Below are 60,948 nucleotides of genomic sequence, written 5' to 3' on the forward strand. Positions count from 1 at the left end.
ATCAGCTGAATATTAGGGAACTGTAAAGAGGCTCATGTGTCAGCTGGTGATACTCACAGTGAATCGGTAGGAAGCACTCGCTTAGTAAAGAACTCTTCAACTCCTTCATCCACCCTCCCCATGAGCTCAAGGACTTCATTATCACTCTCAATTATCGTCTCCTAATTAGCAAACACATACACAAAAAACACAAACATTTCACACCAAAGATGTTGAAGAGCAGCTTGCATCATATGTTACATTGCATTACATAACCGTCACCTCTGAAAAACCCACACACACTCTACATTAGTGTTTCTTCTGCCTCTATAGGTGTATTTTGGTTTTGAATCGCTTCTACAAACCAGCCTCCTGGGAATCAGTTGCTCAGTAACGTAGAATGGAGGAAGGGGGGCGGGGGGTGCGTCGTCACTGGATTTTACATGCAGAATGAAAGCAGGAGATGCATGTTGCCAATGCAGGTAATGTGATATCAAAAGTCTAAGCTATACAGCATTGCATCATTGTGATCATATTAACATCTGTGCCCACAAGTACCAATGAAAAAAAGAGGAGGTTGGCTGCAGAAGTCACTGTTACATGATATCCTGTCTGGGGAATTTACTTGAATTTGTCTCCCTGGCCACAGGCTCCAAGGGAGTGACTGCATGTCTGCTGCCTAATCGCTCAGTGACAACATGATCGGCTCAATGGAAAATGAAAATGAGCACACACTCTCAACATTTTGACACAATCCTATGAAAAAATAAATAAATGGTATTTTTTTCACATTCATTCAAAGTGTGCTGGTTCTTCAAAGAGCCAGTGTCCGATACAATGGGGCTGCCCTATTCAAGCAGGGACCAGGCATCTTTCCCAGCACTCCCCCTCCGTCCTCCCCTTCCCCCTGCCTCTACCATCTGTATCCTGCTACCTCTCTCCTCTTCCATCCATTTTCTCTCCTCTCTCAAACACACACACACACACACACCACCTTTTCCCATACACTCCATTTTTACCAAACCTCTCTGACCCATCCTTCACAGTACCTGCTGTCTGCTGGGGCGATAGTTCAGTTTTTGTCGGTGGGGTCTTGGTCTGCTCTGGGTGTAGTGCCTAAGCGCTGGTCCGCCCAATGGCAGCTCCATTGGGGAGACACGGCACGCTGTTGCCGTGGAGCTCTGTTGCCGGGGCTCTGTTGCCGAAGCACCGTTGCTAAGAGCACGAGCACCAGCAGTATGTAATGCCACCACTGAGGTGGGAGGGGCCAGGTCGGCTAGACTGACAGATCTGACAACAGAACCTCGCCTTTCTCTGCCCCCTCCCCTCGCAGAGGAAAACCATTTGAAAAGGATGGTGATAAAATAAGAGGAGGCAGAGAGAGAGAAAAGGGAATAACCTGACCACATAGTTTTCATTTGTTTCGTCCTTGCATCCTTGCCTGTGACAGGTTCCTATAGGCCTATATATTATGCAATGTTTGAAATCAATGAACAAAATGTTCTATTGGTTATGAAACAAATTAATAATTTATTTTATGCAGGGAAAAAAGGGCTCCAAAATGCTGCAATTGACAGTCAGAACTGGTAAAGTATTATAAATACACACTAGTATTCCTTTACATCAGGGGTTTTCAAAGTGTGAGAGAGTGAGCCCCCCCTCAGAGAACAAATTTCAGATGAGCCCCCCCCCCCCAAAAAAAGGTATTAATCCCTGTGTGTTTTGAAAGATCCTTTAATTATTTTACACATTTTAAACATATTTTTGAAACATTCTAAACATCTTTGTGCATTTTTAAACAATTTTTTCAGAACATTTTAACATCTTTATCTAAGTATGTTTTTGTTTTTGTTTTCTAAAATACATTTGAACATCTTAATCCAGTGGTTTAATCCTGCTTCCTTTAAACGTGGATAGTAGTGACTGAGTGTGCAGTGGAGTGAGAAAGATAGGCAGACAGATTGCCCAAATATTTGACTATTGTTAAATGTCCTTCACACACCCAGTGTTTTTTCGCTAGTGCCTCCAATGTCCAGCTGGGTGAAAATAGTAGCCATCCGAGGTCCCGACCCTCCTAGGGAGGTCCGGGGGTATGCCCCCCCGGGAGATTTTTTTTTACCTTTTTAAAGTGAAATGCATGAATCTGGTGCACTTTGAGAGGAAAATTAAGAGGCTAAATATGAGGAATTTTGTGTGAACAAATAATTTGGAGACACTGGGTCGGATGAATTAGAAGCTATTGAAGAAAGACAAGAATTTTCCATAAACATATTAATTAAAAATAAAATATTATGCAGGGTCCTCTGAGTTGGGCAGATGATCTAATTCAATTATTAGGCTATTAACTATATCTAGACCAAAACATTGTATTCCTTTTTTTGTATGATAACTTACATTTGCTTAATATGATGATAATATCAAAAACACAAACTCAAAAAGATTTTTTTTTTCACATATTCATTCGCGCCCCCCCACAGTTTGAAAACCACTGCTTTACATGACAAAGTGAGATGTCAATAGGCCTACTGCAGGTCCTAAATAACACTGAGAGGTTAGAGCCCTTGATCACAAGACTTGTTCAGAAACCATAAAATAAAACACAGGCATACACCCACAAGCACGATTTATACTGTATGTAGGCCTACTACTCATTTTCCTGAGGACTTGAGTAGCCGGTTTCATGGGAATTGTTTTCTCTTGTTTGAATATCAAATATTCAAATCAGATAACACAATTCACAGTTCTTCAGGAACACTTTCATATATATTTCACTTACATTTACTGATGGTTTTAAACTGTTCAACATGAACAACTTCTCCACGGGGATCACATTTATTTTCTTTTTCTTTTTGTAATTTACTTAGGCCTATCTCAAGGAATAGACAGACTCTCCCTTTGCAGCTCGACTCAACATAACAACCCAGAAATAACTTGTTTTCCATGTCATGATTTCCTTGTGGAGTAATATGCATCAGCTGTTTTATTCCTACGGTGCAGATATAATAAACCCAGTGGATAATTTGAACCTAAAAGCAAAAAAAATTAAAATTAAATGTTGTTTCAAAAGACACATTTTCTTCAAGATGGATCATGGTGGTGACAGTTTTTCAGCAAATGTGTTAGTTAATTTTTGTTGTGTTAATTACATCTTTGTAATATTTACAAGTATCCCACTATTAAAGTGAAAAAGATTCATTCCTACCAGATATCATCAGGGGGGACAGGAGCGTGGTGATTCATGTTCAGCAATAAGCAAATCTGGGACTGGGAAGTATAGAAAAGTGAAATAAATTGGAAAACATTTTTACCCAACCACCATTTTTTGTTATACCTCCCAGCAGTTGAATGTGGTCATGGTATTATCAGTATTTTGGATTGTAGGCCTATTTGTCTTATTTTTTTAATACTGGTTCTACATCAAATATCACTATTAAAGTTGATTATTGGGGGTTGAAATGAAAATCACCACTGTGATACAAATATGAAAATGGTTTCTGTGTCATCCTGCCCTCTTGTGACTGATTTTATGAATAGTAAATTTACAAGTAATATTTTTCAATTAAATTTAAAGCGGCAACGAGTAACATTTAAATATCTTTTAAACAGCCTCATGTTTCCTCTCATAATCATAAATTACCTTTAACAGCAAACGAGACCATCAGTGCAAAGAAAGACGTTTTTATATAGTTTTTATTACTGCATTTGATCTGGTCGTACACCCAGTCCGATTTTCGGTTCACGCGTGCATGCTCTATGGTCACATATCCGTATTGGTCGCAGATTTCAGTGTGGCGCAGGAACGTGATTTGAGAAGCCTATCACTCCAGGTGAGGGAAGGGGATAGGGAGACCAGATCCCAATTCACCAGATGTGGGACAAAGACTACGTTTGTGCGGGACAATGCGGGACAAAGTGCCATTTTTTTAGCAAAAAAACTCGTGTCACCACTGGTAATGCCAGAGACACGGCTTTCTATATTAAAAAAACACTATCTTTAGATCAGCGCGCAGCAGTTAAGTTAGCTACTGTTAAACAAATAGAGCATTAAGGCTTCGGCTTCACATTAAAAACATTTCACTGGCTTCACATTAGCATTTCACTTGACAAACGTGAGTTGGCTTTTATTTTGAAGTAACAGGAAGACAAACGTTGAAGCACTGCAGGCAGCACCTTCACAGAGCCACTGAGCCCAGCAGCCCGATACACACACACACAGACCAATACATACACAGACAAACGGAGACTGCTGTCTCCTCACAGCTATCGGATAAATGCCAGATTATAAAACACGCATTTAAAAAGGGGGGCTCACTTTCAATAACAATGCTTCTAACTTCTAGGGTGACCAGATCGCATTTCCATTACTTTTCACACGTCCCGCAAATTGAGACGTTGTCCCGCGGGAGCCTTGTTTGAGACAGTTATTTGTCGTCATAATGACTAACGGGGCTGAACCATCAAAGAAAAAAAAGAAAATGCAATGTAGAAAAGCTAAAAGGGAGAGTGATAGGCGGGCGGGAGGGCGTTGCCAAGCAACCTATACACAATTTCACGGAGTGAACCTAGACTGCAGTGTTTACTCCTAAATGAATGAGCGGTAGCCTACTAAAACAAAGTTTACTTTGCCTCACCAGCATCATCAGATGACCATTATTCATCTGAAATAGTCATTATTTACAACAACATAAACACATTACCTCATCGTGATCCATAACTAACTGCCGTCTCTCGTTCATTCGCTTTGTGTGGGGACACATACTCGTTCAGCTCCGTGAGAGGTGACAATGGATCAACTCATTGCAATCAGGTGTAGTTGATGCTGTCACTAACCACTCTCACCGAGCCGAAAAGAGTCCGGTGCCCTCACACTTTCAACACACGGACACGGCACGCACTATATTGCTTCCTGATTATTTGAATCTTGCACCCCCTGCACGAGCTTCACGACAGCTGGCGTCGTAAAAATACTACCGCTTTTGTTCAAAGGTGTCGCCAACGTGCCGACTTACTCGTTGTACCTTTAATTGACAAATTAGAGTTAGTATTACAAAAATATTACTTGTAAATTTAGTAACAGTGGCTGCAATGTTTTAGATGTCTAGAAGTCCTGGTCAGGCAAAATTAATCTACACTTTGCATCATAAAAGTCATTATTTTTATACAATGCTTGCCATTTAGCTTATTGGTGCATTACGGCCATGCTCCAGAGTGCGGAACAGGCAATAAACTTACGATTTTAAAACACACACCCATATTGCTACACTATATTATTGGCTACCATTCATGCTTTACACAACCACCACAACATCTTTATCCCATACTTATCCACCATATCATCAAAAAACAAACTCTAAGCCTCTAAAGGAAAAGGTGATTTTTTTTAAATCTTGTGCGAACAAGTTATAAACTGTGTCTTTGTGAAAGAGGAGCAAGAATGTTATTGTAGGCTATGGCATTCCTAGGTGAAAATAAAACTTGATTAGCTGTGGTTTCCATTATAGGCATGGCAGTTGTGCATCTAAAGCAGGGGTGTCAAACTCATTTTGGTTCGAGGGCCACATACAGCCTCTCTGATCTCAAGTGGGCCGGACCAGTAAAATAATGGCAAAATAACGTACATGTCAACTCCAAATCTCTAGCTTTGTTTTTCAGTAATATGCTTTATCACTCAGCCTACATTTGTAACCTACATTATCATGGATCACAAGGGATCTCTGTACCCCCCAGGAAATGTCTTAGTAAAGGTTGCTGCTGGCCATGGGAATAGGAGGTGCGGCGCACAGCGCCGCAGCAAAAATTTTGGGGGTATTTTGCTCAAAGATGCCAATATACGCACTAATGAAATAAACAACTGTTTATTTGAATACACAAATACAACAGGCACTGACGTTACAGTTGTCCAATTTTGTTTACTATATGTACAGGGACACATTTTGTGCAAACATGCAGACAGTACAAAATTAAATTAAATAAAAGTGCAACTTCTACTGTTTTGATTTATTTTTAAATACAGAGGTTATTGGTTGTTTTGGAATTCGTTTTTCCCAATTTAAAACATAAAAATAAAGCAGCATGGAAAATTAGGAAACAAATCTTGTAGGCCTACACTAGCATGCTCCTGCTCGTTTCGCGCGTGCAGAGCCGCGGACACATCGCGCTTGCTAGTACATTAATTGTTCAGTTTTTTTTGGGTTTTACTTTGCCATAAAGCACTGGAGGAAACATTAATAGCGGTGAAGCAAGATTGCCATTTACCATTTCCCATGTTGCTAAAATGTGCTTTTTTAAATTTTGGCTGCCCCCTAGCGGCTGGAGTGAGCATTTTGGTTATTTCTTTAAAAATTCATATCTCCTCACAGGAATGGGCTAGAGACTTACTTTTTTTTTTGAAATGCTCATAAATGTGTGCTCTACAAGTCGCGGGCCAGATTAAATCATCTCGCGGGCCGGATCCGGCCCGCGGGCCGTATGTTTGACACCACTGATCTAAAGTCTTTTGAATTTGAAGTAAATCATTGTGTGCGCATATGATAAACATATCCCCTTTTGGGAATGTGCTCTCTCCCACATGCTAAGTAATCCTTTAAATGCAACACCAGCCTTGGCCCTTTCATTCCCTCATGCCCTCAACCCATTCCTCATCCTCTAACCATGTCCCACCCATAGATAGTATGGTCCCACCTCCTGCAAACGACTGACTCCTCTTCCTGACAGCTTGTTGTGTACAATTTTATTCCATTTCCAGTTTTGTTTTGTTGAGAGCACAATGACCTTAATATTGCAAATGGTTTCCTCTCCTGTTTCAACTACCTAACCAAGTAACCGTTTACACTTTTTTAAAATGATGGCCTATAGACGCCTCCCTTCCCCTTTCAGTCCACATTTCCTTTCCAAATCTGCGGTGCTTTCTAATCGCCCTATACGTCTATAGTCAGAATTCAGATTTGGATGTCCCACTCCCCCAAATACTTAGCCTAGGCTACATGTCAAATGCAGTAGGCCTATCCAGAAAGTAAGCCTACCTGAATGATCGATAACATCTGAACGCATTTTGCATTGCGCAAGCTAGCCTACTTGCACAACCATGGACTGCAAAATACGCAAAAGGGTCAAAGATCAAGGCGCAATGTTATGAAGAAATAATAGGCACGTCACAATAATGTGCATAGGCCTGCCCTACTGCACGCAAAGTAGGCTAATTAATAATGGCATACTTTTAAAAGGCAGCCGCAGTATGTAGCATAGTAGGCATAAGGCAAAATGAAAAGGGAAATGCTTGTTAATTTGAAACGCCTCGGTTGGTTCACTTCTTGTTTATTGGCAAGTGACATTATAGCATTTAAGATGCATTAAAACTGTTTATTTAAAAAAAAAAAAAAAAACTTTAAATGTACTGTCCTCAGTAGCATAGATAGTAAATAATAGCCACAAGAAAGACTGGTTTGTATCGATGACGCCACGCCCCCGCCTGAATTCAAATCTGGCGCCCATCGCGCGCAGTTTCAATTCGACCACGCCCCCTCCTCCCTCGGGTGCTGTATTTGCGCATGCGTGTTCCGGCCTTATAAACCGCCATTTTGTGTTAGGGCCACTCATCTGAAAGCGGGAGAAAATTATTAGTTCGGCGCATAGCACGCGAGGACGCTCACAGCGGATTGAGGGAGCTCCTACCCACGTAGAGCCTCCGGGTGACTAAAACAGGAATAAAGAAGCAGCCGGGAAGTAAGTGAATCCTCTAGTTTGCCTCCGGTCGCGGAAAGGTTTTTGTAGGAGCCGTCCTCGGCCTCTAGGTGTCACGGTCGCGCTCACCGGCCAGGCGGCTCGTGGGGGGTGTTTGTCTCCCTCTATCGTTATCCAAAATGCAATAAATCCGAATATAAACGCCCAGTTGAGCGTTTTGGTGCTTTTCGGCTGATATTTTGTTGTATTTGCAAAGGGATGGGCTGTATTTACGAGCATTTCAGTTTTAAGTTTAGTTTAGGCCTGACGTCCATCTTCTCTTGCCCTTTGTTTCCTGTTTTCAGACGTCCTCGCGCCTCCCGAGTTCACTAACCAACTAACACGAGTTGATCTTAAGTTGTAGCTTTTTTTTTTTTTTTAGCAATGTGACATTTACTACGACTGATATACTGTGTGGACTTATTACTAGTTGTAACGAATTAGGCGAACGAGTCAATCTCAAGCATCGATTGAATGAGCGATCGATAGTGATATCTAGATAGGCTAACCAGTACACAGGGATACTGCAGATTCTTAGTCTTAAACGGCATTGAATTCAATCTAAAAACAAGGCCATAATTGGTATTAGAACGACTTGAATACATTTGTCAAAAGTTGTAAAATGCTAAGACATGTGAAGTATGTCTTTTTTTCCGTTGCAATTTATAACTCAATAAAACCTATTTTCGTTAAATAAGTAACAAATTGCGCTCACATTAACTAACATTACATAGCATGGCATGATCCACTGAGGTCACATTGGGACATTTCAGTGCCAAATAATATACGGGGTCTTATGTGTATTTTGAATGACCCAAAAGAAGTGAGGCGTTATCAGTTTTTTTAGAAGTTTACCTCACTATTACCGGAGAATAGTGCCACACATTATTCTTGTGAATTTTAAAATAAGTTCACATCCACTGTCATTTGAAGCATGTTATTACAAAGTGTTACTCGGGAGTCCACAAAGCAGTAGCTTTTCACTTTTTCAGGAATTTATTTTTACTTTTCTCCGGCATCTTGTTTGGATATGCATCCATTTATTTGAATTTAAACAATAAAATAATTAAGGTTTGGTTCATGTGTACCCAAAAGGTTGTCATAATTGTACATTTCCAAATATGTCAAACCAAGTTATTTTGAAACCAAATGTAATGTACATTTTTCTGGCCACATGAAACTTTTTAACTGTAGGAATATCTTAAACTGGACTGACTGAGAATAACCCATGTTAAACACTGATATTTCTGACCATGTTTTCTGTTTAAAGCTGTATAGTAAATGTTTTCTCAATTAGGAGTGTTCGTTGGCCTGTCACCATGGAGGGTGATGTTGTTTCCATGGAGACCACTCAGGCTGCTGTCCTTGCTCCTGATGGAAAGGTCCTTCCAGAGGGTGAAGAGGGCTTGATGGAAGGGGCAGCCATAGATTCACAGGGGGATGTGGCCGGTAACATGGAGATGATGGTGATGGACGCTCTCGATCCGACTCTACTGCAAATGAAGACTGAGGTGTTGGAGGGAGGCGGCACAGTGACTGTTACAGGAGGAGACGAGGGTCAGATCATCACGCTCCAGGTTTGTACAGAACACATGGATTAACAGTAATTGGCAGTGTTGTGAAATGTTTGTCAATTGGATCAAGTATAATTATTTTTTTCTGTGTAGGTGGTGAATATGGAGGAGCAGGGCCTTGGTCAGCTTCAGCTGTTGCAGGTACCCGTCACATCAGCAACTGTAGAGGGGCTCCAGGCTGCGTTTGTTGATGCGTCATCAGCGAACAAGGATTCAGAGCCAGTTATCTGTCACACACTTCCCTTGCCTGAGGGCTTCCAGGTGAGAACCAACTCTGGACTGCTGTGTAATGCCTCGTTTCCACCGAGTAGAGCCAAACTACCCGGTTCGGTCCGGGTAGTTTAGCTTTTCATTTGCCAAAAGTTGGGTAGGGTACGGTTTAAGCGGACCTAACCGCTCTGAGCCGCTCCTAATTTCGGTACTCCTCCGTTGGGGTACCAGCCGCCTGAAAGGGTGCCGAAAAGGCGGAGCTACACAAGCTGTCTGTTTATTGGTTGAAAGAATAATTTCCGCCGTGTGTAGTCACCTCGGCAAGAGTGAAGAGAGTCTTGTGTTTTGGCGAAAATGTGAGCACAGCACTGTTTATTGTGTGGTGTTTTTCCTCGTCATTAAATTAATCAGTTGGTTACACTGTGTCCCACTGCTACGATGTCACGTAGCTGTCGCAGCCAGCACTGTTCGCTCACTGTCTGTATCAGCTGCACCGAGCCGTCTCTGTGCGTTTACGCTCACAACAACACGGGGGAATAAGTAAAAAAGCGGCTGGTTTGACCAAGCAAAAACAAGAGACCGCTGGCTTGACCACAGTTGTTCCACAGCACGATAGTTTGACCCATATTCTTGCGGCGGCTATCGCAGTCCAGCCTAAACCCTGCCCTACCAGTAAGGGTAGGGTCGGCGGTGGAAACACCACCGAGATTCTTAAAAGTGAGCTGTCCCGCTCTGAGCCGCTCCGACCCGCTCTACTCGGTGGAAACGAGGCATATCAAGATCTGGCCTTTTTTTTTGTTAAGTACTCAGCTAGAAAAATCTTACTTGATTTAAAACAGTCTTGTAACAATGAGGTGTATCTGTAATTATTTATTTGAGGTGGTAAAAGTGGGTGCCAATGGAGAAGTAGAGACTGTAGAGCACGCAGAACTCCAGGCCGCCCATGATGAGCTTCATATGATTCAGGAAGTGGATGAAGAAGAAGCGGAGGCAGCAGAAGTTGAACTCCCTGTTGCACAGCAAGACGACCCTGAATGGTCCAAGGACCCAGACTACCAGCCCCTCACCGCGGGCTATAAAGGAAAAAAGGGAAAGAAGAGCCGTTTGCGTTATGGGGAGGGCAATCGTGACATGGATGTTTCTGTGTATGACTTTGAAGAAGAACAGCAGGAGGGGATGCTGTCAGAAGTGAATGCTGAGAAGGTTGTGGGGAACATGAAGCCACCAAAGCCCACTAAGATCAAGAAAAAAGGTAAGACCTTACAGTTACCACACTAAAATGGTGAGGATTAGCAATGCTTTAAGTAAAGTGATTACCTCCCCTTTTTGTGCTCAGGTGTAAAGAAGACTTTCCAGTGTGAGCTGTGCAGCTACACCTGTCCAAGGCGCTCCAACCTTGACCGACACATGAAGAGCCACACAGATGAGAGACCACACAAATGTCACTTGTGTGGACGAGCTTTTCGAACAGTCACACTGCTGAGAAACCACCTCAATACACACACAGGTAAGGCAGAAACTGATTTTTATAATGGTGTTTTTTTGTAATGGTTCCATATCATTTTTGGACCGCTCTTTGAAGCAAGCTGTGTTTGTGTTCTTGCTTCACGTTTCTTTGCCATGGTACTGTTCCTTCATTCTCCCTTCCTCCTGTTTCTTTAGGCACTCGGCCACACAAATGCCAAGATTGTGACATGGCATTTGTCACCAGTGGTGAATTGGTGCGTCATCGCCGCTACAAACACACGCATGAGAAGCCGTTCAAGTGCTCCATGTGTGACTATTGCAGTGTGGAGGCAAGTAATCGCATGTGGACCAATCTAATCATGTATGTGTACACCGTGGGACAAGCTTTATTTGAATATGTGGCTCTTTTTTTTTTTTTCAAGGTGAGTAAGCTGAAGAGACACATCCGCTCTCATACAGGGGAGCGACCCTTCCAGTGCAGTCTGTGCAGCTATGCTAGCAGAGACACTTACAAGCTGAAGAGACACATGAGGACACATTCAGGTAACCTACTTGCACCCTCTGGCCTCTACTGGCCAAATTATAGTTTACCCCCAGTTTAGAGGCATACTAAGCGATTGTAATCAAGGACACTTTTAGTCAAAATCGGCTTATATCTACTCACCATTCTCTACCTGTCCGTCGTGTGTGCACTCTGGAAAAAAAAAATCGGTGTTTACTTTCCACACTGTTTCGGCTCTACTAATGATGAACTATAAAGGTGCGAACACACCAAACGCGTTGGGTGCGGTGGCAGCGTTGAAAAATCCTATTTTTGCATAGGGAACCATTGGTTTAGACGCGATGATGTGTTAGCCACGGTAAAGCGGTGCTTTGGGCACGGTAGCCGCGTTACCAAAGCGTCACCGCACCAACACGCAAGTTAATTTTTTTTAACATTTAACGCTCCCATCGCGTGACGTTTAGCCCTCGTTGGCCAATCAGTGGTGAGCTTGACCCGACGTCACGGACATCGGCACGGTGGGAGGACAACACAGAGTAGGAGGAAATGTATTTGCGGCTGGCTGGTGATATGAAGCTGCTCGGGGTTGGGTTAGAAGACGTGGGGAAAGTGAGCCAGGAGAATGGGCTTCCTGGTTAATTCAGTGAATATGTGCGGCTGTGCTTTAGCCGATAAACCAAGTTAGCACCGGTCGGATAGCGTTAGTTAACTCACCCAGTTGTGTGCGGCCACCACCTCCATATAATGAACCCAAACGGCTAAGTCCGGGGAACTTTCTCAACAAGTACAGCCGCGAAGCACCGGCGTTTATGCCTATATCTACGTCAGCCACGGTCCCGTCACAGCCAGGTAGGGTAATGTAGGCTACTTGCCTTTATTTTCTACTGCCCTGCACACAATGCTGCTGTAAATGTGTTTGGTATGGTGCTGCCTTGCTGTTTGTGTTCATTTCCGAGTGGCGTGAATCTGCAATGCTGATTTGTTCCGTTCAGTTGCTGTTTATTTGTCTTTTGGCACAATTGTTGGCTGTGTTGTTGTTGTTTTTGTGTGGACATGATCGCTGTTGTGTCGGGTCTGATCGCAGCCATGGTTGATTAGGGGGATAAATATATCGGGGGGAGACTAGCTGCGTAGCGTTGGGCGCGTTGAACATTTTTGACACAAAATGACCAAGCGCCAGATCAGATGTGTTGGCGCTTGGTCATTTTGGTGTGTTCGCACCTTAAAGCTGGCTCTGAGCCAGCAGTCGCCCAGAACATCGGAGATTGACGTTTCGGGGAACGGCCCGGCTACTCGCTCTGAGCGGCAACTATTGCTGAAGTTAGTGTAAACAAACGTTTGCTGGGGATTGCTTAGTATGCCTTTTTAAGGAGAGTACCTCTCGTGCTAAATTCTCTCCCTTTTTGTTGTAGGAGAGAAGCCGTACGAGTGCTACATCTGCCATGCCCGTTTCACACAGAGCGGCACCATGAAGATGCATATTCTGCAGAAACACACGGAGAACGTGGCCAAATTCCACTGCCCACATTGTGACACAGTCATTGCTCGCAAGAGTGACCTTGGTTAGTAATGTTTTGGCTTTTTTGTGGGGGGAGGGGGCATTTTTATGCAATATTGGACATGTATGGAGATAAAATGGGTCGTAGATGGGAATGACACGCTCTAACCACTACACCACGAGCGCCCCTGTGTTGCCATCTTTTACCAACTGTGCGTCATTGAAATACATGGTGCTTCACATCATGTTAATCTTTTTAAAGTGGAAATATTTTCCAAGACTTACCTTTTCCAGTATGGATGCACCGAAATGAAAATTCTTGGCCGAAACCGAATAAAATTAAACAGTTGGCCGAAACCGAATAAAATTAAACAGTTGGCCGAAAGGCCGAAACCAAATACCGAAAGAGGCTTTTGCAGTTTTTATTATTATTTAGTTAATTATTTCAACATTGCATACATGAACTCCCAAATGTTCTCCTCAAACATAGCCTACAACTAAAAAGCAACCCTAAATAAATAAATAAACAGTAAAACCTTCAAATCTAAGAGCAAAATTAATATTTTACTAAGAATTAAATTGTGAACCACTCACTGATTTTTACCTTGACTTATATGAGGATGAATCTACAAAAAGATCGACTTATTGCCTTTTTTCATTTTTTGCAGTTCAGTGCAGGTTGAGTTGCTCTAAAAAAAATGCACCACAGCTCCCACCGTAATACAGCTCCCACCGTAATGATCAGACTTCAGAATGTGCATCAAAGCCCTGATCATAACAATGAGAGGCTTTAAACGATGTCCATGCTTAGGAAGTGATTGTAACTTTTTCGTCTGTAGACTGAAACTAATGCCTCATTTCCACCGAGTAGAGCGGGTCGGGTCAGAGCGGCTTAGAGCGGGACAGCTCACTTTTAAGAATTTCGGTGTCGTTTCCACCGCCGACCCTACCTTTACTGGTAGGGCGGGGTTTTTGACCCTACCTTTACGGGTAGGGCGGGGTTTCGGCTGGACTGCGATAGCCGCCGCCAGAATGTGGGTCAAACTATCGGGCTGTGGAACAGCTTTGGTCAAGCCAGCGGTCTCTCGTTTTTGCTGGGTCAAACCAGCCGCTTCTTTATTTATTCCCCCCGTGTTGTTGTGAGCACAGAAATGGCTCGGTGCAAGTGATACAGTGAGCGAACAGTGCTGGCTGCGGCAGCTACGTGACATCGTAGCAGTGGGACACAGTGTAACCAACTGATTAATTTATTGACGAGGAAAAACACCACACAATAAACAGTGCTGTGCTCACATTTTCGACAAAACGCAAGACTCTCTTCACTCTTGCCGAGATGACTACACATGGCGGAAATGATTCTTTCGACCAATCAAATGACGGGGGTGTGTCGCTCCGCATTTTCGGACCGCTTTCAGGCGGCTAGTACCCCTACGGAGGAGTACTGAGATTGGGAGCGGCTCAGAGCGGTTAGGTGCGCTTAAACCGTACCCTACCCAACTTTTGGCAAATGAAAAGCCAAACTATCCGGACCGAACCGCTCCGACCCGCTCTACTCGGTGGAAATGAGGCATAACGGGGGGAGGCGGATCGCTGGACATATATTTAGTCGCGCTGTCAGTTTGTCGTCATGGCTCTGTGTATTCAGGCTCGAGAAATGCAATCAGACCGTAGGAGCCTTTTCCCCCAACAGCGCTAACGGACAGGATATCTCCGGTTATAATTTTAGCTGTCAAACTAAAGTTTTTTTTGCGCGGCGGCCATCACCGGCGAGGTGTCAATGTGAATGACACCGTTACCAACTGTCACAGTTTCACCGGGTGAATCGCTGCGTCGCTCGCGCAAGGCTTTTGTGTTTCTAAGGTGATTACACATCAGTCTTGGACGAGCGTTTTAATGTTGTGCTGCATAAAGCATTGCACTGTCTGCGCCGTGTTTCATCCAGTTTGAAAAAAATGCTCCCACACTGCTCCTGCTGCGCGCTCACAAAGAGACGTGGACTCGCATACACGGTTACGTCTCTCTTTACTGCCATTTCCTGGTTTACAAGCGCGCAGCTCTTTTAAAAACATATTTCCTTAGTGTCATTTAGTTCGCCAATTTTCGGTAATGTTGTTCGGCTTTTTAACTGTTTCGGGTCGAAACCGAAAATGACTTATTTTGCCATTTTCGTCCGAACTTTTTCGGTGGCCGAATGTTCGGTGCATCCCTATTTTCCAGGGGTTAAGTATTGTTCTGTAATTTTTAGATAAAATTATAAACGGACGATTCTTTATTTCCTGAAATGGTTGACTTCAAACCAGCTTTTTGCCTTCATCCTTTCAATAGGACAGAGTAACATTTGTCAAATAGATTTTCACATCTTTGTGGTTTTTGTTCCAGGTGTTCACTTACGGAAGCAGCACTCATTTCTTGAAAAGGGAAAGAAGTGTCGTTACTGCGATGCTGTGTTTCATGAGCGATACGCTCTCATCCAACACCAGAAGTCTCACAAGAATGAGAAACGTTTCAAGTGTGAACAGTGTGACTACTGCTGCAGACAGGTGTGTGTGACTGGTGGAATAAGAAGCAATTGTTAATGTGTTCTTTTCGTTTGCCTTCATGCTAAATTACTTTTTTCTTTGACCTGCCACCCCCCACCCCCCCAGGAACGCCACATGATAATGCACAATCGCACACACACGGGGGAGAAGCCGTTTGCCTGCAGCCAGTGTGAGAAAACATTCCGGCAAAAGCAGCTTCTGGACATGCACTTCAAGCGTTACCATGATCCCAACTTTATCCCCACTGCGTTCGTCTGCAGCAAATGCAGCAAGACCTTCACCCGCAGGGTAGGACTAAGCTCTGAGTGACTGTTGTCACATGCACACATGTTTTTCCATAGATAACTTATAATGGTTGTGTGTGTGTGTGTGTGTGTGTTTGTTCCAAAGAATACCATGCTGCGTCACACCGAGAGCTGCCTAGGGGAAGATGCTGATGAAAATGGTTCACCCACACCCAAAAAGGCTCGCCGGGGCAGGAAGAGGAAGATGCTGGCCAGAAAGGGCGACGAAGATGACACAGGTAATGTAAATGGGAGCTTTGTTACAGCGATATGCATTTCAATTTTGTGTAGCTGCTCCACATATGAATATGCAATGAAATTTCTTCAAAGCCAACTTATCATTTAATGGTGGTTTGCACTGGAGAATGCTTGTCAAAATCAGTAAATTTCTGCCCATGATCCGTTACCTGGTGATAATGCACAGGTTAGGCTCTGTTAAATTGTTATGTAAACAAGTATTCTCCTAAATTGCTGACCTTTTTAACCTAGCAATTGAAAAGATGTCAAGGTATTTTGTGAAGTTAAAATCATTTACAAGGTTTATTTTAGTTTAGGAGTCAACTCAAAATGTTTGAAATTATTAAGCAGATTTGGTTACTAAAGCTTGTACAAAAACTGGATGATAAGAAGTACAGTTGCCAGGACATTTGTCACTTCACATTAGCACGTAAAGCCTGGGGGCAACTAGGCAGTTAAACAGGCAGATACTTAAACGGCAACATCAAAAGAAAATTAGTAACTTTTTCCTATTAAATCTATCAGACAGCTTCAGCTAATTCCAAACGCTGCTGCTCGAGTCCTCACTAGGACCAAAAAAGTAGATCACATTACCCCAGTTCTGAGGTCTTTACACTGGCTTCCAGTCACTCAAAGAATTGATTTCAAAATACTGATGTTGGTTTATAAAGCACTAAATGGTTTAGGGCCAAAATACATTACTGATATGCTGATAAGTTATGAACCGTCCAGAGCCCTTAGGTCGTCTGGGACAGGTCTACTTACAGTCCCTAGAGTTAGGACTAAACAAGGAGAAGCAGCTTTTAGTTATTATGCACCAACAATCTGGAACAAACTCCCAGAGAACTTGAGGTCTGCTGCAACTCTCAGTTCTTTTAAATCGAGTCTGAAGACTTTTTTGTTTCCATTTTAACCTGCAATTTTCATTTTATTTGCTTCTTTTATTTGCTTTTTTATAATGTGTTTTATGTATTCTAATCTTGCCCCTGTAAAGCACTTTGAGTGGCCTTGTGTCTGAATTGTGCTATATAAATAAACTTGCCTTGCCTTGCCTTGCCTATGTGCGGTTGGGGGCTGAAACCTACAATATAATATATTATACCTACGTATACTATGTGTATTTTATTTTATTTTATTGTTGTGGTGGTTTTAAGAGCAAGCACATGTCAAAACTGAATTTATATTGGTTTGACCTTATTCATAATGTAGAGGAAGAACTGGACGAGGACCAGGAGGAAGATGAGATGTTAAGTGAGCTTGAGGTGGAACAAGCCCCGCCAGTTGTCCCCATCCCAGCCCCTGTGGAGCCACCAGTCAAGAGGAAACGTGGACGCCCCCCAAAGAACAAACCAGATGGTAAGTGTCAGACTGGAGAGGGGAAGGTAATTAAACTTATGTCTATAGAATCTGACCTGAAACCTCCTCAACAGCGGCTGCCATCATCCGTGTGGAGGACGAGGTCACTGGAGAGGTGGATGACATCATTGTGAAGAAGGAGGTTGGGGCAGAACAAGATGACCAGGAGGCCGTGGAGGAGGTGGTGGTCGGTGGAGGGAAGGCCACCATTCAGATGGAGGAGTTGTCCCAGGAAGAGGTCATGGCTCCGGACGCTCAGCTGTCTGAGGCACCACCTAATGGAGATCTGACCCCAGAGATGATCCTCAGCATGATGGACCGGTGATGGAAGTGAGGGTCAAACCTGTAAACACACACAGACCCTTTTGATCTTGTTTTTCATTTTAATTGGCATTTGGGATTTAAAAATGCCTGCATCCTGCACAAAAACAAAATTTTACTGTTGTAATGTAAGTTCTGCTTTTTAATCATGTATTGATAAAGGCTTAGGTAGGGGGAAAATATTTTTAAATAAGGATTTGCTATCAAAAATGCATTTAATTTACATGCAGTACATTGGAGTTTGGGGTGGCTGTAATTGTCTGCATAATCTTTATCCCTTATAATTGTAGCCTCTGGTGTTTAGTAGCTCTGTTATGCTACGCTTCACCATCTACAAGACAAACATTTTCAAATTAGTAGAATAAGTCTTTCCTTAATATAGACTGTGTACATGTACAAAGGATCTGAGTAAACTTTTTCAGGATATTTTTCTAATCCCCTAGCCAGATGTTTTGTTAATTGCTAATTCCAATCAATGTTCAATATCCTCAATGAAGAGCTGCATGTACCTCTCAGTTTGGACACAAAATTAACATTTGGAGTAGAAATCTGGCTGTTGAGAGAAGCAAAAAAAAAAGATTTAAGCCCAAGTCAAAAATCACCGAAACATCATAACATTGGTAAGAAGATATAGCATTTAATCACAGACACTTTTTAGATGGAAAAAGAGAACAATTTGGATATATTTTTGGTTCAGTTTCTTTTTCTGTGCTTTGTAAATCCTTTTTTAAGCTCAATTTAGATTTTTAAAGCCTAATAGAAGTGTTTCTTATCTTATGCTCCTTTTCTTGTTACTGTAACACCCCTGATGATGATTATGTACTAAACATCGTCACTGATGAGTGCAAGGAAAGAACAATGTTTTTTCTCCCTTTGTGTAGCCATTCCACTTTTTTGGGTTGAGTTTTACTCTTGTGCCATTGGCAATGCTATATAGCAGGTTGAATGTTTTGCAGAAGAGAATGGATGTATACCATGACATGAAATGACAAAAATAGTAGACATTGAGGTTTCTGCAGCTGTAATAATCTCAATCATGGATATTTAAACTCTGTCTGGTTTGGCTGAGAAGTTTATTTTTTATTTTTTTTTTTATATATAAAATGGTTTGAATCATTGTTTTATCAAATTAAGCCGAGAAACAGCTGAGTGCTGACACAGAAAATGTCCTTGTATTTTGCTTGCAAATATATTTTATTAAATGGAAGGCTTGATATTAACATCTTGACTCATTTGTATCTCCAAAGAGCCTATATGTCTTGACTAGTCTATTCTTCACACTGGTAAACTTCAAATATGCCCCATTTTCCCTTGAAAACATTTGCCTGTACGCCTACTGCGTCCTAACTAGACTATTTTTATTGTTAGCTGTAGTATGTAGAATAGACAAAAGAAAAAGTATTTTGGAACCCAGGGTTTGTTCCCATTCTTCAGTAACTTCATATGTAACTTTCTTGGCGGTAGAATGAATGCACATTGGCTGATAATTCCCTATAATCTTCTAATTGAATGATAGCATCAGACAAAATGCTGCAAAAACACTCATTAACATCTTTGCTTGTGACCTGTCACATGAGTTTGCATCATGCGAGTAGAGCATGTTGACGGCAATGACAAATGCATTCAATACTATTCCATTATACTCTACTAAATTGCTTAGTTTTTTGTTTTCTAAGATATTATACAAAATCTGTAAATGGCAGCCATATTTCTATGGCAATACTGAGGTAATCTACTTCAAAACATACTGGAAATAAGGACATCATTCTTTACACGAGCTTAATTGTTGATTTTCAAAAATCCCAATTTCCAATGCATTGACCTTTTTAAGGCTGTAAACACAACAGCTTTCTCATGCATTCCACCATAATTAAAACATTTTGGCATGATATTGTTCACATGGTATTGGATCCACTGAAACCAGGTCGAGGAATTCCTATATTATAAGGTTATAAGCTTACCAGTTTCTAAAACATGTAAACTGGATTAATAGGTGAAGTAAGTGATTCAGAGTGCTTGTTGTCACAATCAGTTTATATCTCGTCACGATCCACTACTTGTCCACTGTGTGCATGCTGAAAAAAACCCGCAGCCAAGGCTCTGTAAACTGGCATGTTGCTAGCTACGGTGGGCCTTGTTTACATAGGCCTACCCTTTTACAGACCCTAAGCTGTGAATTAATGGCTCTTGGAACCTGGTCTAAAATAGTAAAAATCTATATGATATCTAAATTGGGTGTTGCAATAAGCTTTTACAAAGATCTGATTGAAGAGAGAATAGCTCCCGTCATTTAAATCGAATTTCTGTAAACTTCATCAAACTTAAATGCCTACTTCACCGGTTGGAATATGAAGGTGTATTGAACTCGGAGATCCTATTTAGTATAAATGTGCAAAAAAATAAAAAATCGGAAGCCTTAGAAAAGGCAGAAAGAGTGTTTTATGGTCTCACTGTCTAACCCTACAGTTTCCTTCTTGTGACATCACAGTAAGGGTTAGGATTAACAGGACAGCTGGGCCAAGGGAAGACTGAGGGAAGAAAAACCTCATTCATTATATTATAATAGTTATTTTATAATGATAGAACGCTGGTTCCGTATGGGTGAAGTATTCCTTTAAATGACAATATCTTTCATTTGGATTGACAAAAATGCCCAACTCTTTTCAGATTCTTACTATTAGGCGTCTAATTCCCCAAATAATATAGTTAGAAGGATTAAGTGGATTTGGGTTTGCAGGGGCTTTAAGACCATATTCTTTTTCCAACAAAAAGTGATTTTGACAAATTCTCCAGAATCGCTGACTCCACTTTAATGCTAAAGACGACAGACAGGTTATGATGCAAACTTGGAAATAATTAAGAGTGAATAAATTGTTTCTGTTTTTTGTGTATCATGACAACCAGACCTTTTTTAATCTTGGTGGTTTCTGAGATTAGGGAGCCTCCTAGTCCTCTATTTCAAGGTTCCTATGCTTATGTAATAGCCTACTTTACTACATGTCATTCAAAATACACAACTAAAAAGCTAAAAACAACAATAATGTGTCAATTAAATGTCACAACTTCACCATATCGATGCGGATCTGTTTGTTGTAAATAATGTGTTTGTAGTGCAACATCAGGAAAAAAATAACTATTATTTACAATAGCCTAATTGGCCTTCTATTCTATGTTAACTCATCAATTTCTTTTTTGATGAGTTAGTCATAGACAAAAATACTTCTTTTACGATCTACCCTCAACCTGTAGCATAGTAGTAGATAGCCAGCCAGCCTACATATAGCGCTAACTGAACAATGCTGAAAGAAAACAACTCAAACTTTCTAACGTACGTAGCTCGTGCGTGACTTTTCCATCGTACAGCCAGCGTACTGCTGTTGTATTACAGTTTTAGAGATAGGGCCACCTACTATAAAACGGCCAGTTTAGTTTAAGTAGCGACACTCTTGGTTTCCCCAGCCGCAGTACTGTTTTGTAGGTAGGAAATCTGGAGGAAAAAGCGCCACATTTCATTTTCGTCCATCATCGCCGCCCCCTCACCGGCTTCTGCTGCACCTGAGAGACTGCTCAAATTTAACCTACACGTTTATAGTGGGCCACCCATGGGTGTCTACTGTGGTAGGATGAGACGTTGGGACTTTCCCTCATCCTATCCTTCGGAAACATCGTTATTTTTCTCCCATTAGTGTCACCGTGGCCTCGCTAAGGCTCAGGCAACAACAGTGACAGGCTGAGAGGGACATCCTTGTTGCCACAGCAACTAGCCGAAACATGGTTTCCGGTTGGAGAAGCGACATTTCAAAATACATTTACATGAAAGCGTAATGCCTTTGTGACTTAGTCATGGGTTTCAAATGAAAAATGTCATCATTTTACATTTTGATTTTCGATTTTTTATGATTGCTAGATACATTTTCATCTATCTATCTATCTATCTATCTATCTATCTATCTATCTATCTATCTATCTATCTATCTATCTATCTATCTATCTATCTATCTATCTATCTATCTATCTATCTATCTATCTATCTATCTATCTATCTATCTATCTATCTATCTATCATCAGGCTGTAGCCTGCATGCGTTTTAGCCACATTTGTTCCTTTAGCAGCAAAATGGACAGTGCAGAGTAAAGCTTCTTGCATCATAAAATTAATAAACAAAGGGGGGCGCTCTTGGCACAGTGGAGCATCTCCCTACAAGTGCCAGTGAACAAACAGACAGTCAGTATGATTCGATATGTAGAAAAACAGAAACACACTGCAAAGTTCAGTGTACTGATATACGAAATGGCACTTGGTGAACATTAAACAGGTAGGCTATATTATATGTTGGTAGCCTATGTGTTGCAATGCTGGTTATAGGCCTACACATATTTATGTCTGTATGCTACTCAATGTCACTTTTTTCTCAAAACATTGTGATAAAACATTTTTGTCATATAAAATCTCCACTCCACTGAAAAACGTAGGCTACTAGTAGGTGGAATCAGTGATTCTGTAAAACGCTTTGCAACCCAGCTGTTTACAGAGCATAGGCTGGAATTAACACTGAACTTTTTTCAGTGCACAAACATAGTACGGACAGGTAGTGGACCATCAGGAGATATTCACTGATTTTGACAACAGACATTCTCCAGAATCGCTGACTCCGACTTGAATTTAAAATTGTGCTTATTGTAATTCAACCTGGGAGCTTTTATTTTGAAATTATCTCACAGGAAGCCATTATTGGTAGCGTATGCTAACTTGACTGTGGGCACAAAAACTGCGAAATCAAGGAGAGGGACAGCGCCCAGAATAACTGTAAACCTCTGCTAACTGCGTGGAGCATCGTGTTGGAAATGAGAACCCGGTCTTATCCTACGGGCTGTCGGACGTTAATTCAGAGGTAAGAGGGCTTATTTTATCACCAAGTCAAAACAACAACAAGAAAAGGAAACGGTGCCCGTTAAATGTTCCTCTACATGAGTCCGACGTGAAGTTGATTTTCCCCGTGATGTTGTCGAAATTATACCCGACAGCTGGCTGTGATTGACCTAATCCTCCTGCTTAAAAAAAATATATATATATCCCAGCTGTTCATGTAGTTTTAGTACTGAGTTGTTGGACCGACACTTTGACGGTAGTGGTTGGGGTCCTGGTGTGGACTTTTTTGTGGCCTGTGTGTGATGAGCTGCTCCGGGGGCCGTGGGATATGGACGGAATAACAAAACCTGGCACGACACTTTCTCCAAAATTTGTTGTTAAAACTCCTAAGCCTTAACTCTTTTGAGAGAACACGACCGGTATGTAAGATTGCGTTTATCCGACAGAGTGGCCTGCTGCCGCCGGGTTAGGCTAATCCAGTAATCTGGAGGAGGAGAGGTGGTTGCATTTTATTGTAACACCGTTATTGTAACCCCTCATCTTCCTCCTCCTCTTCCCCCTCCTCTTCCTCAAACACTCACTTGTGGACGTAGGCTACCAAGTGTGATGGACAATAATGGATTGTGTTATTAAATTATCTTAACTTAAATTTTAAAAAGTCTTAAAATGCATTGAATTCATTAACCGTTAATGCATAGTGGTCACTAGTGTTCGTCTGTTTTCTTGTGTGCATGGTTGTTTTTATGGTAGCCTAAGCCTATAGTTACCTATATGTCATCTTATTAGTTGGTTTGTTAAACACATAACTTCAATTGAAACAATTATGTTTAAAAAAAGTTGGTTGTTAATTGGTATCAAAATATTTTAAGGTAGCCTAAACTTTCAATTTAAAAAAAACATGCTAAGACGTGACGAGTAGAATTTTATTAATATTTTTTCTGATTATAAACTCAAAACAATTGGCAATCACATGTTCTTATCTCTTGAATGTGTGTTCCTTGTTTATACCATTGTAGGTTGAACATTTTCCAGTATCTACTGAGATTGACACTTTACTTTTTTTTGGGACCATTTATAGGAAAAACAATCATCTTGTATTTAAAGTCCCTGTTAGTTGCAGCCCTATACCTTAAATCAATTAGTGAATCTGAGATTGCTGAAGGCCCAAACTGCTTCCTAATCATGGCTCCATGTGCAAGCAGTGAGTGCATGAAAGGCTTTTTTTCTTCAAACTGAACTCCAGTCTTGTGAGGTGATTGCAAACAGTGTCCCCTTTGTTCGCTGTGCTCTGTGGAGAGGATTAATCCAGCTAATGATCTATAATGTAAGGAATGGGATGAAAGAAAGATCATCTGAGGGAGAGGAAACTGGGCGATCAACACTCATAATAATCAATTTTTATCTGGTGTCTGTCTGCTGAGTGTTTGTGTGGACTACAGGTACAGCTTTGTCTCATGATGACAATGTCATAGCTGTTTGCTCCTTAGGTCCTGCACAGGTTCCTCAACCATGTTAAGCAAAATTATGTTTGTGTTTTACCTGAAAAGGCTTTCTCGTATGGCTCCCTCCTTCTTTGCCATGTACTCAACAATTCTATTTTATCCGCCCAGTTTGCAGCTAAGATTAGCGGTTTAACCTGACCTCCACGCTGGTGCACCCTGAGCCCACCTCCCCGCTCTGTAGGAGGGCATAGAAAGGCAGCGGGGGTTGTACGTGGATTATTATAGTGCCAACAGGTGGTAGATTTTGATCCTACCTTTTATAATCAGACACATTTCTCTGCTGGTTTGAATTTTAGTGTGAGACAATGAAGAGCAGATGTCACCAGTTGCTCTGTCCCGCGCTGGATTCACTCACAGATCCCATGTGTTAATATGGGCTTGGCTCCTGCTTGACAGATTTAGTGTGGTTTAAGTCTGTAATCTCGTTGTGACTAGATTAGCTCAGGCACGACCCTCTCTTCTTATGGTGTTCCCCTCGACTGTATAGCACCAACTCTAATCTGCACGTTAAATGGCTTAAAGTGGAAAAACGGGTAGATTTTTACACCCCACCCTCCAGCGGAGCGATAGTTTTATATTCCGTGGCCAAACTTCTGTGTAGAATTTCCTGTGTAGAGTCAGCCATCAGACTTCCTGTGCTCTGGTGCTGGATGTGGATGTGTGGAGGGGGGGAGTAGGGAAGGAAGGGGAAGAGAAGCCCAAAGCAAGACTGTACTCCCTGCTGTTGTCAGTGGTGGCCACTGTGGCTGCTGCATGGTGCGTGTTGCTCACCGTCTCAGACTTTCAACAAAACAATGTGGCCATGACCAAGGAAGTGACGATGCAGACCCCAATTTTTTCCTCTGTTATTATCAGACTCCTTGATAATCACAGAGTAGGAACCAAAAAAATCCATTCAGGTGCAGTGAGGTATGGGACATTTTTGTCTCTAATGTCTACTTCTAATTACAGGACATGTCCTTCGGCTTGTTAAGGCCACAGTGCTACACTCAACTCTGCCAGCATGCTACAGTAGTCATAATTTCCCTCTACTCAGCAGGTGAGCAGACCTCTCTCGCTCTCCGCTCTGCCAGTTTCCTTGATGCTCATTTTGAATGTAACAGAAATAATCACACAGGCCTTATCTATCACTGTGTGTTGCCTCTCCCTCCCTCAGCACTGTTTGATCCAAGAGAAACGTGCCTTGTAAGGAAGCAGGATGTTCACAGGCTCCACCAAACAGCCACCCACTAAAATCCCCCAGCCCGAGCGGCTGGATGAAGTGTACGCCGCCTTACGCAGAGGCTTACAGTGAGTAAACACTTCCCTGGCACTGTTTGTATACATTGCAGCGGATGTCATCAATGTGGTTTACACTGAATAAGCAGGAAAACGACTTTAAAAGGCTTTTCAATGTGACAATTAAGAGGTAACGCTTATGTTTCTTTTGTCATCAGGTCGTACCTGCAGGTCCACCAGCTGGAGCTGGACAGTCTCGGTCAGCAGACCAGAGAGAACAAGAGGAACGGTCGTCTGGTGAGCGCTCATGTTGTAAAACCAGTCACACAAGTATTTAGTACCAGGCTGTCGCCTGGGGTCTTTAGTCAGGATATTAATGACGTGACACTTTGTGAATCTTAATGTGTTTATTTTTGTGCTTTTCTGTGCAGGGCTCTTTATACGAGCTGGATAAGGTGAGTTTCATCCACACCAGTTGTTCTTTACAGATGTGGGTGCAGGACATCAGTACTGATTAGAGATAAAAGATCTTCTTTATCAGTTTGTCAAGTTTAATAATTTTCAGATTTTTCTCTTTCTAGCAAGTGAAAGCCATAGAGCGGTTTATGCGTCGCTTGGAATTTCATCTCAGCAAGGTGTGTATGTATATGGAAATTGATTAAATAAACAATATATACATAATTTTACTATTAATATTGTCATACCCGGGGCACCCTAGTTGCTCAATTGGTAGAGTGCATACCACTCCATTAAGGCCAAGAACTTGTTACAGCGGCCACGGTTTGATTCCGGCGCTCAGCCTTTTGCTGCATGTCTTCAGCTCTCTGCCCTGTTTCCTTTCTCTCTCTCATTGTACTATCAAAGCATGAGAAGGACAAACAACAAATCAAACTCATAGAGAATTATCACCTGAGTGCTCTGAGCTTTTTAGCATTGTTCAACTCTTTGTTTTGGTTTTTGCATAAATCTTTTTCCTTGGGTAAAAAAAACAAAACCTGATGAACCCACTCAACCTGCGCTGCACGATACAGCGGACACAGTTAAAGACTAGCTGGTGAAGTAAATGGAGCTATTAGCAGCTAAAGAGATGGATACTTCCCTCGGGAGTTGTTTGTAGACCACAAAAACAGCTTAAAGGAGAGGGATCAATGGACATAAATGTGTTAGATGGAAACAAATACGATTCCAAATGAATGCCAATGTAGCTTTGTTTCTATTGAAGGTTTAAACAGGCAACTTATCTTAAATGTTGGCAGTAACAACTTCATGAGGTGATACTGTGTAAGTGAACAGTTCACACTGAAAACATGGCAACCTTACCCATTTAATCTGATGCTTTTTTACTAAAATAACAAATGCACTGATTTAAAGTAAATTTGTGATTTAAAAAGTGTCATTGTCTCTCTAGGTGAGAATTTAAGAATACATCCACTTCTTTAACACTTTGCAATGCTTTCTTGTTCAGGTTGAGGAGCTGTACGATGCTTATTGTATACAGCGGCGACTGCGTGATGGAGCAAGTAAGATGGTGGCGGCTTTTAACTCGGCCACTGGCAGCAGGGAGGCCAGAGAGAGCCTGAGTGAAGCCAACAAGGGCTACAGGGAATGTACAGAGGCAAGTTACTGACCCGGGTTCAAAGTATTTTTACGTGTCGGCATGAACACTGGGTCCTTTGTGCAGAAATACAAACATGTTTTGGCTTCTAACATTGAAGCAGATTAATAATATATTAATGAAATAACTCCCTTGCTTTGTCCCCGCAGCACATGTGCTCGCTTGAGAGTGAAATAGAAAGCCAGATGGGAGAATTTCACGTCAAGATGAAGGGTGAGTCACTCTCACAATCACATGACTTCCCATTTGCTGCACTCTTTTTTCGTCCACTTCTCATTTTCTTGTCTATATTGGATGTTTCAGGACTTGCCGGCTTTGCACGGCTGTGTGCTGGTGACCAGTATGAGGTGAGAAAACACAAGCACATGTACACATAATGTGGTGGAGTCTATGCTTCCACTGCATCACATTATTGTATTGTCCCTGCTAGGTCCTAATGCGTTACGGACGGCAACGCTGGAGGCTACGAGGACGCGTGGAAGTCAGCAACAGGCAGATATGGGATGGTGAGGAATACATCTTCCTGCCTCTCGTCACAGAACTGCTGTCAATCAAGGTATTTTAATCAGCTTTAGAGGATATTGCTGGGTGGCGTTATTCATAATCATTCTAATTGTAAAGGACCAAAACCAACCATTATCGGACATTTCCTAGCCTGTCTCCGCTCCATGTCCACCAGATGTTAATCTTTATAAACAGATTCACAAATTAATAGTTGCATTTGGGGGAGAGAAGAAGCTAAATAATTTCCTAAAAGTAGAGTAAATATAACTCAAACAGCAGCACAGTGCATTTCTCGGGGACTATATTCAGCTGTGAATCTGATGCTGTGGTGAATATTTACAGCAGCAGGATGCTGTGTGTGGGATGGACTTAAAATAGAATACAGTCCCTATGATAATCATTATGAAGAAACATTTCTCCAAGTGCAATGGTGTGTCTTTTTAATGTGTTTTTAACCCTTTCATGCACAGTGGTGGTCACTCACTACAGTGTTCAGCTATTAAAAAGCTGTTTTCTTGTACAGTATATGCATGGGGGTTTTCATGGTATAGTTGCACAGCCACCACCACAGTGGATTTTATAGTACTATTAATATAACATTTGTATATTGTTTTTTATACTTTTCACTTACAATAAGAAAACAATGAGTTACTGCCAGCCTCCTCCTTTTAACTTACTGGTTGTTTTGTTGTCCAGGTGACGGAGCTGAAGAGCCTTGCCAATCACGTAGTGGTGGGCAGCGTGTCCTGTGAAATGCTGGACCTGTTCTGCCCTCTGCCCCAGACGCTCGCCGTGGATATCAATGACCTCGGGACGGTCAAGCTGAACTTGGAGGTCACCTGGAGGTATACCTGTCGTGGCTTGAACATGAGCATGTTTGATACTTGTGATTTAAACATGTGTATTTAGGTGTGTTTTTGCCCTGTTCTCACTCCTTCTATTGCCCTGTTTCCTTGTTTTTTCTTCTTCATCCAGTCCCTTTGATAAGGATGACCAGACCTGCTCCACCAGTACAGTTTCCAAACGGCTGCTGTCCAATCAGAGCCCTCCTGATACGCCCTCTATGCGGGAGCAGGTTTTTTATGTGAGTCAAATCTTTTTGTACTGTTACATTGTTAGTTTATATGTATTAAGGATTTGTAGACTATTTTTTACTCCAAATATACACTGTGTATATAAATTTGCCATTTATCGTACTGATGGCTATTATTACTGTCGTATCACTGGCTTGTTCTATTTCAGCTGCTCCCCAACTGCTTTGTCTGTAGATGTAGCAGTGATGTGTGTGAGGATATTCAGAGAGTGGTGTGTGTGAGGACACTTGGACATGGGAGTGGCGTGCCTGACGCGTGGAGAATGAATGATAGCGCTAGTGGGACACTTGATAGCAGCATGTATGAGCGGAGCTGTGGCCCTTGTAGCTGTTTAATAGTGGTTGAGTAGAGCTCCAATATGTCCCTCCTCTTCCTCACCTCGCGTGAAGAGCGTGCGTCATGGCAGGCCCCGACAGAGCCGCTCGCTGGTGGAGGCGTTCCGCGATGTCAGGACGACGACTTCTCGTTGTGAATTCAACCGCACAGCTCCCCGATTCACCTCTGTACAGTCGGTGTGTTGGGACATAGCTGTAGCTGTAGCTGTAGTTGATACTGACCAAAGAAATTATAGTCATTTTGATCCAAACTGACTGACAGACAGACAGACAATCACGGTCAATATGGGTATAATATTAATTTTATATTTGATTGTTAATTCAACTAGAGACTGTAGTTCGCAGACTTCTATATATTTGGTAATTTGTGAGATTTCTAACCCTTTTTAGTTATTACCTGCATTAATCAATTAATCGGGTGATTTAATGATTAATTTGTACATAATGAACAACAATATAACATAAGGTGATAAACATTTAGTGTTTAAAGTATAACAAATTATGAATAATGACAAGTTATTAGAGCCTTAAATGATATTAAGATTTCCATCTTAAACAGAATATCGCCATTGTGTCCCTGTCATTTACAATACAATACAATTCATCAACCATTTACAGTGTTCGGGCAACTAAAAGTATAAGCCTAAATGACAGTTAATACATTTATAGTATTGTGGTGAAGGTAAACCTGATGGGCTTTACCTGTTTTTCTGTCAACTGTTGATCCCACATGAAACAGATTAAATAAACTCTAGTTCCACTCCATATTTGTAGCCATAATGACCTACAGTTTGAGGATGACTGGTTGATGAATTGGTCAGTTGTATTTATCACATGGCATATCAGTGATTCTTGAGAACCGGGACAAAAGGCCGTCTTCCATATGTAACTGCTGTTATCTTTAAAAATAAAAATATTTAAAATTGTAGATGTTATTAGGGATTAAGAATAGAATGTCTGGAGCACAATTATCCCCTTAAATTTAATTGTATCATTATTATGTCAAATATATGACACTGTTATCTTCTCACGACATCCAAAACAGTGTGTCCACAGAGGTTTTCAATCTTTCATATGCAATAAAACCTATTAAAAATGTACTTTAATGATTAAAACGTGCTTTTTTCATCAAAAGCAACACTAAATAATCTCTCATATCAATAAAAACAGCTTTTCTTCAACACATTAATGTTTTATATGGATTTTAAAGTGGTGGGACACTTTTTGTCACCACTGTCAGACAATCCATTAAAATGTAAGAAAATCAGCCAAAATAGAATATAGAATAGAATATATCTTTATTGTCATTGTCACAGATACATCGAAATTAAGTGCAGTCCTTGTAAAGTGCAAGTGTTATTTGAAATGTTTCGATAATTTTATTTTCCTGAAGTAGTTCATACTAACACCAATCATCAACAGAAAAACCAAATGGCTACTAGAAAAACTCCATTTGTTCTGTTTAAGAAACGTTAAATATGTCAACACCGTCAGATGTCAAAAAAGTGGATATTCATATCCATTTTGAAAATACTTTTTGTTGCCTCTGTCAGTCTTGTTGAATATTTGTGATCACTATACATCTCATGGGTCTATCATAACTTGAGGGAAAATTAATTTGGGTTTTTGGTGTCTGGCTGTGTTGACACAAAATAAGGAATGGCAAGGTAAAAAGCCCATTTTGATAAGGAATGGCAAGGTAAACATCCCATTTTGATAAAAAGGACAAAAGCTGGGAGGTTGTGTCAAAGCTTAGCTCAATAGCCTAGTATATGTTGGATACATACATGTAATTTAATTTGCCTAAACATAGGGTTTGTATTTTTTCAACATTGCACCCTGTTTTGTCCCACTTCTCAAGAATCACTGATATATATGTTTTACCTGCTGTTTGCAGCCCTAGCAGTGATAACTCAATGTCTTTCTCCTCTCGGTTCTCTTCTAGTCTCTGCTGAAGCGACAGGGCGAAATGGAGAATGGAACAGTCTGGTCCAACTCCTCTGAATCCTCTGATGACTCCTCCAGTCCGGCCCTGGCTCATCATGCTCAGAGGCTGGCTGCCTCCAGCATGCCGCCGCCCGCTCTCACCACTCCGCTGTCGTTCACGCCGCACAAGTCCAGCGCGTCCACGCCGTCGCTCTCCTCCAACCAAGAGGAGGACGAGACGGAAGCCGGGGAGGTTTTCTCTCAGACGGACACAGTGCCAAACGGCCACCTGCAGACCTCCTGCTCTGAGAGCCGCACCGGCCAGAGCACTCCAGACTGTACAGTGACGGACACAGCCTCCGTCCAATCAGCAGACCTCTCTGACACCTCATCACTCCTGAGCTGCTCCTGCCCTGATGTTTCCTCTGTAGCTGCAGTGTCGCTGGCGGAGACAGAGCATCCGTCTGAAAGCGGCCCCCCACAACCACAGCTGTGTATTTCAGTGGAGGAGATAAAAGAAGCCGCACCTGAGGACTCGTCAGTACGGGCGCCACAGACCCAAGCAGAAACGGGGGACAGCACCACTGAAGAAGGAGAGGAACACCAGGTTGAAGCTCCAGAGATACCCAGTGAGCAACGTCAGTCCATCCAGCAGTCAAAACACCCAGAGGAGGCTGCAGCGGTGAGGCACATACTCTCTCTTATTTTGCGTTTTTTAATCCAACGTGTTGACAGCGATATAAAAAAAATGCATATGTTGTCCCAACAGGTTCCTTTCCCTACTTCTACTAGTTTCATTCAGGAAGTTGAGACAGCCCTAGAAAGTTTCGACTTTCTCAACTGCTCCGACCTGGAAGAGGAGGAGGAACAGGAAGAGCAGAGACAACAGGAAGCCCAAGGAGAAGAGAAGGAGGAAGAGGAGGACAAAGAGGAGGACGGGAAACACAAGGAGAACCAAAATAAAACGGAGGATGAGAAAGTGGAGGAAAAAGAAAAGGAGGAAGAGAACTTTTACCCTGGGGGAAGGTCAGTGTCCTGGTTTTTTGGTCCTCGTTATTATTGCTCTTTGAGCCATTTACATTTCACATGATTGATAAACTTTATTAAACTAGTTTCCATTTCGCATTTTGTTGTAAATATACTGCATTCCAATTGGCAGAAGCAGGAAAACCACCTGTTTTATAAAGTTTTCCAAATTCACACATTATTCCTGCCTCCACTGTACTGTGAAGTGAAAAAGAATGTCCCCTTTGGGACAATAAAGTCAAAAGTCCAAAAGCTCCTTTTTAAATCAGCTGAATTTACTGTATTAGTACAGAATGTTTATTCTATCTAGATTTCAGTGATGGAGGCTTTGTGGCCATGTTGCCAGAGGTCCTTGGTCGATATCGTAGCTGTCATATATGATTAAATTAGAAATGTAACTCCAACTCTTTTCGCTTTTTTTTTTAATAATCTGAATGATATGTGAGCGCATTTATAAATCACACTAAGAAAAGTATTCCTCGGCCTCCTGAAAAATTAGACTTCAGGGAAAAAATACAAGAGACTAAATTGAACCAGGCTGTATTTTGGACAAATGCTTTTAAAAAGATGTACAAAGCATTAAGGTGTTTGCATACAAACATGGAGTCTTGGCCTTTGAATATTTTATGCACACAAAATAATATACAGTATAATATACACTCACTGGCCACTTTATTAGGTACACCTGTTTAATGGCTTATGAAAACAAATAGCCAATCAGCCATTCACAGGGCAGGTCAAGACAAGGTGCTGAAGTCAAACCGAGCTTCAGAATAGGGAAGAAAGGGGGTTTAAGTGTCTTTGAACGTGGCATGGTTGATGGTGCACGGCAGGATGGATCCATATTTTCATGTTGTTTACGCCAAATTCTGAACCTGCCATCTGAACGTCGGAAATGAAATCGAGACTCATTAGACCAGGCAAGATTTTTCCAATCTTCTATTGTCAAACTTGAGTGATACTGTGTGAATTGTAGCCTCAGTTTCCTGTTCTTAGCTGACAGGAGTGGCACCTGTTAGGGTCTTCTGCTGCTGTAGCCCATCTGCTTCAAGGTTAGACATGTGGTGCGTTCAGAGATGGTATTCTGCATACCTTGGTTGTAACGAGTCTGCCCATCCTCCTCTGACTTCAACAAGACATTTTCGTCCACACAACTGCCGATCACTGGATATTTTTCCCTTTTCTGACAATTCTCAGTCAGTTAAAACCCCTTTCTTCCCCATTCTGTTGCTTGATTTTAACTTCAATAAGTTGTCCCTGTCCAGGTCTACATGCCTAAATGCATTGAGTTTCTGCCATGTGATTGGCTGATTAGTTATATGTGTTAGGAGTAAATTGAACTGCTGTACATAATAAAGTGGCCGGTGAGTGTATATTGCCAGTGAGGAAAAGGTTAATTTTAACAATTTAAGGGTTTTTAAATAAAAGTTTCAAGTATATTTGACCCTGCATGAATATATTTATGTCTCTCTGCAGCGATGACGAGGATGCAGGCGTACTAGAGATCCTTATGGAAGCCCCAGAAGGTTTTAGAAACTCAGATGAAGATCGTTTCTCTGAATCACAGGTAATCCAAGAATCAGGTGAATTATTTTTCGAGCCAACAAAAGACTATGTTTATTTATTTACTTAACCCTAATCCCAATTGTTATTTTCAAAAAGGAGTCGAGCTTGGAGGACCTGCAGGATTTGGCGGGGATTGAAATGCCCGAGGAAGACGAGGAGCACAGTGAGGAAAAGAGAGAAGAACAACAAGGTGAGAGGAGCTTGTCAGTAAACTGATTGTGCTTTAGCTTGTGTGATGACAGAACTGCAGGCATGAGGTATTTGTAAATTTGCCCTGTTTTATGTCTTGCAGGAGAAGACACTTCACATGCTCAGGAGGAGCGTCCCTCTACCCCCGGCCAGTTAGCCACTACTGTCTTCTAAGGACACATCGGAAGCGTATATAAAGCATTTCTACCCCATCTGATCACCATCTCCCTCTTTCTCCGCGGGTTTGGAGGCCTTGAGGACGATCCACTTACTGCTCAGACAAACGGGCTCTTCCATTACGAGCGAGTCTGTGCACATATTTGCCTTGTTCTGACCAAGAACTATAAAACCTCAAGTTTTTCTGCACCTCACTCATGACTGAAACTACCCCAAGAAAATTCCCTTCAAAGTCCTTATACTTTCAACAAAAACGCCATCACTTTGCCTGGGACACCACTAAGTTTACACTTTCATAAACTATTCCTGTCATTTGGAAATACAATGTCCTCCAACCATTTCAGGATCAGCTCAAAGCGACCTTGTTTTGGGCCTTAATTACAGTGCATTTATCAGGTAAATTAAATCATTCTGAAAAGGTTTTCATAAGTTCAAGATGATTAATTTCTTCAATCTGCAGAGAAGCAAACAATCACTCACAAAGCTTCGGTTCAAGGTTTGGAAAATGAACAGTATTTGTCGATATGAAACACTATCGAGGTTAGGATTTTCAGTGTTTAATCAGTGTACAGCCAAGTTAATGGGAGAGGAAAATACTTCTTGAGAATGTGATGTCTCAATTTTCTTTTTTTTCTGTGAACATGAAGTCATTTCTAATCAGGAATGCAACCTAAAAACCAACAGATGTTTTTTTTTTCTTCAGGCATCAGAGACAATTAATGAGAATATTCAGAAACACAGAGCATTTGTTACATTAATCCTGCAAAGCTATATTATGTTTGAAAGGAATATAAACACTTGAAAGATAGAAAGTCCAGTTTTTACAATCAGTGTAAAACTATATTTAAATGTGCATGTGTTGCTGCCTCACACTGCCAGCATGTCTGTATTAAAATTTAACTGATCAGTTTAAAGTGTGCAAGCTAAGCTCCTGTGCAAGGAAGCCATCGGTTGCTGTGTAGAAAAGCTGCCACACGGGGGCGCTATAGTCTTTCAGCATCATGCTTCCCGTTCTACAAAAAGCCTCGTCATTCAGAAAGTGCCTCAAGTAACAGATGTAAGGTTCAGAATGCCATGACAGGAGAGATCCGGCAAAAGATAAGTGTTTATTTTCTGAGTTACTTTAAAGAGTGTGCACAATAAGAGATATTTACTGTTTCATATAAAGCATTGTATATGTCCTGAAATGTTCAAATGTTTATGTTCAGAAATGTTTAAACTTTATAAAGGTTTCTTTAAAATAAACATGTCTTCTGATTTCATGTGTGAGCTGATATAGGACTGTGACAAACATAAGAACAACATTTCCTTTAGAAACATTTATTTTTAAACAAAGTGAAGATTAATCCCAGTTCTCTCTTGCTTTCATACTTAAGAACTTAACATCTGAGGACACTAAGGCACTGTTTTAAATTAACAAAGCTTACTGCAGCAAATTCTAAGTAGCCATCTATGGCTACATAGAATAAAAGGGTAAAGAGATCCATCTTATGAAATGTTCAGGGACAGTAAGTTTGTGTCGAAGACGTATACATTTTATACTTTGTAATATTTCAAATATTTCTGCATTTTCAATCCTGTTCTGTCATTTAAATTCATTAAAAAATAGCAGTTAAAAAAACTTAAACCAGATAAAATTAACAAAAACTCAGTGACACTCAAAGTGTAAATCTCATCCATTGAAACTTGCATCCTATCTCCCATTCACTTTACCCTTGATGCAAAAACCCACAGTGCATTTGCTCTGAAAAAACAAGAACAATACCATGAACAAGTGATGATCCCAACCCAAAACCATTGATGTGAACATAATTTTCACATGCTGAGCTCTACAACTCTGCTCTCAGTGCAATAAAACACACATCAAAGATAAAACAGCATCATAAAACAAGCTTTAAAAACACAGTATTTCTTCCAATTGTTGTAGTGTTCCATTTCTCTGAAAATAAAACAGTAAACAGATATCAATATTATTATCGCACAGAACTTTCCATGTAATAAGACAGTTTGATGCTCAGGTTTTATATTGCTGTTAGCAAAGGTGTAGTTAGGGACATATCACCATCACAATTTCATTCACTAAATATCTGTATTAATGTAAAAGTGGAGCTGCAGCATGAGGTGCAGCTGTAAACGTGAAACTTAAGATCACAATATCTCCATCAGTATCTCTTGCATACAAAAAATACAAAATAAATATAAAGCCAAAAGAGAACACCATGTGTCACTGCAAACGCGGTGTCCTCTAATTCATAGCAAAAGAAAAAAGTAGATTACATTGTCTGAAAAAACCTGGACACCTTATTGTCTGAAGCCTATGATATAAGAACCAGAACATGCTGCTGACCCAGGTGTATGTTCCGATACTTGTTGTTAGTGTATCCTCACCTATAAGCAGAGTGGCAGCTCCGGTACCCCCCCCAGCTGCTTTAAAGTATCACAGAATCCTTCCCTCAGTGCTGAGCAGTCCGGCTGCTCAGTGTACTGCAGAGCCATCACAGCAGTCAGGTACGTTTGAAGTGCACCTACACCGTGTAATATGCACAGAAACATATCAGGAAAAGGCATACAGCAGTAACCCCTGTTAATGTTATTTAACAAACACTTTTACTCACTGGAAACTTTGTTCTTCCCAAAGCAGTGACTCAACAGTGCAGGAACATCCTCGATGTACCTGTGATGAGAATGTCTTTGAGCAATTTGCTTTTTCTCTGTGTTTGGTACTAATAATTTACCCATGTAGGTATATGTTTTCATTGTTTTGTATTATTCCTAAGGTGTTTCAATGGTGTAGGTGCTTTAAATATCTCTCACCTCTGTTTCTGCGTGGCCACCTCCTCTGGGTTGGTGAGGCCGGTCCACGGCAGCGTCCCTGTGTGCCAACGCAGCATGCAGTAACCTAAAGACTGCAGGTCGCTGCGTTGAGACGGAGCTGAGGGGAGAAAAAATACACAGAAACGGTGATGGCAACATGCGTTTTTCCTTCACAAAACAATCCTCAGACATACAGTATCTCACAAAAATTAGTACACCCCTCACATTTCTTAAAATATTTCATTATATCTTTTCATGGGACAACACTGAAGAAATGTCAGTGTACAGCTTGTATAACTCAAAATAACTCAACACACAGCCATTAAAGCCACTACGAGTAACTTTGTCCGTTGGCGGACCCTTTGGACAAAAGCTGTAGTATTTTTACGACGCCAGCTGTCGTAAAGCTGTTTTTGAGCGTGTGCCGGTCGTGCCAGTCTCAATTGATTAGGACGCAGTATAGTGCATGTCCGTGTGTTGAAAGCCGTGAGGGCACGGACTCTTTTCGTCTCCGTGAGATTGGTTAGTGTCTCTGCATTAACTAATGCCGGTCAGTGCCACACACACCTGATTGCAATGAGTTGATGCAGTGTCACCTAACTACTCTCACGGAGCTGAAAGATTACGTGTCCTCACAGAAAGCGAGAGACGGCAGTTAGTATGGATCACGATGAGGTAATGTGTTTATATTGTTGTAAATAATGACTATTTCAGATGAATAATGGTCATCTGATGATGGTGAAGCAAAGTAAACTTTGTGTTAGTACCACTCATTCATTTAGGAGTAAACACTGCAGTCTAGTTCACTCCTGTGTAATTGTATACACGTTGCCTGGCAACGCCCTCACCTCCTCCCGCCCGTCTATCACTCTCCCTTTTAGCTTTTCTTCATTGCATTTTCTTTTTTTTTCTTTGATGGTTCAGCCCCGTTATCAGTCATTATGACGACAAATAACTGTCTCAAACAAGGCTCCCCTTCCCTTCAGTATGGCACAGTACATGTTGGTATTCAGTGAACTGTAGCTCTCCAGTGCTGGCAGCAGCACTCATGCAGCCCCAGACCATGACACTCCCACCACCATGCTTGACTGTAGGCAAGACACACTTGTCTTTGTACTCAGACCACAGGACATGGTTGCAGTAATCCATGTCCGTAGTCTGCTTGTCTTCAGCAAACTGTTTGCGGGATTTCTTTTGCATCAGCTTTAGAAGAGGCTTCCTTCTGGGATGACAGCCATGCAGACCAGTATGATGCAGTGTGCGGCATATGGTCTGAGCACTGACAGGCTGACCCCCCACCCATTCAAGCCCTGCAGCAATGCTGGCAGTATTCATAGGTCTATTTTCCAAAGCCAACCTCTGGGTATGACGCTGAGCACGTGCACTCAACATTCGTAAACTGGGCTGCAGGGCAGTATTCCAACATGATAACAACACCAAACACACCTCCAAACGACCACTGCCTTGCTAACGAAGCTGAGGGTAAAGGTGATGGACTGGCCGAGCATGTCTCCAAACCTAAACCCTATTGACCATCTTTGGGGCATCCTCAACGGAAGGTGGAGGAGCGCAAGGTCTCCATATCCACCAGCTCTGTGATGTTGTCATGAATGAGTGGAAGAGGATTCCAGTGGCAACCTGTGAAAATCTGGTGAACTCCATGCCCAAGAGGGTTAAGGCAGTGCTGGAAAATAATGGTGGCCACACAAAATATTGACACTTTTGGCCCAATTAGGACATTGTCACTCAGAGGTGTACTCACTTTTGTTGCCAGCAGTTTAGACATTAATGGCTGTGTGTCAAGTTATTTTGAGGGAACAGTAACTGTATACTGTTATACAAGCTGTACACTGACTACTTTACACTGTATCAAAGTGTCATTTCTTCAGTGTTGTCCCATGAAAAGATATAATGAAATATTTGAAGAAATGTGAGGGGTGTATTCACTTTTGTGAGATATTGTGTATATCACCTTTTTGTTTCAGCTTTTAATAGTCAAAAGTTGAAAGAACATTTTAGACTGTCGGAATCAGCTTCACAAAAAAGGAATCAGTCTTATTATGTCCCTGAAGCTCGGTTCACAGCAGCTGATTAGCTGACATTAGTGGAGCAAGAAATCAGTGACTCACCTGCTCCCTTATGTGCATCCAGGCTGATGAACTCTACAGCACCCTCGTGTGGCGTTCTGCTGTCTTCACGGTACTCCACATGTTGTCCACCTGGACGGTACCTGAAGGCATGGCAGTATCCTACCAGGTATACCTAACACACACACAGGCGCGCACACACACACACACACACACACACACACACACACACACACACACACACACACACACACACACACACACACACACACACACACACACACACACACACACACACACACACACACACACACACACACACACACACACACACACACACACACACACACACAAAGAGTAGTCAGCATAAGCATATCTGAATCATGGAATCTGACTGATTTTGGGTTGTGCTTTGAATATTTCTCACCTGTGATATCTGTCCTGGTTTGATGTAAATGTTTTCTGCGTTAATATCAGCGTGAACATACTCGTTTGAATGGATGTAGTGCAGCACGTCTAGCTGTAAAGACAAATAAATGTTAAGTGAAGGGGAATCATGGTTGGTCTGCTGAGTTCTGGGTATTGTTTTGAGGACCAAGATTAAGAATATTGTCTTGAAAAAAAGTTCAAGACAATATTCACACTCACTATTCTGCAGGCGATCTGAAGAACCGTCTTCTCAGGCAGAAGCTCGTCGTCTGCCTCCATGATTGACTGGAGAGACTGGCCCATGTTGGGGAAAATCAGAAACCTAGAATAAAAAAACAAACATGATGCCGAACCAAGTTAATTTTAAGTTCTTTCATATAATGTGTATTATTCATATATTCACAGATGCACTTGTTTCACACCTGTATGAATCTGCATGAGGACCAAAGCCAACACACAAAGGAATCCCCAGAAAGTCCATCCTGATTTGTTTGATCCACTTTTCCACTGGAGAGACACAATAGGTTTTAATAGGACGATCATGTGTAAAGTTTGACTCCCGACAAAGCAGAGCTGCATTTATAGAAAGTCAAATATCTAGTTTTTCCTCTGAGACTAACACAATGATGCACGCTTTTGTCCACTGCTGCTTTCCGCTGAATCGATTACGAAATTAAATACAGTAAACGTTTGTGTGATATTACGAAACCAGATCACATGACACAACTGCCAGAGAGCGTCTTCCTGTCTTGCCCTATTTCACACCAGTCCTCTTTCTTTAACGGCCTGTTACAGCTGATATAAACACTGAGCAACTCAAAATGATCATCTGAACAAATAAAGAGTCCAGGTACGACTGCAGCTCTCCATATGGGACTCTTTAAGGGACTTAACCCTCACCAGATGCAGGTTTAGCAGATCTCTGCAGGAAGTTCTGCTCAGTGAAGATTTTCCCATCTTTGGCTCCCTAACAGAAAGAAAGATCAAAATAAATGTAACTGATCCAACTCATGGAGATACAAGAACTGAAAACGTTTTTGTTACAGGAAATATAGAACTAAATAAAAACAATCAATTTGTTGCGGTGAAATTCGAAGGGGGGGAAAGCCATTATTTCTGTATTTGTGGCATCTCCTGATAATGATTCATCCTTAAAATTGACTACGATTGCTGAAGCAACACGTACCAGCTTGAGGATGTGATTTGGGTCGTTGGAGTGGGATCGTGAAGCTGTTTGCAAAACTGAAAAGGAAAAAAAAAAAACAATATAATCCAATTGTGATAATACCAGCACCTCTCCATCATCAATGTTCAGTTAAGAGTCAGTTGTTGCATCCTGCTGCTGACAACTGCAGCTCTATCCACTAAACTAGGTCAGTCATGTATTTAATAAAGCTAACTGGACATAACAGATTGTAGAAAACATTGAAGTCAACTCGAGTTCAAATGCTTGTACAACAAAAATAAAGTTTGATAAGAAGTTGCAATTAAACAATTTTTCTTAGGAATTTGTAAGTCTTGTTTCAGTTTTGGTAAACCGTAAAGTAAAGTAAAGCAAAGCGTGAACAATACAAATGTTTATAAAGCCTTCACTCTATAATAATAATTATAAATTCTCCTAGCATTGGGATTATTTGGGATTTGTTGCAATCTGTCTTGTTTTAAATCTTAGTACACTTAACGACTTTTTAATTATACATTTTAATTACTTTCCCCTGACATCATGTTCAGTCTCACCTTCGTAGAGGAGCTCCGTCGTGCTCTGGCTGAGCAGTTTCACCAACTTCCATTTCTTGCCTGTTGTGTCCGTCACCTCCTCACCTTCCGGCAGTGGCTCCACAGCAGGTGTGTGCTTTGCCTTCTTGGCTTTGCTTTTACCTGAAACAATTAGAACAAATCCCTTTTGAGAGCTTGAAATAAGATGTGGATTTTGATCTTAACTGGTGAACTTGACCCTTTACTTACTATTTTTTTAAACATTTGTAATTTTTATTAATTTATTTATAAGACAAACACTTGAACAACTCAGCCAGGATTAACTTCACAAATGCAATTTTTTTTCTCACACTATTCACTATTTTTCAATCAAACTATTAATAAAACAAAATACATAAACACAAATACATTGTTGCTCACCTTTTGAAGGAGACCTGGAGATGGGTGAGGAAACCGGAGAAGAGAGAGACTTGGGAGAGCCGTCCACCATTGATTCTACAGCGGTGCTGGAAAGTTTCACTTTTCCCCGAGCTGCATGTCAGATACAGATACAGCCAGAATCAATAAGGATGAGAGAACAGCTTATGATGGAAAAGAAGAAAGACACTGTATTTCCCATAAGGAATATATTGGGTTTTGTTTTTGTGTTGGAGCTCACCAGCTCGAGGGGAATTCCTGACAGGGGAAGAGGAAGACCCCAAAGATGGTTCTACCTCTGGTACGAGTTTAAAAGTGACCAGGTGCTGCTTTATTAGAGGAGGTGAAACCGAACCAACTCTGTTATCTGTTGATACAAATCACAGCTGTTTTGTTCAGCTGTCAAGTTATTTTATATATTTACAAATATCTCCCCCCGTGACAGCAAAGCACAGGGTGTGCCTCCAAGCCATTTTATTACCTTTGATCGTGTCATCAAGTTTACTACAGGGCACCACGGATGCAGTGGCATCTGTACTGTTGAATTTAACCCCCCTGTCCGGACGAAGGGAAGTACGAGTTCTACCCAGCGCAGGACGAGTTGAAACTAGAGTTGAGGTGGTACATGAATGGGCTGTAGAAAAAACAGATTTACATTTTCAAAGTCACAGAAAGTCACAAATAAACTCCTAATATAGAATATGACATACTTTGTGTGGTCCCACAACTTGTGCTTGGAGGGAGGCTTGTTTTAGCAACAGACGTTGCTGCTTGAACTCGTTTGAGTGGAGAGAGACTTAAAGACAACGTCGAGCCCACAGGTCCAGATTCATCAAAAGGAGAGGGGAGCTTGTCCCCGCACGACGGACAGAATCTGAAATCAGGCTGCAGCTTTGTCCCACACTGGGGGCAGAAATGGAAAGGCATCCTGCAAGAGTAAACACATACATTGTTTAAACATCTGCCTTCCCCCCAGGGATTACATGCACCTTAATACATATTTCCAGAGATGTAGCTCATATTTTGGATCGTTTTGGCTCGACACACTGAATATTATACATTAAATACATGACCTTAGCTGAAATAATAATGGATGCAGTCTCCTCCAACAATTAGTTCCATAAATCAGCCAGATGTCTTATAATGAACCCGAAAAAAAGTATTTTAACGTTTTAAAACAATAATTCATGTTACAAATACAAGCACAATGTCTTATAAGTGTTCCCTTTAGCTCAGGTGCATGTTTTTTTCGGTGGGCAGGCAGATTTTCGTCAGGTGTAAAATGATGACCGTTGCCATAGTGTCCTCCAACATCCACAACAAAATAAACATGATGAGACGTTATTGTTTTTCATTACTGTCAACAAGTACGTATAATAAGAGTCGAACTTAAGCTAATGGTTGTTCTGCTCTAATTACATTGTCATGTTTTAATAATAACAAATAAAAAGAGGAAGTTAAACGTTAGCCAGCTACCATTAGCACTATCCTGGCAATGCGAAATTTAAGAGTCAGAACTCAACAGTTGAGTGGAAATATGTTTAGCTACATGTCGTGTGTTTTAACGTCGATAACTGGGTAGACAGTTGTTTGAGAATTGCATTATAAAATTGTTAAAGTTTCACAGATACCTTCCCCAAAATCTCCTCCACCTTTTAGCCTATTTCTGCGATTCTTCTTCGCCGGTTTAACACTCGTGCAACTGCAACTGCGCAATGGAGGCACTGCTGCCCCATGCAGGAGGACCTATTATTTACTATCTATGAGGAGGACAGGAGAGCTCGGCCTACAGCGAGGACATTTTCCACAAATGATGAGGATCAAGTCTGATTTCTTGTTGATAAAAAATGGGCTATATATTTCATATGGCCTGGCCCTAGATAACACTATAATACTGGCTATGGTGACTGGTCCTGGTTTTAGAAAGTTTTACTCCTCCAGCTAAAAACATTAAGCAGGACACGCCTCACAATGTGATCAGCCTGATGTACGGTTAATTTGCTTTAAGCTTTACGTTTTGGCAAATAAATAGTTTATAGTGTACACAAACAAGTTAAACCAGTTTAAAGTTGAGCAGAGAAAAAGATGAAGCCATGATGCGTGACTTAAACTTGATTTTTGTTTTTATTGTAACATTTAAAAAGGTGATTTTTTTGTGTATTATTAGGCTATATCTTAATGAAACACACAAATACAATATCTATATTTTTCTACATATACATAGGGTGAATACTGGCATCTTGGGACAATGGGCATCTTGGGACAGTTAAGCTTAATCTTGTTTTTCTTTTAATGAATAATATTTTATTTCTAAAATTCTACACTGAGCCAATCATGAGAAAGTTTGGAATGAAAACATATTGGTTATGTGGTCATGACATCACTTTTGGTGGCATGGTCTAGCCATATTCAACAGCATTGCAGTGAATTTAGATGAAAAGTCAAATGACATAGCGTTTTCTTGTAAATGATGTTAAGATCATAAAAATCTAACAAATGTATGGATGTTTGTAATGTGTATATATTATGTTAGGTAATAGAGTGGTCAATCAGAATTTAAAAAAATTATGTTCAGATCAATCTTATTTTCTGTTAAAAATGTGATTTTACTGGCATCATGGGACACAGTGATTCAAGTCATTTTAATGGGGAATTTTGTCCTCATACATTTAGATGGTAAAATTTGCAAATCGATTATTCCAAATAGCTTTTATTTAAAAAAAATCGGTTTATATTAGCTAGCAAGCAATAGCATCACATTTATCATTAGCACTGCCAGCTAGCTCAATGGTAGTTTTAGTGAATATTTGTTGAGTTAATTTTTTTTGATTTTCCTAGGCATTATAGCTCAACAATGATTAAGATAATCTGTTGCACCCTTCCTTTGAGATTAAAGTGCTTTTTATTTGAATTGCTACTGTTTTATTACTTCAATTTGATGTGTTTTAAGTGTCCCAAGATGCCAATAACAGGTGTCCCAAGATGACAGTAATGCCTTGAAAAATGTTTTTTGGGTCAATGTGTGTTTGCTGAAGAGTCATTCATCCTGTGTTTAATTTTGACTTATTTTTTCTTCTCTGTTGTATAGTAGAGATCTCAAGCTGTTTAGAATGGTATCATGTGATGGGAAAAGACCTTTGAATCATACTTAAAACTTCCACAAGACATATATTTTCGGAAAGTGTCCCAAGATGCCTGTATTCACCCTACATACATTTTCCCTCAAGTCCACATCCATGTCCTCCAAATCAAGTTTTGCCCAATTAACTAACTGCTATTAGTATGGATAAACATGAATTAAGATCATAGGTGTAAACTGGTGAATTGCTGCATCACTACCTGATGTTTCATTAAAGACACACAGCACAGAATAAAAGGACCCGTGTATCATTTACACACAGCACTTTATCGACATTTTAAAGATTGATTATATGATTATATAAAATGAGAAACTGCTGCAAGGAATACATAAATAAATGTTTTTATTTTTGCACATAATTTACATCTCTTGAAACTATGGCACAATTGAAAACACTATAACATTTTTCAGTTTAGTCTTACTAAAATAAATCTAACTTATAGTTTTTCTAATTTGTGGATCGGAACATCAAGTGGAAAAAATAAACTCCGGTGTACATGTTTCCAAAACGTCTTATTTACCCTTTTATACAGGAAAGAATGACAGTGATAATACAATTAAAGTGGATTTGTGTGCGAAACTATTTAATACAGTTGGGACAAATATTCTCACAATACTATTTCAGTGTTTTACTAAGAGTAAATATTATAAAATAAAATATCAGTGGTATTAGAAACTGACCCGAAGGTAAGGGTGAGTATTAAGATCTCAAATGCATTACAATGAAAAATTATTTATCTTATCAAACTACTGAGCATCAGTGTTATTATGTAACATAATGTTATTATTGGGCAAACCTGTTGCTGTGCATGATTAAGTTTAGATAATGTATTCACACTGTATTCCATAAATCACGTTTTCGATTCAAACAAGCACTCACATGAATAGAAAAAAACATGGTTGTTAAGTGTCCATCAGGCTCAAAATAAGATGGACATTCATTCTGGTTGTGGCACCAGTGAAATTACAGCTGGTTATTCAGTAGAGCATCATAAACATCAATGGTTGCCTAAAGTTTCCCAAAAATACATTTGTAGCAAATTTCTCTCCACCGACAGATGTGACTGCAGGTTCCACAGTCTACATTTAGGTGAGTGTAGAAAGAGAAATAGAAGTTGCTTATTTGTCAAGTTATATGCAGTGTGAATCTACGCTAACCTTACAGCAAGTAAAAAGCATAAACAGTATCGTTGTAGCACATCTCACTTTGCTGTGACTTGAAGCACAACAAAGTTTAAACCTGAAAATGTGATTCAGCTGATAAAGCTGGGTCTTTCAACTAGACATCGTAAGAATTAAATAAATATCCCACACTCCAATATGAATGAATCATTCTAAAGATTGATTATATGGTTTGAAATAAAATGCCAATATCAAAAAGGCACTCTGACAGATAATACAAAAAGTAAATGAAAATAGATCAGTAATGCACAGGTTTGTATATATACATACATACTTCCACTGTATAACTTGGATGTCTTCCTATTGTTATGCGCACAGATGCAATCAAAACGCTTCCTTATTCCTTCTAACATGCACATTTGCTCCCAACAGGGCCCTCTGAAAGGTCTGGGTTGGCGGGTCCATTTGCTCGGACGGTCCCATCAGGGATCCAGGACTTGTCAACACATCGCTCCATTCTCTTCATGATGAGATCCAGCAGGACGTCCACGGCCTGGTTGACGTTCTGTCCGTTGGCAGCGCTTGTCTCAAAGTATGGGATTCTGCATCGAGGAGGATATTGGTTATAAACATGGGATCACACACTGCTGCTACCAGTCAAACCTTTGTGTCCAGAAAAAAAAACAGCTCTTAAAACATCAGCTTTACATTTATTTTGCATGCCTTTAAATGTTTCACACAGTGCATTTCTACTACAATATCTTTGTTTTTGGTGAAGGTGTGTCTAGTAGCACCACAACAGGATATTTTACACATAAGCACAAATATTTGCCTTTCGAGGAGGACCAATTTAGTCTGACATTCTCCTACACAGACTTCAGCAAACAATGCAGCCACTGCCTTCTTGACAAACAGCTGAGGGAGAGGTAGGCTAAATGTACAGATGGAGGGAAAAAAGTAGTGACATACCCGTACTTCTCTGCCAGCTCACGAGCCTCTTCTTCAGTGACTGCTCTCTGATCCGACAGGTCACACTTGTTTCCGCACAGTACGACGTCTGGACTTTCACAGTACGCATGGACCTGTAGCTGACCTGACAGATACATGCATTTATTATTTATTTAGTCCTCCTGTTTTAATGCGTAGTATCTTAACCTGTGACAAAGGATATCAAGCCATCATCAATATTTTTTATTAAATAATATATTTGAGCAAAGAAATAGCTCCAGTTTTGCAGAGAAAGACTTATACATGGCTGGAAGATTATACTGTTGTAAATGTCACAACCAGACACATAGAGGGTTGTTCATCAGTCACAATGTAAAATGTCCTGTGCACTTGAATCTGTCGTAATTAAACAAAAGACTTCAGCGTGATATATCAGAAGACATACTCATCCAGTTCCTGACGTTGAGGAAGCTTTGTTCATTCGTGAGGTCGAACAGGAGGAGGAAACCCATTGCATCTCTGAAGAATGCAGTCGTCAAACTCCGAAACCTGACATGAGAATTATAAAACATAATAGGAGGAAAGAAAACAAAAGCACCTGCAGAATGGACCAGGCTTGATGAAGGTTAATATACCTCTCCTGTCCTGCAGTGTCCCACAGCTGCATGTGGATCTTCTGTCCTCGAGCTGAAGTTCCATCTGGACCCGTCGATTTGTAAACCTGAGTGAAACGGAGACAAGTGAAGGTTAGACAACTAACAGGACGTTTAACAGCAGTTATAAAATTTAATTTTCAACTTCCATCCAGCTTCTGCTAATTCATTTATCAATCTAAATTTGTTTGATGGATGTTGTTGAGCCATATACTGACAGTACTGATTGCAGGTGTGGTTGTGAGAGTTGAAGGCAAATTTGACTTAAACTAACATAACATTCAAGATGTTCAGTCAATGTATATCTGTGTTTTATGTATTCTGTGTGAGCCATATACCCATAGTGTGTTCGAAATGAGGTTTTCATAGTGTTTTGTCTTCTTTTTTTGTTGCCATTAATCACTCAAAATAAAAATACCAAAATCAATACCCACATACAGTACACAATAAACAACAATGAATAAAAAAGGTTGCATTTCAGGAGTTTAAACTTGCTAGCTTGTTAAATGTGCCGACAAGCTTCTTTCTAATGAACAACTTTTTGTTTGGGCTCATGTTCAAAGCAGTTTTAATCTCTAAAGTATGAAAGGTTTCATTGATTTGATTTTTTAACTGAAAGATTAGCAGCTGCAGCATAATCCTGGCGTTTCATGGTAAGCCTGAAACTGGCCGCTTGCAGAAATTGTGTTCTTGTGGTTTTATCCACGGGAAATAACTTCTATAAAGTCCTCGAAGTTAATAATTTTTCAGGGCAAATGTTGTATATTCAGATTTTATTTACATCTTATTCTTGATCTACTCACAAGTGCAACACCTGTACTCCAGTACAGATGGAAACTGAAATCTATTATTATCTTAAAAGTGGTGTTGAAGCCACGTTGCATTAAGATTTCAGTCTCACTGCTGATTCTTTGATTTAACAACAGTCGTTTAAGGACAAACCCAGACTCGGGTCGTTTGAGGACACACTTTAATTTCCTACTGTGCTTTAACCATGACAAGTGATATATTTACTCTTGAAAGTTTCAAGGGTAAAGCAACTTATCACAGCTGTCAAGGTATTTATTTTGAATTTTTCCTAACATTATTTACTTTCAGTATCTTTTTATTGGACTCGATGGAAGCAATTAAAAAGATAATGATGGGCAATGATTCAGTCACATACATTGTACTTGACTGAATGAATGTCCAGTATAACTTTTGATAAAACGGCTTTATTGTTAGAGGCGGAGGTCAACAGCATTTAAGAGTCACTTTTGAGTAAACATGAGTGCCGCTCAGCTGTTTGCCAATGGTATGAAGTGTTTATTCTTAAGGAGGGTGCTGCCTGCTGTACACCAACATTAGTCATTGCTCAGACTCCTCTTGCGACATTCATCAGTAGTCGTTTGTTACAACAGGGTTACTAAATGGTGTGGGAATGCAATTAAGCTAATGATTAGCCAGACGCAAATGCTTGTAGAACAGACACAGAATGAAATGTCAGAACGTCAAATACTTAATAATTCTAGTGCTGCTTTAAGAAAACATTTTATTGAAAAGTGATTGAACTTACCACTCTTTTTTCTCTGAAGTCTATTCCAACTGTAGTGATAAACTTGGAGTTAAACCTGGCATCTGTGTATTGGTAGAGGAAACTGGTTTTTCCCACACCGGAGTCACCGAGGGCTAGGAACTTGATGAGGTAATCATAGTCCCCATCAGACATAGTGAGAGCTTGATTTCTGAAAAAAGAAACAAACACACACACACACACACACACACACACACACACACACACACACACACACACAACAATCACACTATTTATTTTGAAATACAACTCAGAGTGAAGTGATATAAGTTTATTCTGGAAAAATATACATTTACAAATAAATCCTTTCGGATTGTCTGGACAAGAAGAATACAAATACTGGTGTGGTACATGGACATTTTCTAGAGACTAGAGCCGAAACTGTCCAGCTATCCCGTGGTGGGACTGTCTGAAATCACTTCTTCATAACTTCTATCTATATAGAGACACTCTGAAGCTTTCTCAATAGTGATGAGCTTTACATTTTTGTCACTTATGGATCCTCATCGCTTTCCATTGTGTAAATGTTAGCAGAAAAGTTGTGTACGTGTAATAGACATTTTCCATTAGATTACATTATGGACAGGTTTGAGGCTTAGATTTCCCATTGAATAAAACAATCTTTAATATAAATGTATATATGTAATAAAGGGAGAGTGATTTCAGACACAGCCAGGGGCTGATGGTAGTCTTACAGTACAAGGTAAGATGCTGTCACCTCATCTAACTCTAAGCACTAAACATTCACAGGTGTTTCCAATCACTCTGGCTGATTAAACCTCTTGTCATGTTGAAGCTGGGTGGAATAACGTGATGTGAGAAATGTCTATGGACCAATAAGAACAGTTTGATAGAAGGGTGAGTCGTCCCACCCTAACATGTGTGTGACCAACAGGAGAGGTAGGGAGATGTCAAATCAAGTCCAATTTGTACAGAACCCACACGCCCACACATTCCTAAAATGGGGGTCTAATCAGGGCACACACAAGTGCAAACACCTGTGTGGGTGGACTGTGGTTGTGTAGAGCCTGTAGGGTAATTGCAAAAGTTTCTAGAGTTTATTCAGGCAAAATATATTTTATTATATTGAATAAACATTTGGTTTTAATGGTAAGGTGATGCTGATTTGACAGACTCCCACACAGGTCAGCCCACACTATTGTGTTTGGCATTAAAAGTATGTTGTCGTCTTTCCAGCCCAACTGGTTGATTTAACAGTATGTAGCTACTAGCCAACGTATGATTACAGTACTCGCTATGATCTTAAATTAATAATGTCTTTTGCAGGTCAACTGAGAACAGCCACAAGAACAAATGCTAAAAAAGTGTCTATCTTCGCTATATGTTTGACGTAGAGTTACAGGTACAACATAGCCTACTATGCTAACCTTAGGATTTAAAGGGGACATATTATGCAAAATCTCGGTTTTAAAGGTGTATTTCCAAGGTCTACTAGAAAAGGTTTTCATGGTTTATTGTTCAAAAAACCCAATAGTTTTCTACTATTTCCCATTTCTTCATCGCCTTTTCCAGCCTTCTCTGCCCTCTATCTCAAAAGGTAGGTTTTGACAGCTTACCCCCCTTCGCACAAATACTAGTCTGCTCTGACTGGTCAGATCTACATGGGCGTGCATGCACCGCCCTGCTCATTTACTCTATACCTACCTACATGGGCATGGCACACGCCCAGCTGTCAGTGTTGTTTACTTTTGGCCAATGCAGCATGGAGACCAATGTAAACATGTTTAGCTTCATTTCTACCACAAATATCGGCACACTAACCAGTTCTAAACTAAAAGATGTACAACTGAACCTGTTCAGACAGGAGTCTGAGCTGAAAACTGTGAAAATGGCATCAAGATTTCTGATTTCCCTGACATTATCCTCAGGTAAATACTGCTTAATTATGTCACAGTCAATAACATAATTTGAGCTAAGTATTTATGCATAAACTCTCTAAACTGGTAACATACACCCTGTTTTACGTTTGTCTTTACAGGTCTGTGGAATGATCTACAGCCCAGTGGAGTGAAAAAGCTTTGGTTGTGAACCGATACTGAGTTGACATGTAAAAATGTACAGTAACCATAATGGAAAAGAATGTATCCTGAATCATGTCAAGATTCACTGGAAAGACATTATCTTTTGTAAAATGTATGGTTGAAATAATTATGCTTTAGGTTTGTTAGAGCTGCAAATTATCTCACAACATTTCAATATCTAGTAGATAATGTATCATTTGTATTGTGATCACTCATTCATAATAAAGTTACCGTTAAAAAATGTATTGTGTTGCTTACTGTCACTGTTTGCTACCTGTAGTAAAGGATTACTTGAAACTCACATTTTCATCTCGCTGAAGATTTTCTCTGATAAAACAGTATCATTACATTTTAAAAAGACCAAAAACATCCTTAAAAATAAAGCAGTTTATTCATAGCCAGTGGAATGAAAATATGAAGTGTAAATATCAAACAGAAGCAAAGCCATAACTTTTATGTAACTGTCCAGTTGTTGTTGGGCCCTGAAGAAGACCACCTGTCCCACCCAGTGAACACATCCTCCTCTGAAGGAACGGATAGTGTGACGGTCTTGGTGGCTCCATCAGGTCACTCAGACACCTGTAAAACATGGCACATTCAATGTTACATCATGTAGCCTAGCTGACATGTATAGGCCTACATCATACATCTGTTATAACAAAGCTACAACAAATTCAGTATAGCCCTGGCTCAATAAGCAAGTTCTGAGTGATACTGTGTGCTTTTTGAAATATAATGGACAGGAAACAAACACCAGCAGAGACAACTTACAGTATTCCTGTCTATGTGTACATTACACTGGAGATCATGTAATAGGCCTACTGCTGCTTGTACTACAGGTTTATTTTGCTTAAAAAAAACGGCACTTTGTCCCGCACAAACGTAGTCTTTGTCCCACATCTGGTGAATTGGGATCTGGTCACCCTAACTACACACTGTCCGCAGACTTATTGCGGTGTGTACTTGAGCTATACAGTCAGACAGCTAGCAGGTAACAGGATGAAGCTATTAAAAAAAATACTCTTCAGTTTCCAACACACCCTACAGTTTCACCGTCTGTTTTTCACTCAAGGGCCGTCACGGCAGGACTAACGTGAGCTCACAAAAGAGCCAAATAACTGTCACTGCAAAAGACTCACAGCTCTAACCGTTAGCATAAAGCTAACGGTAAAGCTAGCGGGCGCTAATGCTAACGACTAAACCCCGCATTCTCTCATTTCAGTCGGTGTTGGTTATAATAGGAGGGATAAAATAAAGCACATTACAGACATTGAACTAACAAACGGACAGAATTATTTTTAAAATAGGACTACTTACATTTCGGACGGATGGTGTCTCTCAGTCTTCCTGGCACAGTCTCCTCCACACTCCAGTAAAAAGGCTTTGATCACACTAACAGATTGCAAACCTTTGCTGGAGATAGCCTAACAAAAAATGAAGTAAATCCATTCAGCCCTAGTGTGCTTCGAGGCTGGGGTGTGATGGTAGCTTGAGGTTGAGCGCACACTGCTTGCTTCTCCTCTGTTGTTGCATGAGCGAGTGGAGGCTCAGCCAGGTGTGTGTGGTTACCAACGGGGCGTCTTGATTTGCCAATCAACTGCCGAGTTTCTGGTGAGCTTTCCCGTGGGAGTATTTATGATAATGAAAACCGACCGATTTCGTCATCAGTCGGTGTTTTTTGGAAGAAACCTTCAAATCCCCCCTTTTTCGAAATAAGTGTCCCAGAAGAAACTGACATATTTGTCTTTTTGAAGCTTGTGTGTGCTGGTAGGGACGCCAATAACCTAAACAGTGTGCCCAAACACCGGCAATGTTTGGTTTTTCATAATATGTCCCCTTTAAGTAACAGAAATGGTGCATAGATTGAGCTGATTGGTACAACAAGCCAATAATGAACAGGGAAAGCTCACAATTATCCCACACTACAGTAATGTAGTGTTTACACTGAGAAAGAAAAAACTGACAAAGACAAAAGTTATTTTCCTGTAAATGTTTCCCCCAATTCAACATTTTGTTGACCTATCAAATTACAAAATCTAATTGTTTCAACTTTTCTTTTATCAATAATCTAAAAAGGACAAGTGACAGCATGTGGGCTTATTTTTATTTTTTTAGATAATTATAAATACATTTGGCTTAACATTGATTTTCCACTATTATTAAAAGTAACAAAAGAAAACGACAATAGGCCTTAATACTATGTAGTTTAACCTACATCTTTTACACCTTTCCAATATTATGCCAGACCTCCAGATGTAGATTTGTACAGTTGATGGCATTCCTTGCTAATGAGTGTAATGTTTGATGTTTCTCATTGCTGACAAAGTGACAGGAAGCATTTTAAATTCCTCAGTCCCTCTCCAGACTCACACCACAACACTGAAGTTTCTGTCTGCTCATTATCACTGGTAAGAAAGTAACCACAATTTCCTCTTTACAGATTGGTGGCTTGTTGTTTACACATTTTAGAGGAAAAGGTTGAGTTGATTTTAAGTGTAGAAGCACTTATTTTCTAACTCTTACAGTGAGAATAACAATCACACCATTCTCTCTTGGATGAAACATATTCACTTGTGACGGCCAACCAATTCCGGTCAAAACATTTAAAAAACAAAGTGCAGTTGTATCATATGACCATATGAAAAAAAAAGAGTACATTCTTTCAGTGTAACCCCAACTGAAGCTTTCATCTGGAGCCATAAGCAGCTTAGGGTCTCGTGCAAATCAAGATCCATGATAAATGTGACGGAAGTAGTAGCCATAGACAGTGAGCCAATTACACGGAGCCCCAGACATTTTGACTCATGGAGCTGAAAAAATTATAAATAAGGTTAGGTTCAAGACACCACCTTTCTTCCATCCTCAAGGAGTAGACTGGCAGTGGTGTGTCCCCCATGTTTAGAAATTCTGACTTGATAGCAGAGATGTCATGGATAACATTACTTTTTGACAGCGTCTCATTTAGGTAAGGGTCGTGTTATTGTGCAACAAGAGGAATGGCAGCTAGGATGATTAATAAAACTGAAAAATGTATCAGTATATAGTGTCTGTTGTGAAAAAATATACTCATACAAAAAAAGGCACACTAAAGCAGGTGACGCAGACAATTTCTTTTAACTTAGTTACCACACATTATTTACACCACCAGTCAAAAGTGTTTAAGTGTTTTTATTGCAATTTAAGCAGTTTAATGTCTCAATGTACTCTGAAATTACAGCAATCTACCTAGTCTATCTATCTTATTAGCAATATACCACTTCCTGCAGTGCAATATTACCCAAATAGTGTTTCAAAGGGTTTAGTAACAATGTATTAACACTGTTTTCATACAGGCAGAGGGTGTGGAAGTCATAAACTAAAATTGGGACACCAATTGTTTGCATTAGGGCCCGACCGATATGGATTTTTGGGTGCCGATGCCGATTATTTTCTGAGAAATTACGATAACGATTAAAGCGGCCGATTAATATCTTTTTTAAATCCCATAAATATATATTGAAAAATTTTACTTTTTTGAACCCTTAAATATATATAAATACTTGTTACTGTCGATAGGTGTACAGGAACTTTTTATCTATTGAAAAATGCATTATCTAAAAAATAAATAAAGTGTTACAAATATGTCTAAAGTGACATGACGCATTTTCAAACTCAGACATTAAGCAATTTATGTAACTGCACCCAACCCTCTGGAACTCCCTCCCTCCAAACATCAGCATCTCAGACTAAATAAACTCATTCAAAAGTCAACTCAAAACTCACCTCTTTAAGAAAGCATAATTACACCTGACTCTACGTCCACTCCAAACCTTATCTTTAATTTGTCTGTATTTTGTTTTCTTTTTCTATAAGTATGATTTTCTATATGTTTGATGTAAAGTGTCTTCGAATGACCTCCAATAAAGCACTATATCAATTCTATAATATAACTATAGTAATATCAACTACTATTAACAGTCAAGAGATGACCAATGACTCCGCTATTGGTGTCACGGGGAACTGTCAAGTGTGAATTAATCCAATGTATTACAACTAGGGCTGTCAAATTAACGCGTTCATTTCGATTAATTAATCACAGAAAAATTAACGCGATTAAAAAAATTAACACAGATTAATCGCACTTCTATAATGCTCTTTGACCCGGTGCAGAAGTGGTGCGCAGCTGCACCGAGCTGCACCTGAAGCTTGCATACACAGCCCGCACGGGTGAAAGGGAGAAAAGTAAAGAGAGAAGCAGGGGGCCGAGGGCTCTATGGACGGTTTATGGGATGCTTCGGGCAAATAAGCATGAAGGTAGGAAGACATCTTACTTTATTCTCCGCAGTGTCTGTGCATTATTGATTTAGTGGGTGCAACAATGTATAGGTTCAAAACAGTATCTCTCAATCTTCCTCCGTGTGTCTCAATTTTGTTTGCTAGCTGTCTCGTCTCCCGCGTAAACGGACACCCGCCCCGTGTGTGTGTCAATATTGTTGCCTATGAGTACGACGATGGTGAATGAATCGGCATAGGCATCTGTGGCAGTGCAGCGCTGTCTGTTGTGGAGACAGAAGTTACGAGAGACGGAGGGAGAGAGAGAGAGAGAAACAAACTGTAGCAGGCTATACAGCCGTTTATAAACAGGTATAAAAGTGTCATAAAAGTATGCGATTAATTTAGATTAATTAATCACAGAGCCTGTAATTAATTAGATTAATTGTTTTAATCGCTTGACAGCCCTAATTACAACACACCTGCTGCTGCTGTTAATAGGCTATAAGGCTACCTCCATTTTTGGTAAACATGTTCTAACACTCGTCAGTGGTGTATTGTTCTGCAGTGTTTTACATCACTATTGAGAACCCTGTGAGAAAGACCTGAGTCAGTTTACGAGTTCTGCTTCAGTGAAAACAGGTCACAGCAAAACCACACTGATGGTGATGCAGATTTTGTCAGCAAGTTTCTGCAGTCATTTAGCATGCTAATCAGACGCCTTATTTTCCAAAAAACGAAAATAGTATAATCTCATTTTCTCAAGTGACTTAATGAAAATAAATGTTTGCACTGCTATGCATAATATGCCACGTACACGAGGCTGTGCTATAAAAGTAAATTTCAAGGCCATTTTCTAGTTTTGTCATTTATCTGAGTGACGTGTGGGATAACAGTTGTGAAAAGGAAGTGCGCTCTGATGGCATATACGATGATGATAAGTTTGATAAACTAAGCGCAGTTAATAATCAGAACAAGTTTTAGCATAATTATTGCCTTACACAAACCTTTCTGAAGCAACAGTGTCCCTACCTGGCCTCCTTCTCTAGATATAGACTTCTCAAAATGAAACATAATAACTCTAGTTTTACGTCAAAGAGGAGGAAAAGAGCTTAAGACACTTAGGAAGCACAAAAAGTTGGCAAAAAGACCTCAGCGTGATGTCTTTGCTATGAATTGCTGCCTGTGTTTGAGCGGTTGCCTTCTAAGTACAATAACTCAATTGCATTTAATCCCACAGAAATCAAGCAAGTTAAAACTAATTAGGGTTTAAAATAAATAACAGTGGACATTGTCATGCTTTCCACATTCAATTTACACAACAAACGAGGTCCTGTTGTAAAACCTGATTAAGGCGCCACATAATACAGTACTCCCTTTGGTTTAAAGGGCCTCACGAGCAGAAGATAAAATAGCAGTCTAAAACTAAGTGTGACGCCTATCTTAAACGAATGTAGGGGAGAACAGGGGAATGTGAGACATCGACGGAACACATTTTTGGTCATGTGAGAATTATGATTTCAAGCCCCTCTCATTTCCCCTTGGCCATGAAGGAGAGGGCCTCAAGATGATGTTGCAATATTTTCTTTTTCCACAAATTTCTTTTTTGCATTTAAAAGTAAATTTTCTTGCTGTCAACTTAATCAACTGTTGTGCCAATGCAAATTGATTCAGGTAGAAAAACTTCTATCATACATGTTGATGAACTACCAACATATTAAACCATGTGATGTTATGATGATAACTGAACCTGAATTGCTGAGAGAGGTAGTTTTTTCTCAAATTGTGGCAGTGGGGTAAAGTGAGACAAATGCTGTGGGGTAAAGTGAGACAGTGTCTGTGCCCTCTTTTAATGAATCCAATATATTTGAGGTAGCAAGGAGACTAGTTTGAATAAGACAAAAGATAATGCGGGTCGGAGGTGGGGTTGAATGGTTTAAGGGGTGTCAGCAAGGGCATGGTTTGGCACGTATGTATGTGGGGGACAGGAGAGTGACCATTAATATACTCTAATATGTCTTTATTCAATGAATGATCCCAATAAAACAAATGCAGAATAATATTAATCAAAGACTCAAAAGATGTAAAATGACAGCTGGGTATTGTGTTCTGAGTCCCAGGCTGTTCTAGCTGGTTCTGATTGTCCTTTGCTCTGACCCCAAGACACTAGCTGGCTCTAAGGGTTCTGTGTTCTGACCCCCAGACTGTGTTTTAATCTAACTGGTTCTATCTGTCATTTGAATGTTAATTATTGAATATGAATTATATGTTGTATTCAGTGTTTCCCCTACCATTATACAGGCCTGGCGGGGCCGCCAGGCCAACGAGACCCCCCGCCAGGCCAACAGCAGCCTGACTTAAAACATTTTTTTTTTTTTTTTTTTTTTTTTTTTAAATCAATCTTTCATTGATTCCGTAATAATCATTTGCGCGCGTCTGCGCGGCACTGTCGGTCTACCCCTCGTGTGCGCCTGTCTTTACAACCTCTCGTTTGATCATCCCATCAGCTGATCTGTGTGTCTGCGTGTGTGTGTGTGTCTGCGCGCGGCTCGATGCGCGTGTTCATTCGGTGCGCACTTGTTAAACACGGAAGCCAATGAGCAGAAGCATGACTAGCAAGCAAACGCTGAACTAGTGGCGAAAATAAAACCAGCGCCTGCTCTGTGGAAATATTAAGGACTCAGTAACAGGGACGTTGAACAGGAAAAAGTGCTGAGCAAAACTTAGAAAGTTGAAATCGCTACGTCGCCGTGGCAACACAACCAATCTGTATCAACAGCAGAGACAGCGCTGAAAAAACGGCATGCACACGTTTCAGTAAGTTTACAGAAGTGCCACACTGCTACTGCCTTTGCCATTCTCAGAAGAGCATTCATTTATTTTCAAGGGACATATTAATGTATTTATTGTTTTAACTGTTAAGTTATCTTGAAAACAGCAGGCCATAGTGGGGCTACAAGCTTTATTTTTTTGTATTTTCAATGCTACTTTATTTTTATGTTTTAAATTGAGAAATAGGCTAGATGAAATATAATGGTCGGAATAGGGAATTTGCCTTATGTAGCACACATGTTAATAGGCTAATCATGATGTGTAGCCTATGTTAATTATTTATTTTCAACAAGGCTATTTGCCTAAAAAATAAATAAAAAAAAATGTCAGTAGGCTAGCTTCAAGGTTAGGTGATTCAGATTATTCCAGAAATGAGTCCTAGACAGGACCTGTCTATATTAGATCTTAGTGTTTATTGTTTTTTATTGAAATCCACGTGTTTTTCTTCAATAGTTTACATGGCTTGTGTCTCCAAATTATTACAGGAAATAGTTATAGGCAGGACATATGACAGTTGTTTACAGAGCACATAATTAATCAGATTTCACCGCTCAAAGTGCACCAGATTGATGCATTTAACTTTAAAAGGATAAAGTTTTCTTCTGCAGGGGGATACCCCCAGACCCCCCTAGAAGGTCCATTCTCACCCAGCAGGATCTAAAAATCCTGTGAGAAACACCACATGTACAAACGTACTGAATGTGAAAGCATAACCCTATGCCCTCATTCTTAACGGGCTTTTAAAAGAGGCTCATCCCAAATGGGGTTCGTTTTGGTCAATTTCTTCTAGAAATTTGATACCCACGCGGCGCGCATACTCTTCATCAGCTCTTACCACCGGGCCTAAAAAAAATTCTAGGGGAAACACTGGTTGTATTTGATCATAGTTACTTTCAAGTGTTTAGAAAAAGGTCTTGCTTAATTGACCAAACCCCATGATTCTGTTACTAGTCCGACATTAGTTTTGGAATATTTGGTTTTGAAGCTAGCTGTCAGGATTCTAACTGTTACAACATGTGTTGTTATGGTAGTTTCAGAGTGGAAAAAGTAAGTGGATCAGTTTACCCCCTTGATTTCTCTGGTCTGTCTCAGTTTACCCCTAAGCTGGGGTAAAGTGAGACCAGAACTTTTTTTTAAATAATCATATTTTCACTGCCCTTCGTCCTGAATAAATTCTGATAATGTCCATAGCTAGGAAACATCCTGAATTAATGGGAAATGTGTACATTTTACTGATAAATCATTTTAGCTCGCTTAGAGGGGAGCAAATGTAAAAAGTGTCTCACATTAACACGTTATCCCCTATTCATGTTATTAAAAACAACAAAAACTGCGCCAGCTGACAAATAATTATCCTGCATTATGCCGTGGCAGGATGGTGTAGAGGTGTGGTTAGTGTTTGAAATGAATAAAAATGTACCAATATATTAGTGTAGCCTATCAGTAGAAAGTATCATCTTTAAAATGCTAAATCTGTATCTATTTTGATTTGCTGCCATTTGTAGAGTGAACATTGAACAACAAGAGTAATAAGAACAACACATTAAACTGCTGTCATTTTACATAGCTACGAATGCAATAATGTGATTTTTTTCTCTCTCTCAGGGCCGACAACAGCCTATAAAAGAAAGTAGGGCCTACATTTTATAACCATATTCACAAACTTTATTCATTGAGTGGATCGATACAAGATTCACTCATTACACCCAGTATCTGTGCCATGTATCCGATCAGTGCACTATTACTACTACTGTTCTATGATTTTGTGATTTTCTGCTAATCCATTTAGATAAGGTTGAAATAAAGCAGAAGGGGAGAAACTCTCTGCGACACAATTACCCTTTAATGTCTCTAGCAGTAAGAGTTGAGCTAGTGGCTAGAACCTGTCTGCCAGGGAAGTCCTACCACCCGTGGACAGCATGGTGGACAGCAGCAAACAAGAATCAGCTTTAATCATTTGTCAGGGGAAAGGTGGAGTACCCACCCTGGGCAGCTGTCCAACACAAAGCCCGGCAGCTCCTTGGGAAAATCCGGATATACACATACCATAAAGTTGACAGGGTGCAGCACAAGTGAACCACTAGGCCTAGATATGCAACTCAGAATAATATGAAATGATTAGAGAATGGCATCTCTGAAATGTCTGGCTGCTAAAGCTGGGAACTAGTCATTAAAATACCTTGTAAGGATTTATCAGCAGCAGTAGTAGCCTAGGAGTTGAGACACAAACATAAACACTAAGGCTACATCGATTAAACTGGAACAAATAAAAAATATAATGACCCTCAGCTGGTCCTCATGTGGCAGTGCCTGGTGGTCAGGTGGCTCAGGCAGAAAATAACGTAACTCGATGTGGATTCTGCTAAAATAAGAAATAAAAAACTTGGATGCCAACTTCCCAGATTCCTCTGTCAGACAGATTGTAGCCTACACGGGGGTCCAAACCTTGCACTCCGAGGGGAGGAAAAAAAATAGTTTTCGTAAAAACAGTAGCCTATTAATGTCCGTTTGTAGCCTAATAGTTCGAACAAGTGTGGAAAAGGCGAACAACTAAGACAAGCGGAAAAGCCAGGTGTAGGGAATGTTTCGACTGCCTATGTGAGGGTGGATTGGAAAAGGAGATTTCAACCAATCTGAATATGCGATTGTATTAAAGTTCAAATTAACTTTTTCACCCTGTCGCTAACTCCTGAACAGATGCTACAGACTGACATTTCCTGGAAGCATTTAACTAAATACTCACCAGCCCCGGGGCGTTGCTGTTGCCGCTGCTGCGCTGAGTCGAGAAGGTAAAAAAGGAGGATGGAATTTGAAGGTTTAAAAGTTTCCCGAAGAGTGAATAAATGAAGAGTTTACTTTCTCCGTCGCCTCTGAGCCATCAGTTGACATGAGAGCAGCTTCGTTAACAGTGGACACACCACCTTTACTCTGCGTGGTGTTAGCGAACTGCTGTCAGTGAAACAGCTCCACCTCTCGGCCGCTGCATTTTGATGCGTTCACTTGCTCCTCGGATACTCCAACTTCGTCCCACATTAGCTTTTTATTTTAATTTTTGAACAAATCAAATGCAAATAATGACAACAGTGCATGGGGAAGCAAAAATCCAGGTGGCTTATTTGAAGCATTTAACCAAAGTATTCTTACAATTTCACAATGTTATAGAGAACACAAAAAAATAAAAAATAAAGTGAAAACATGCAGTTGACGCTAAACTAA

The 60,948-nt window shown here is 40.5% G+C and overlaps 4 protein-coding genes across 7 annotated transcripts; 2 read left to right on the forward strand and 2 right to left on the reverse strand.

Annotated features, from left to right (window-relative positions):
- Positions 1-7,564: 7,564 nt before the first annotated feature.
- LOC307253352 (transcriptional repressor CTCF-like) lies at positions 7,565-18,901 on the forward strand. Its single transcript, XM_080031350.1, has 13 exons — positions 7,565-7,701; positions 8,996-9,275; positions 9,366-9,533; positions 10,362-10,734; positions 10,819-10,989; positions 11,145-11,278; positions 11,372-11,492; positions 12,864-13,013; positions 15,329-15,489; positions 15,595-15,777; positions 15,880-16,012; positions 17,220-17,366; positions 17,441-18,901. Exons 2-13 carry the CDS (start codon positions 9,018-9,020, stop codon positions 17,689-17,691), a joined length of 2,250 nt encoding a protein of 749 aa, XP_079887476.1. The 5' UTR covers positions 7,565-7,701; positions 8,996-9,017; the 3' UTR covers positions 17,692-18,901.
- A 3,549-nt stretch (positions 18,902-22,450) lies between these two features.
- Positions 22,451-33,774, forward strand: LOC307255352 (uncharacterized protein). 3 transcript variants are annotated; one of them, XM_080034032.1, is made up of 17 exons: positions 22,451-22,579; positions 25,011-25,098; positions 25,216-25,349; positions 25,496-25,574; positions 25,709-25,732; positions 25,859-25,912; positions 26,743-26,892; positions 27,042-27,105; positions 27,196-27,239; positions 27,323-27,448; positions 28,093-28,241; positions 28,372-28,480; positions 30,771-31,433; positions 31,521-31,777; positions 33,254-33,344; positions 33,440-33,533; positions 33,636-33,774. In XM_080034032.1, the coding sequence occupies exons 3-17, from the start codon at positions 25,258-25,260 to the stop codon at positions 33,704-33,706; spliced, it is 2,067 nt and encodes a 688-aa protein (XP_079890158.1). In that variant the 5' UTR covers positions 22,451-22,579; positions 25,011-25,098; positions 25,216-25,257; the 3' UTR covers positions 33,707-33,774. The 3 variants fall into 3 exon arrangements, with proteins under 3 accessions (XP_079890158.1, XP_079890160.1, XP_079890159.1); XM_080034034.1 differs by having other exon boundaries at positions 26,776-26,892; XM_080034033.1 differs by lacking the exon at positions 25,011-25,098 and having other exon boundaries at positions 22,458-22,579.
- Positions 33,775-35,520: 1,746 nt separating this feature from the next.
- On the reverse strand, positions 35,521-42,858 carry vrk3 (VRK serine/threonine kinase 3). Of its 2 annotated transcripts, none has more exons than XM_080034058.1 (16): positions 42,804-42,858; positions 41,883-42,100; positions 41,654-41,806; positions 41,414-41,539; positions 41,176-41,286; positions 40,777-40,917; positions 40,226-40,281; positions 39,940-40,006; positions 39,462-39,546; positions 39,259-39,361; positions 39,038-39,130; positions 38,653-38,785; positions 36,524-36,641; positions 36,325-36,383; positions 36,098-36,234; positions 35,521-35,648 (listed from the first exon to the last, which is right to left on the reverse strand). In XM_080034058.1, exons 2-15 carry the CDS (start codon positions 42,097-42,099, stop codon positions 36,098-36,100), a joined length of 1,599 nt encoding a protein of 532 aa, XP_079890184.1. In that variant the 5' UTR covers position 42,100; positions 42,804-42,858; the 3' UTR covers positions 35,521-35,648. The 2 variants fall into 2 exon arrangements, with proteins under 2 accessions (XP_079890184.1, XP_079890185.1); XM_080034059.1 differs by having other exon boundaries at positions 42,825-42,850.
- A 1,777-nt stretch (positions 42,859-44,635) lies between these two features.
- Positions 44,636-60,684, reverse strand: rab27a (RAB27A, member RAS oncogene family). Its single transcript, XM_080034314.1, has 6 exons — positions 60,476-60,684; positions 48,590-48,758; positions 47,017-47,102; positions 46,827-46,930; positions 46,403-46,526; positions 44,636-46,035 (listed from the first exon to the last, which is right to left on the reverse strand). The coding sequence occupies exons 2-6, from the start codon at positions 48,740-48,742 to the stop codon at positions 45,840-45,842; spliced, it is 663 nt and encodes a 220-aa protein (XP_079890440.1). The 5' UTR covers positions 48,743-48,758; positions 60,476-60,684; the 3' UTR covers positions 44,636-45,839.
- Positions 60,685-60,948: the final 264 nt, after the last annotated feature.

This window comes from Ammodytes marinus, assembly GCF_949987685.1.
Source record: "Ammodytes marinus genome assembly, chromosome: 1".
Taxonomy (NCBI): domain Eukaryota; kingdom Metazoa; phylum Chordata; class Actinopteri; order Uranoscopiformes; family Ammodytidae; genus Ammodytes; species Ammodytes marinus.

Bases quoted from the DNA above. Each gene is read 5' to 3' on its own strand.
- rab27a (XM_080034314.1), bottom strand. From the start codon at position 48,742: ATGTCTGATGGGGACTATGATTACCTCATCAAGTTCCTAGCCCTCGGT. The intron at 46,527-46,826 runs GTATGTCTTCTG...TGTATCTGTCAG, and splicing joins CAACGTCAGGAACTGGATGA to GTCAGCTACAGGTCCATGCG. The intron at 46,036-46,402 runs GTATGTCACTAC...TCCTCGATGCAG, and splicing joins GAGCTGGCAGAGAAGTACGG to AATCCCATACTTTGAGACAA.
- LOC307253352 (XM_080031350.1), top strand. From the start codon at position 9,018: ATGGAGGGTGATGTTGTTTCCATGGAGACCACTCAGGCTGCTGTCCTT. The intron at 11,493-12,863 runs GTAACCTACTTG...TTTTTGTTGTAG, and splicing joins ACACATGAGGACACATTCAG to GAGAGAAGCCGTACGAGTGC. The intron at 17,367-17,440 runs GTAAGTGTCAGA...CCTCCTCAACAG, and splicing joins CCCAAAGAACAAACCAGATG to CGGCTGCCATCATCCGTGTG.
- vrk3 (XM_080034058.1), bottom strand. From the start codon at position 42,099: ATGCCTTTCCATTTCTGCCCCCAGTGTGGGACAAAGCTGCAGCCTGAT. The intron at 40,007-40,225 runs GTACGTGTTGCT...TCTTTCTGTTAG, and splicing joins CAAATCACATCCTCAAGCTG to GGAGCCAAAGATGGGAAAAT. The intron at 38,786-39,037 runs GTGAGAAATATT...TGTGTGTGTTAG, and splicing joins AACCAGGACAGATATCACAG to GTATACCTGGTAGGATACTG.
- LOC307255352 (XM_080034032.1), top strand. From the start codon at position 25,258: ATGTTCACAGGCTCCACCAAACAGCCACCCACTAAAATCCCCCAGCCC. The intron at 27,449-28,092 runs GTATTTTAATCA...TTTGTTGTCCAG, and splicing joins CAGAACTGCTGTCAATCAAG to GTGACGGAGCTGAAGAGCCT. The intron at 33,534-33,635 runs GTGAGAGGAGCT...TATGTCTTGCAG, and splicing joins AAAGAGAGAAGAACAACAAG to GAGAAGACACTTCACATGCT.